The sequence below is a fragment of the Notolepis coatsorum genome (genome assembly GCF_963971535.1).
Source record: "Notolepis coatsorum genome assembly, chromosome: 1".
Taxonomy (NCBI): domain Eukaryota; kingdom Metazoa; phylum Chordata; class Actinopteri; order Aulopiformes; family Paralepididae; genus Notolepis; species Notolepis coatsorum.
Window position 1 is genome coordinate 19,957,600 of NC_140165.1, and position 72,089 is coordinate 20,029,688.

Consider the following 72,089-nt stretch of genomic DNA (forward strand, 5'->3'; position numbering starts at 1 on the left):
GCACACCCGAGCCGCTAGAGGTCGCCAACGTTCCGATGGGAAAATCGTCCTCAAGAGTAAGTAAGTAAGTAAGTAAAGTTTGGGCCCACATGTGGGCCGTTGCATGTTAAGAGAGTGTACTATACTTATTTAATAATAAGGTTATTTTAAGGTGTAAAATTATGCAACTACTTGCAGCGGTAGCTTTTTACAGGGCTCTCCGACACAGGGACACAGGTGATGAATAAAACCAGTTTATTGAAGAGAGGTGGCAAGATGTTATGGGGTCCCACAGCCCTAAGTTCCCACAGCCCTATGTTCCCACAGCCCTATGTTCCTACAGCCCTATTTTGGCAGCTATTTTCATTTTAGTTTTAGTCTTAATCATGTGTCAAGTGCTCCTTTTTCGTTTTCATCATATTTAGCCATCTTCATTTATTTTTCGTTTAGTCAGTTTTAGTCAACTAAATGTCTGAGCATTTTAGTCTTAGTCAGTTTTTGTCTCAATTTAGTCTTTTTGGTTTTAGTCTAGATTTTGTCGACGAAAACGGATGCAATTTTTGTCTATTTTTAGTTAATTAAAAAATATATATATTATATAAATTATAAAACTTTTTTTTCTTTTCTTTTTTACAGCTACTGTTTTATATATACAGTTTTTTAGTAATATATAGAAAGTAATGGTATTTATTCAACAACAGGTGATTGTATAGATTAGTATTAGTATCATTAAAAGTTCTATGCTCAACTATATGCTTCACCCACGGAAAGGTTGTTGGCACATTGGTTCCACACGGACATTATACGTTGTTGCGCACTTCCTCCTATCCAAGGCTCCGTTTAGGTTAGCTACTGTAGTAGCAGAGGCTCTGTTGTGATTTTAAATGCACAATAAATATTCAACATTCATTTTTGAGACTCCGCCTCAGACTCTTATCATTTGGCACTAAAAGCTAAACATTGTCACCGGTATGGCTGTCCGCAACATGTCATTAATTGTGTGCAAGAGGTCGATCAGTTAGCCACATTAGCGTGAGCTAGGTTAGCCACTAGCTAACGCGAGCTAGATGGAAATACAAACAATGTAACGTTACTGGTGAAAAAGTGATTTACCTTGGAATACTCCTTTGCCAACTTGCTGTACTTTGCTTGCAGGTCTGCAGCTGGATTATGAATAGTCCCAACCTTAGCCAAGGTAACGTTAAGCTAAAACTAGCTTTTCAAATAGCTCTTCAGCTAATGCTAATAACACAGAGCTCCCCGTCACACTGCTCTACTCGGGACGATGGCATTAAGAAAAGTTATAATTATTTTGTCTTGTCTTGTTTTAGTCAACAATATCAACATACATGAAGAGAAATTTCGTCATGGTTTTTGTAAATTACATGTTTGTGTCCTCAGTTGTGGTCAACGATATTTAATAAACTATTTAGTCTCGTTAGCATGACATGGTCTTCAATAACGTGACGTCACGTCTCGTTGTCGTCATGAAAAAAACCTTCGTTGACGAACACCTTTCATCACCATTTTAGTTGACAAAATTAACACTGCCTACAGCCCTATGTTCCCACAGCCCTATTTTCCCACAGCCCTATGTTCATACAGCCCTATGTTCCCACAGCCCTATGTTCCTACAGCCCTATGTTCCCACAGCCCTATGTTCCCACAGCCCTATGTTCTCACAGCCCTATGTTCCCACAGCCCTATGTTCCTACAGCCTTATGTTCCCACAGCCCTATGTTCCCACAGCCCTATGTTCCTACAGCCCTATGTTCCCACAGCCCAATGATCCTACAGCCCTATGTTCCCACAGCCCTATGTTCCTACAGCCCTATGTTCCTACAGCCCTATGTTCCTACAGCCCTATGTTCCCACAGCCCTATGTTCACACAGCCCTATGTTCCTACAGCCCTATGTTCCCACAGCCCAATGTTCCTACAGCCCTATGTTCCCACGGCCCAATGTTCCTACAGCCCAATGTTCCCACAGCCCAATGTTCCTACAGCCCTATGTTCCCACTGCTGTGAGGCCCACTCCCGATGTTACAACAAGCCTGAGCAAATGGAACATGCTGCCATGCATGACCAAGGCTCTCTTCCTGTGTGTGTGTGTGTGTGTGTGTGTGTGTGTGTGTGTGTGTGTGTGTGTGTGTGTGTGTGTGTGTGTGTGTGTGTGTGTGTGTGTGTGTGTGTGTGTGTGTGTGTGTGTGTGTGTGTGTGTGTGTGTGTGTGTGTGTGTGTGTGTGTGTGTGTGTGCGTGCGTGCGTGCGTGCGTGCGTGCATGCGTGTGTGGGGGGGGGGGGGGGGGTGATTTAACCTACGCTCATCGATTGCTCTGATGCACAACAGGTGCTCAGCCACCCCCCTGCTCCTGGGCCCAATTAACTAGACCCAAGACAGGTGTGGCTGCTTTAAATCACACCACACTACTGTTTGGGACAAATCCATCACACAGGTTTTAGCCGTGACCAGCGCCTCTATAGGTCACTCTGTTAGTTGGTTGGTCAGTCGGTCCAGAAATACTTCCCCACCCTGTAGCGGCCACAGGTTTCGCCCTAGGAGGTTGACATTTGGCATGGCGGTCAAGTGTATGTGTGTGTTCATGCCAATTGGCTAAAAGGAAAGGGGGGGGCAATGGGAGTGGCATATCGCAAAATGGTCACAGCTATTGCAAATCTGCGCTTGTTAACACATTGGGTGCCTCTTGTTGTTGGCCGCCAATGCGTTGGTTGCCAATCACGAGATTTCTCGTTATTCAATCGTTATTTCTTTTAGCGATATCCATTAATTTTTCATCCGTCCAGCCTGACATTATCATTGGGAATGGCTCTGAGCTCGAAAAGGGCAAATACCGCCCCGTATCGTCTCCCGGATGGTAATGCACATCATTGGATTGGATTGAGTGAAAAAGTGCATCAGAGAGAAACTCCGCCCCAGGGTTTCCCCACCTCTGGCAAGCAGTGTCGTAACACGCTCGAGTCCCTGGCGAGGCTGGAAGCAGCTTGGATCATGCTTTTTGGACTATAACGTTGGATCAATAAACACGATCAATATTTGGAATGGCGATCAGGAATTGGATTCATCTTTTTGTAGAACATCTGATCTGAGGTAAGGAATCTATTTGACCAGTTTTGGGTTAATCAGAGTAGTTTTTCACAGATTGCACAACGTGTGTGTGGCGTTCGGCGCTGAGTGCGGCATGGATAAATTATTTTTCAGCCCGCTTTTGTATCGTGCATAAGAACACAAATACTCTCAATAATCTAGCGTTTATTTGAAAACGATTCATAAATCAGCCGGAAAATGACAACGTGTTTTGTGTATTCCACTAAAGAGCTATTATCGTGGATTTCTCTGGAATGACTAGAAATCTCCGAAACTATACTCATATTCAAAACTGTATAAAACGGAAATGTACTGATGAAAAAACAAATCCGTTTCGTACATGTTGACTGCAAGCAAGTCATTGATAAGCGACGGGTGTATTAGACACATAGCCATAATTTAAGATATAGTTTATGCGTTCGCAAATGTGCTCGTCCTCCCATTCATTAACGTAGTGGCATTCAAGCGATAAATCGCCATATCCGGCTGGCAACCAATGTGCTATTATTGTGATAACAATTCACAACAAAGGAATAATAGGCTATATATTTCAAGGCTTACAGTACTTTTGATGCATTAGTCACGCGAGAAATCCACGTAACAAAAATACACATATCTCAGAAGGAAAACAACATGACATTTGTGTCAAAACAAATGCACGGGCATAATATCAACCTCAATCTCAACCTCAGGTGAACATTTGAAACATATGCTTTAGCGTGGTGCCACAATAATGATGACATGTTAGAGCCTACACCACATGACAAGTCACCTTTATGTATTAGTGTTTCTAATAAAACAACACAGAGTGGAAATTAAAGCAAAAAAAAACGTTTCAGAGAAAGAAGTAAGTGTGAATAGGTTTGTGCTCGTCAGTGCATGAAAACGTGTGTGTGTGTGTGTGTGTTATACTCGTGATGTCGACTCAGCGTGACATCATTTTAAAAGGGTTTATTCAATACAGGACAAGATGACTAAAAGTAGTTGGCTGGTCCTCGCTGCCTATACAGGTCTATATCTTCAATGCCAACTAAAGAGCTCAATACAAGCTCAATAGGCTACCCAACAGTCACCTCCATGTCTTTTATTCTCAAACAAAATACTGTATAGTGCCTACATATAAAATACCACATGTGAGTGGGCAAATAAACACAAAAACCCCATGTACCTGTGTGGGCTATAATACTGTATGTGCATGTGTGTGTGTGTGTGTGTGTGTGCGTGTGTGCGTGCACATACAAGGGCTAACCTTCACAAGGCACATGCAACCGTTAGGAATGAGAGGAATAGGAACTTCCTAATGTTTCTCCTCCCTTTGACTCACATTTCTGTACTTTCTTTCAGTGAGAGAAATACGAGGCTAAGCGTTCATGGAGAACCGAGTGTGCCCGTGTTTGGCTCCACAACGAATGACCCCCATAACTTCCAGACAGGAAGAAAGATGGCGCGGGGCCGACGGAGCGGAAATGATGTGAGACGCCGACGGCACGGGGAGCAACAACACTGTGAATAACCCTGAACTCTTGTTTTGTTACCGGACCAACCACCATTATATAAAAAATAAAATGAATAAATAACGGAACTACTATCGTATTGACCGCCTCCGCCTCCGCAGCACTGCCCCAGGAGGGCCCAGAGAGTGCTCGTCCCGGCCGGGGACATGGTGAGCAAAGCCTGGTAATAGTAATATTTCTCATCCGCTTGCTCTCAGAGCATGGACTTTGATGTACGTACAGTATTTGGACATTGTGTATTTAGAGCTTTCGACAGCATGCATGGAGCGAGGGAGTTTCAAGTTTCTTTAATAGTTGTCATACAGAAGTACAGAATACTTTCATACAAAATGCTTCTTACTGTTACGCTCCAGAGACTGTGCAAGACAAGATAGTATCAAATAACATAGTATAGCATGTAATTTAGAAGAAGAAAATGAGGTCACAGTGTTCGGTATAGACATATGTACAATGTTCTGAGTTACCATATAAGGCAACAGTTACAATAAATAATCTGGCAGTGCAGTTGAAGTCCATTATAAATTGAGGTAAAGATGATGGTGGTGGCTTGGACCTCAGAGGAGGACCTCAGCTTGTTTACTTATGTAGTCTTTATTATATATTTAAAAAAATATATTATATTACTGTTTTTGTCTCTGTCCGTTGCAAAATCCCTCTGGTCGTGCTTTCTTGTGTTTTCTTCACGGTTACACTTCAATGTCAGGACTAGAGCTGGGATTGCTAATAACACGTATAGGAATCCTTAAATCATGCGTAGTTTCCATTTTAATGCATATATGAACTTATATATTGATAGTTGACCGCGTTCGTTTCAAGGGAAGGAACTTATTTCATCCCCGGAACGAGATGAGAGTCACCATATGTCCTTGGTTAGCGCTCCGACATCCAATAAGGCCGTCTCTTCTGGGAACGTGCCGGGATGTCAGCAGATAACTATCTAATTATCGTGTGGCTGCTCTTGTCATCTGCAGATCATTTGTGTTCCCTTCAAAAATCTCATCAGACGTCTCACGCAGAGAAGAAACTTGCTCGCTTCTCCCGCAGAGCGGAGCTCCTCTTTTGTCACGCGACATATTCTCCTCGCCGTGCACCCCGCCCCCCCCCCCCCATCTCCATCATCGACGGACGCATTTCCATCATGTTCCGCCGTGCCCGGATCATTTCCCGGCCGTTTCACTAAAACCGTCCAAACATTTGTTAACAGACTCAGAGTCGCTTGCCGTCTTCGCTCCTCCCCGGTCCGCCGCGTTCCACTTTGCCTAATGGACACTTTAATGCCGCTACTCACTTCTGCAACAGATGAGCTTATCTTCTTCATGAGCTGCTCAACGGGGGAGAGAGCAGAGGAGGAATGTTCTCAATTAACACCCACTGGTGCTGAATGATGTGGGCTGATCGCTATCCCTTATGTACGCAGTGACTAGCTGCCGCTTCCGAGGGGCATCATCCGGTTTCTGATGCAATGTGCAGAGATTTTTATAAACTCATATTTCGCTAATGACTTGGCCATAATATGGTCATTTATAGGCGTCTGGATGGCAAAATTCCTTACTGTATCTACAAAAAAAACTGTAAATCTGCGTTTATTAATTTGCTTAGATCTTTTGTACACTTGATCTCAAGATGGTGCCGAATGTCTGGTTAACATTAACGTCTGGTCAATGTTAGCATGGTTTTATTCACCATCAAAATGAAATAGTTTTTAATCATAATATTTATTTACATTCTCATTTGGTTCATTGCAATTTACTCAAACATAGTAACAGCCACAATATTTATGACACTGGGAATAAATTCCCTGAGGTCCATAGATGTCCCTAGATACCAAGAACATGCAAATGGACCTTGTAGAAGTGGAGCAATCCTCCATTTACTTGGGTATGTACTTTTAGGCAAATCTTCGCAAAATATTGCTAGGGTTTAAGAGGTTAAGTAAAGGAACTGTGTACTTCTCTCACCACTGTATGTGTAAGGTGATGAGAGGACACTTGATAATTAATTATTACTATTCTTTTTTATATATGGAAGTGGGGCTCAGCTGTCATCAGAGTTAGAAGAAGTTACATGACTAGGATGTAACCCAAAAAGAATATTCCAATTATCTGATCACCATTCCAGGTATTGATGTTGATCGTGTCCATAACATAATCCACCAAAGAACATGAATCAGGGGTGTTTGATTCTTATAAATCCATGCGTTATAAGCGCTCGCCATGCCCGACTAGGAAAAGTCTGCCCGGACCTATTTCATCAACGCACACCCAAATACAGAGAGTTTCAAAGGATGTGCAATACAGGCTGCAACGCACCAGGCGGCGGTATTGGACTTTTGCGATCTCAGACCCATTCCCAATGATAAAAGCAGGCTCCCTGGATGGATAATGAGGGAAATATCGAATCTGCCGCCCAACCGCTGGCGAGTTAACCCGACTTATCTCGGGTTTGGCCTCCATTGTGTTAAGGGAGGATCAAATGTCGTCAAGTTTGATACACTGTGGAATCTCTTTGACCCATCTGTGTGGGCGGGTGAAACATGTTTCCACTTCAAAAGGACGAGACGTCAGGCCAATAAAGATGTGAAAGCCAGAACCCTTTGCCATAGTATGGGGACGTTTGCTTCAGGTGCAATGCCAAATATCGCTGTGAATGGGTTAGGATCGGCGGTGATGTTGCAAGATTTCAAATATTTGGGGAGGGGGGGGGGGGGGGGGGGGGGGGGGGGGTGCTTTAGCCTGCGGTTCTGGTGGTCCTCCCCCTGGAAGATTTGAGTGTCCAACACACTGCAAGGTTGAGATGGTATGGTCCTGTAGGGGTGTTTGAAATAGTTGGTTAAAATATAGTTACAGGTAAGAAGGTTTTGACCCCCTTATTCTTTTATTTATTTATTTATTTATTTTTTGGGCAGGTTGTCTTTCATATTAGCAAATTTATCGCTTCTCAATATTGAGGGGGATATATCCCCTGCAACCCACCCTAAAACTACACCTATGTCCTGTAGTGTAGCAGCCTGGGACAGGACCATAACATATGCGTGAGGTTAGCGGGTGAAGTGTTTACACCTACGTACTGTATTACAGGCATCACTAACATTGGGATTCATCTTTGCTAACCGCGGTACAGTGCCGAATGTCTCACTGTAACAAGCTGTGCCATATGGCACAAATTGAGGACGAGTGGATCAGATCAAGAATAGGATTCCACTTACCTCCCGGCGGTTCAGTACGCCTCCTGTGAACTCTCAGTATTAAAAGTAAATTAGGCCGTGAATACAGCTCCAGCAAAGTTGTGGTAGAGGTGAGGCGTGGGCTGTAATTCTTCTTTGTGTCGACTCGCCAATCCACGACAGATGAACACGTTACATTCCTCTATTGACACGCCCACGTCAACTTTTGGCCGATTGAGTCTCGGGCCGCGAGGGGCTGGGGCCTGGGCCGGCGTGGCAATGTCAGGTGCTGCGTGCTGGTGGGCAAATCCACGAATAGTCAATAGAGCAATGGCGAGTGCTTCAGACACGTCTTCCGATACGAAAGCGCAGCTGGGGACAGGGCATCCAACAATGACCATGGTGTCGTCATGAAGAAATACACTCCTCGATGTCAGTTTCAGTATTTAATGACAACGATGACGACACCCTGCAATAGAATGAAAGACAGTGACATGAGCTGACAAAGTAACACCAACATAAACGCATGAATACAATATACTAATGCATGCATATATATATATATATATATATATATATATATATATATATATATATATATATATATATATATATATATATATATATATATATATATATATATCGCTATATATCGCTATATAATGTGTATCAACACACTTAATAATGAACAGACTCACAGGAATGAGTGAATGAACGTGTCCAGCCGATGCAGAATGAACGAATGTCCGTGAAACAAAATGGCTGACCAGCTAAGCCGGTCAGCAGTACTAACGAGACGCTACCCCCTAGTGGCCAGGGGTAAACTCTTCAACTATGACAACACATGGCCATTCACTACTGTGTATGCATTTTTCAGACAACTGTGCTATATTTCTTGCATTATCTCTTGATTCGCGCATACACTTTAGATTCTTCAGCGCGCCATGTTTCAGACATAAACTCAGGAATGGCTCCTGCTGTACGTTCATTCATTTGTTTAACTTTATTTCAACTCAAGAATTTGTTGAGGCTCGGCGGCTAAGTGGCGCAGTGGGCAAGGCGCTCGCCACTAATGCAGGAGATGCTGGGTTGGAGCCCAGCTCTCGGCATTGCTACCAGCTTGGCTGGTCGTTCATACTAACGCAATTGGCAGTGTTAGGGGTTGGAAGCTGGTGGGTGGGGATCGGACGTTGTGGACAGCGACTCCTACAGGTCGGTTGGTGCGCCTGCGCAGCAGAATCAGGAAGCAACGAGGGCGGCGTGTCCCTCCCACGTCTATTCGAAAGGCAACCGGTTCATGCTTCCGCGTTCGCGTTTTGCGCTCTGATTGGCCACTGCTGTTTCTGGTCGCACCAATCATGTGACGGCAAGTTCTTTCGCCGGTTAAGCTTAGGCACTCTTTCGAAGTTGGTTAAGGTTAGAGTTTGTCTTAGAGCATGGCGATAGAACGCCAGCCCTGATTCCAAACTCTAACCTTAACCAACTTCGAAAGAGTCGCCTAAGCTTAACCAGTGATAAACTAGGCGTTAGGTAGTTTGCTGCTGGTCGAGTCGGAAATGGGCGCGTCACGCGATTGGGCGCACATGTCACATGACCAGAAACGTCAGTGGCCAATCAGATTCGCAAAACGCATGAATCGGTTGCCTTTCGAATAGACGCGTCCCTCCCACGCAGACCCTCGCCGCTGAGAGATCGCGCTGTGCAGGTGAAAGGATGCGACGGCTGCCTCCTCGTGTACCGGAGGGGACACGTGATGCAAGGCTTCATCCACATTGCAGCCGGCCTGTGGGAGGCATGGCCTAACAGCATTCGAGACAGGGGAGGGTAGAATTGGACAATACGAAATTGGGATGGGAGAACATTTGAAAATGAGGGAAAAAGTAGATACAAAAAAAAAATTGTTGAGGCCAAGCCCTCGTTTTCAATCAGGTTGAGTGTACATACATAATAAATACATAAAGAATACAATAACTGCGGAACACAGAGTATGTACAACCAAGTAACACTGCAGATTATGGTGGTTGGTGATCAAGGATTTAAACTGACCAAAGTATACCAAGTTATTGAGTTTGAGAGTTTGTTGTTGAGGATGTTACATGCGTCAGGAGCACAGAAGCTAAAAGCAGATTTCCCAAGTTCAGTACAAACTCTCTTTTAAGAGCCAATCATTGGATTGTGTACCATAGGGGTCCAGATGTCCACTCCATTAGTGAAGCGAGATCATTTTGGAAATCTCCAATTATGACTTTATGTAGAAACAGATGCCAATGCATCTCTCATCCTCTCTGCAGAGAATCATCAAACTCTACTATACAGGTCACAATGAATACCATAACCATATCTACCGACGGTGGGGTACCAATGGTGACCCCTTCGCTGTATCTTCTGCCGCTTGACATCTTTGTCTGTCCACTGTGATTCAGCATGGTAGCGCTGACATCTTGGCTCTGAATGTCCATTCGAAAACGATGGGATTAAATGTCTGTATGCAGGAGCTCGTGAACGTGAGTTAAAGGGAAAATGCTTTGTAAAATAGAATATACGTTGTGCCACTCGAGTGATCCTGGACAGTTAAGTCAATATCTATAAACATGAGTGTCTCCCTAAGCTGGGAATCAGAGTCTATTTTACTTGCCGCTTCTCTGGTGTAGTTGCAGGGCCGGACTGGGGAAATAATTCATACCGGGAGATATAGCGTGAAATATAGCCCCAGTCAGGCCACTTTTTAAGCAGGGGGTCTGGGGGTCCCCCACCAGGATTTTTTTTGTTACAAAGACTTAATTTCCTGCATTCTGGTGAATTTTAGTGCATGTGAATCACAAACTAATGAGCCAACAATTGCTTAGTACAATGTACTGTTATGAACCTCAAATAAAACTGTTGTGGCACTATAGCAATGCTACTCTCTCCACCTTCAAAAAAAAAAGAAGCAAGAGCACAACATATTTGTCTATTTACTATTATAATACAATTAACCACTCTCTCCACCTATTCAAACAGAGCAAGAGCACAATACCATATTCACTTTACTGATGCACTACCCATCAACAGTTAAAATAGCCCTAACACAAACATTAAATAACAGACCTTTCATTATTACAAAACTACCTGGCTCACTGCCTGGCTGTTACAGTATTCTGCAGAGTGCCATCTGCCATTCCATTCGCCGCCTCCACTGTCAATCAGTTGTATCGCCTGGTCCCGCCTCCACCAATCACAAGCGGCAGCACGGCTCCATTGTGTGTGTGTGATCCGAGGGAGAGAGTCAGATAGTTCTCCAACTCTGTCGCAGACAGTGAAATCCTGGTTGTTCCCCACCCACCTAGGTTATCTAATTATTGCGCCGCGCCGCCGCCACAACTAGAAACAATGGCCTGGCAAAAAAATAAAAAAATCTTTTTTAAATTTTTCTCTGTGCAGGCCAGGCCACCGGGAAAACTCCCGGTGCTCCCGATGGCCAGTCCGGGCCTGTGTAGTTGGCATGCCGATCGGGGTGGTGTGATTTCAGGTGGAAAATTACATTTGAAATAAAATTATTTTTGCGAAGTACTCCCCACTTCATATTTGAGTGGAACAGCTTCTTCAAATGACTACTCCATTTCTTCATCAGAAACCGTGAAATGGGTCCGTGCTGAAGACTGTTTCAATCCCCACTCGTCAAACGGCATGGATTTGCATTATCATCTCGCAGCACACATCATAAATACGCTGCGAGAAGACGGCAAAGAAGCAGCACTGATCTGTGTACAATTTATTTCTCTAAACTGTGTGACAAAGCTCAGCTTTTTCATACAAGATGGATAGAAATAGAGGGAAAAACAGATTTAAAGGTGCTATAGTATAGATAACAATTCAGCCACTAGATGTCGCACTAGAGCACCAGCATGTCATTTATCCAATCAGGTGCATTCCACGAGGGGAAATGGGAAGTGGGGAGGGGATACATGCCTGCAACATGTAAACAACAACATTCATTTTGAAGCTGCACAAACATTTTCAAAGATGATAAATTCCTTAACACATTGGCGGCCACTGGGATGCGTCTAATATCACTCTAGACAACCAGCATAATGTAATCAGACTTGGGGCTGTTTGTAGAGCTAAATCTATACTTTATAGTATTGCTATCTGTCCATTCTCATTGTCAATTGAGACCATAAACCGTCCCTTCAAAATGGCTTAACACATTGGCGACCGCTGGGACCCGTCTAATATAGTGGTTGAGGACCAGCTTTTGTAAACAGACCGGTGTCTTTTTGTAGAGCTAAATCTATACTTTATAGTATTGCTATCTGTCCATTCTCATTGTCAATTGAGTTCATAAACCGTCCCTTCAAAATGGCTTAAAGAAAAAAAAATGCATCAATAGGTTGTTATTTTATAGCGCCGTGAATATAAGCATTATAGCGGATTTTCTGGAAGGCTAGTTATAGGGCTAATAGCTGCTAACGTTATATCCAACGGCATTTCCGTTTAACAGATGCTAAAGAAATAACTCAAACTGCATATCATCGGGACTGTCCCAAAGCATGTATGCATCAAAGGGGGGGGGGGGGCGGGGGACGTCGTTTATTATTATTGATTATTACCAATAGCAGTGTTCGTGTAACTAGCCACATACGCTGCTTGGCTGGTTGCATATCATAGCAAGCTCTGATCTGGCTGTAATTCACGTGAAAAAGATCTTACCATGAGCCTGTGGGATACCCCCGAGCATTTCCCCGTTATCGATCGGCATCTGGTAGATCGATATGTCCATTGGCTGATGATAAATCCCCTTATTCCATGGTGAAATCTGCGATTCGAAACGTATTCCAAGCTACAGTCTGCACATCCAGAATCCAGCTAACTGAAAACTCCATTGAAAGTAAAAAAAAAGAATGCACCGTTCAGCCACAGGGCACACTGCATTATCGCGACAGCGCCCCTAAGAGGATCTGGCCGGTAATGCACTTCGTCGAATTCAAAGAGTAGGGTACATCTGCAGTGCAGCTCGGCGACCTTGAATAGGTTATTAAAATGGAATAAAAGCCAAAACAACTTGCCACGGATATATCCGTCCTTCGGTCCTTTAAGCATGGATTCGAAACACGGATATATACGTGGCCCGTCCCGATTGTGTTAACACATTGGACGCCAGACCCAGGATAAGTCGGGTTAACTCGCCATCGCTTGAGCGCCAAACCCGAGAAAAGTCAGGTTTTAACCGTTATTTCTTTTATTCGCTATATCCATTCATAATTCATCCATCGAGCCTGATGTTATCATTGGGAATGGCTCTGAGATCACAAACGGCCAATACCGCCACCTAACGCCTTGCGGCCGCTATTGCACTCCATTTGAAACGATGTGGTTTTTTTCTGGGCCGAGCTGCGGCGTGCGGGCGGGGTCTAAATACTCCGGCAAGACAAGCGCTTATAGGGATGGCATCGACAAGGGTCCCGGCCTCCCGTTCATGTTCAATGCTGGATTACGTTGGATACACAATTGCGCTCAGTATTTGGAATGGCGATCAGATAATTGGATTATTCTTTTTGCAGTACATCATAGACAAGGTAAGGACTATAATTATAAAAAAATTGCGGATCAACGCAAGATTGATAAAATATTATTTGATCAATCTTGCGTTGATCCAATAATTCTTTCCCCACGATCGGAGCGTGTGTCTGTGGTGTGTGTGGGCCATGTCCCGTTGGTGGCGATCAAAGCATAGAAAAACGACCCCACCATTTCTTGCATGCATGATGAAACATAATACCGATAATCTAGCGTTGATTTCAGATTGATTATTGATCCAGGCGAGAAATGGAACGATTTATAATGAAATGCAGTAAAACGCTGTTTGGCGTCGTTTTCCGGGATTACACAGAATCACTCCAAAACTATAGGCCTACTCATATTCACCACGGTATGTTTTTTGCATGTTGACCGGAAGAAACTCACTGACAATCGACTATGTTATTAGATCCACATAGCTATAATATTTAATATAGTTTTAGCACTGCAAACACCGGAATTTATCCCCATTGAACAGAGCGCTGGCACACAACGGCCATACGCCCATAGCGACCTCTGGCGCTGAACCTGTTAATCAATATTATACAATGGCATGCACATTTCTTGATTCTGATTGGCTGAAACACTTCTTTCAGACGTGGTTATTCCTCATAACACACTTCACGTGATCCCAGAACCCGCCCACAACCAAATTACTTTGTTTCCGAATCACTCCGCTGTTCATTCTTTTACTGAATGAAACCAAGATGGCGGACAATAATCTTTATGAATGGATGTATTGATTCAGTCATAACAACTCATTCAAAATAGATACATTTACCTGGAATATGTTAGTTGTTTACAAAATGTTGGATTATGTAATTGGTTTGTCATGACTCATTGTAAAACAATATATAAATCGTGGGGGGGGGGAGCGGCCACTGGCAGTTGCAGAATCCGACTCCTCTCGGGTGAATGCGCAGACACTCTATCAGCCTACCCAGCATGTAATAGAACTCAACTCGTTATTATTGGCGCATATATTGCAGAAATACGGGAACGTTTTGATTATATTTAAAAGGCTTTGACATTGTAAAACGAAATAAGTGGAGTTTCGAAGCTGTAAGCAGAATACAAGTACAGGTCTGAGCCTCAGCTTTAGGTGTTCACAGTCAGAACATGCTAGAGCGCTGTGCATTGATGGGTATCGGTCAAGTGTTTATAGAATTGAGCGTTGAGGAAAGAAAGACTAACGTTAGAGAACTATGAAGAGGCAAAAGCCATCCGGCCATCCAGTATAAAAAGAGAAGAAAAGAAGACGAGAAACGTGCCAAGGTGAAAGGTATGCAATTTTGTACAACTTCCAAGACCTGCCACACCAAGAGCTGATGAAGCAAGCAGAGGCACTTGTACACACCTTAAACCATGGAGGGCAATCTGATTTGGATGGGAAGGAGCTGGCTCAGGAGTTGGAAAATTTGATGTGATTGATGACTTTGCAGCGAGGAAGGCCAGAAGGATTGCACTGTAAATGGAAACCAGTAGAAGCTACAGGCTAACCTTGAAATGTGATGATAGGGAGTGGAATGTAAATAGTTCTTTAGAGAAAGTGAATTTGTAATTTTTATTTATTTGTTTGTTAATTTAGCATATTATATTTTGATTATGTGTAACATATTTTACAATACATAATTTTCTTTTAAAGCAAATTTGCACATTATTTTATTGTTTGTTATTGTTATTATTATTATTATTATTATTGATTGTTAGCTAAGTTGTTTGTTTTAATTCTTTAGTGTGCACTTTACATTTCTTGTCTTTGAAAGCAAATTTGCACATTATTTTATTGTTTGTTATTATTATTATTATTATTATTATTATTATTATTATTATTATTATTATTATTATTATTATTATTATTATTATTATTATTATTATTATTATTATTATTATTATTATTATTATTGTGTGTTAGCTAAGTTGTTTATTTATTTAAATTCTTTAGTGTGCACTTTACATTTATTCTTAGCTCTTGTTCTTGCTTGTAAAAAATAAAGGTGCAGTACTTTACTGTATAACTGTTAACGTTAGGTTATGACTATAACCAAGTTCTGTTAGTTAGGGGCGATGCTTGGCATCACCTACTGCACTATCTCGCGTACGTGCACGCGTACTGAATAAACCACAAATGTACCTCTAATACCAGTATTAGTCTGACCACACCCCTCATCAGCTTACCTTCATAAGCAGGTGTGTGGTCACCTGCTCTCCTCCTTCCCAAGCTTTCACCACAAGGTGAGGTCAAGGGCTGCAGCGGCCGTCTGATGCCAAGCATCGCCCCTAACTAACAGAACTTGGTTATAGTCATAACCTAACGTTCTGTATCGTTAGTGGCTTAGCTTGGCATCACCTACTGCACAAGGGAGGCCAAGCGGAGCCACTTGGCTGACGAATACACCCCGCTGACAGCCCCCCAAAACCATCAGAACAGGGAGGGCCGAGCCCCCCCGACCCCCCCTAATGGAGGGTATCCCCCCTATTAGAGGCTTCACGGGAAGGCGACGGACCCGACCGTGCGAAGAGGCACTCAAGCAACTTAACGCACAGGGTGAGCAGACCGTGGCTTGACCCCACGACTACACACACGCACAACCCGCATGCCACCCGGGAACGAACGGAGGAACAACCTCGTTACTGCCCCCAGAATCACGGGGTCAAGGGCAAACCCAACCCCGTGGCAAGGCCGTAGCAGCGGAGCGCGAAGGAAGACCCAGACCCACCAAAAGGACTGGACTCCCTGGAATGGGGGCCCGGAGAAGTCCATGATGCCAGCATCAAGACCCCACCAGGGGGGCACCTAGTGACCCCGCCCCTCACATCGCCAGCGTATTCGGACAAAGGCCCCTCAGCCGAGCGGGCCCTGTCCCCCTCAACAGCACACCGCCTGGAACACAAGCCCTGCAACAGGCAGACAGCATGGTCATAACACACAAGAGTTAACCAACGGAAACAGGCAGTGCACCGGGGAAGACCAGGCAACAGGTCGTCAACCCAAGCCTGGAAAAAACTGCGGACGAGGCAGGCGCCAGAAAGGACAGCCGAAACAGCCGCCCCGGCGGAAGGGGCGTATGCTGGCGTTGTCGCATAACCAAGCTTTCAACAGCACGTCAGAAGCGGGATCCGTAGACCACACGGCCCCTGACAGCTGCCCACAGAAAAGCCCATACGATCGGCAGACGTCATGAACGTGCAGGGGCACCCTCAACCGGAGAACCGGGAGTTGACACTGCAGCAACACACCAGAGAACCAACCACCCAGGCATTACCCCATGTAATGGTTGGTCCCATAACCCCACAGGAAAAAACCCCGAAACGCACCTGCGGCACCGCCGCAGCCCGCGTTCCGGTTCCCAACAGGGCCATCCCGGGCCTACAGGTCAACGGGCATCACCCCGGACCGGGCCCGGCGATACGGGGAGCACAGGATCCCAAAGGAGGTTAACCCCACCCAACAGGCTCCTCAGCGCCAAAACGCAAGAGAAGAGCGTAATATGGAAGACCAGCCCCCAGCACCCCGCACTCGGTATCAAACAAGGGGTCCCATAACGCACAACCCTGTGACACCCGGATCGACCTAGCATTTTTCCCCCCGAAAAAACCCTAAGTCCCTCAGGGTACCAGAACAGCAGATCTGCATCCCCAGCGGACAACGGGTGCACTGATCTGGACCAGCGCGACCAGAACCAGTCCCGTGCCCTAATCACGCCGACCTGCCAACCCCAGGAGAAGGGGCAGATATGCGCGTCTGATCCCAACATAAAAAGAAGGCGCCACCCAGACGTGTCGGTATGAACCGCGTCCGGCGGCCCACCCCTAGGGCGTGAGACCCTTCCCATATGCCCAGACCCATTCCGTCATCATCCCCTGACATGAACGGGAACCCATCGACAACACACAGGATGTCGGAAGAGGAAAAACCCCCATCCCAATTGCCCCATAAAAACGCTGTTTTACCAAAGCAAACGAGGCGCGCCAGTCAGCAACGGCCAAAGCACATCCTGAGCCAGCACTATGTGTGCGTTTGGACATACCCACATCAACAATAGGCCGCTTAGACCACCATATTGAATCCCCAAGACGCCCAGGGAAACGACAAGAGGGGCGAGATGCAATCAACTCCATGAATGAATGAATGAAAAAAGATACCCAACAGACTGCAGTACAGGAATACATACAAAAAGATAAGGGGAGGCAGACCTGAGAAGACGTTAGTCTTGTTCCATCAGGGACCCTCATTTCATATCCATCAAGACACCTTCAACTCTTTATAAAATAAAGAAAAGGCATCACATGTATGACCTAACTGCACAGCTGGGAGTAAAAAACCCTGTTTTTCACATGATTTTAATCCAGTCACTCTTTTTAATCAGAGTGTAAGACCAGATTCCCCCAGAAACACCTTCCCACATGAGACCACGGTCAAGAAAAAGATATGTAAACTGTGAGACACGTGACCAACAGACTCAAGTTTGACACAAAAACGAGCGCAGCAGGTTAAGTCCTGCGCTCTAACCTCGACATCTTTACGACACCAGCTCATGGAAGGCGTCGCCATAGCAACAACGCTATAACGGGCGGGGAAAACCCACCGGATCCTGTCATAACAGGAGTCGGTAGAATACCCCTCCCCCCCCCCCCCCCCTCCCCCGCCAAGCACCGGCTTGGCCCTGACTGGCTCAGCAGGAAGGTCAACAAACCCTCTAAACCAATCAAGTGGGAAAAAGGAGGGGTTTATCCGACACCCCCTCCCGAAAAACACACCTTCTATCCCTACACACAGAAAACAACCGTAGCCATTTTGAAAACCTCCGGTAGAACAAAATATATATAGCATAAGCTAATACAATGTTAGCTACCCACAAAGTGTAAAAGGGTTTACAACAAAACACGAGTCGCCTGTGCGTGAATCCCATACCCGCAGCCTATGCTATAGGAAGACGTTGAACGAGAGTAATGGCTAGGCCATGAAAAGTGTGTACGAGCATTACTGCAACTAACAACACAGCGTTGTGAACACATATACTTAGTTAAAGCAATGGAATATCACCAGTTCTAATTGCATGTGGAGCATCAAGCTAATAGAACCTATTACCGAGTGTAAGTTGCAGACCTTGCTTAAAAACTCGTAACACAACACAACTCATTCCCCCAACGTAACAGGGTAGATTCATAAAACACAACCCCACCACATGATTTGTATTGAAGAAACACACAGTTTGTTCGGCCAAACACAGTCCCCCTTATATCAGGGAACTTTTTATTAATAAATAATATGTGATCAAGGCACAAAATCATAGAGGGGCCGGGGAGGGTGTAGAGGAGGGGACACAGAGGGGGAAAAGTCACTCAACGGCGCCTGCCACCTCGCGCCGCTCGAGTCTTGCCACCCCGGGGAGCCCCGGAGGGACGGTAGGTTACAGTCTGCTGGACACGACGTTCCCTACCGTCTCCTCCGGTCTGGGATGGGCCGGCGGTGGCCGAAGCGTCGTTTCGTCCCCTGGCCCTCTTGGCAGGGCCAGCAGCGGCGGCGGAGGCAGTGGTAGCGGCGACGGAGACAGCTCGACGTCGCGGAAGCCTTCTGCCCCCACCGGCAAGGACGGGAGGCGGAAAATGGGGTTGGAGAATGGACCTCTCCTCTGCCATCTCTCTGCATGTTGAGGTCATCAATAGCAGGGCCTTCCCGAACAGGCCAGCGTCGGAGAGGGCGGCCGTCAGAAGAGGGGTTCTCTTCCGTTCCGGCACACGGGCCTGCTCCAGCCAAAGATGACGCTGGCCCAGGGTGGCCAGGGCGCGCACTTTACCCATGGCTATGGCTAGCACCTGGGAGAGGTGCAGCACAGCTCCCGCAGCCTGGGTGATCTGATCGCACCTCACCTCGTTCAGACCCGCGCCGCCCGTCATTATCCCCGATACAAATCTAGCCAGGTGGGCGATGTTAGAGGCCGCAGCCAGCGACTGTGTACCGGCGATAAATGACTGGTCACCCCAATAAGCCAATCGCCTAGCCGACCTCCCCTGGAGGACCGGCTTGCATAGGGGCTCCCACACCATATCCGGACAGAGGAGCGCGGCCATCGGATTGTCAAGCCGAGGTACGCCCTCCCCCATACCTTTGACCAACCCCGACACCCGCGTAACTGGTACGTAGGCGGGAGTTAGTCCCATGATGTTGGAGACCGCCTGACCCCGACGAACATAGGCCCCCATCGATGGGAAAAATGGGTAGACAACGTCCACCCCTCTCACCGGGGGACGCTGCCAGGGATGGCCTATGAGGTCATCAGGGACAGGTGCAGGCAATGGCTGCGGCAGCGGCACACCGTTTGCAGCGGCGGCTACCGCCATGAGCTCGGGAAACAAGGCCCGCAGTTCCCCCTGCGGACCCTCCTCCACCGACCCCGCATCCTTCGCATACAGCAGGCTGCGACTGGTCAAGGAGCCACAATCCGATGCGGCTGACAGTAGGGCATCCTGTCGATGAGGCCAAGGTGGTTCCCCGACATCCTCGAACAAGGCGCCCCGTGGAGCCATTTCTCCCCCCTCCGGGGTCTCCGGAGGAGGGATACTCCCCTCCACGGGACCATCATACAAGAACCCGTCCGCCTCCTCCATGAAGTCTTCAGTTTCCATCAGAAATCCAGAGTCGGACGCGGCCTCGCTGGTCTCCAGCAATTCCCCAAACCCAGGCCGTTCGCGTCTGCACGCCACCATCTTGCGACGCGAGCGAGCAGACGCAAAAAGTTTTCGTCGCAAATCCTCTGGCTCTAAGACAATCCCCCGTTCATCAACGGGCGATTCCCCAGAAACAGAGGAACCAGAGTCGAGATCAGGCCATCGCCGGAGCGACGGCACCGAACCCTCGGCTCGTCGGTGAGAAAAACTATCCACCGGCAGTCTCCCGGGCTGGGTCGGCAACCACGAGAGTGGCAACAGCCCAGCACCGGAACGCACAACGGAGGCGGGAATGGAGAATCGGTGGTGAAGAGTAGGTCTAGCGGGTCTACTCTCCGCGGAATACATTATGACCCAAACCTTTTTCTTATATAAACAAGTGAGAGAAGAAAAAGGTTAGGCACAATGTAAACCTAGTCACAACTCTTTTCAACTATCAACGACACGTCAAGTGGGGTACTACCGAGGCACTTCCTTGTGGTGAAAGCGAGAAGGAGGAGAGCAGGTGACCACACACCTGCTTATGAAGGTAAGCTGATGAGGGGTGTGGTCAGACTAATACTGGTATTAGAGGTACATTTGTGGTTTATTCAGTACGCGTGCACGTACGCGAGATAGTGCAGTAGGTGATGCCAAGCTAAGCCACTAACGATACAGAACCCTTTCACTGCCACACGACGGAGGGTTAACCCTTTACTATCACACAACCGACGGTCGTGAAAGGGTTAACCTTCTGTGTATTGTCGCAGTGAAAAGGGTTAACCGGTTGGCAGCGTGGCGATGTTTTGATTTTTTTTTGGGGGGGGGGGGGGGGACCTCAATGTAAATAAACCATAATCACCTTACAAAAACAGTACTGTATTTGTAAATCTGGTATGTCATAAATGTATAGATGTAGCAGTACTGTCTATCTGTATGTCATGTATGTCATATATGTTATGATGCATTGAAAATGGGGGACCCTGATGTAAACAAGACAAAACTATTTTTCTGGTCTGCATCGCCTTAACACTTTTGACAACAACAACGAGTATACTCCTTATTGCCCGCCATGCGTTGTGCGCCAACAACGATGGAACTCCTTTTTGGGATCAATATTTAATTTTTTCGCCATGGCATTCATAATTCATCCAGCCTCCCTCCGGGACACAGCTGGACCCTGTTCTGATATTGCAATGCCTCAATACCGCCGCCTGGTGGATTTCGGGCGAGTTACATTCCATGCCAAACCGGAAGTGGCGCTCTGTGCATCAGGGAAATTCCTCCGCCAGAGATATATTGTAATGTGGGTCTAGATACACAATCGAGGGGCGGTCAGGTGGCGTAGCGGAGATTGCGCTCGTCACCAATGCAAGAGGCTGCGGTCTCGACTCCCGGAATCAGCATTGCTTGAGGCTTGGGCTGATCGTCATACTAACTCGTTTGGCTGGGTTAGGGGGAGGGCAAGTCATGGGTGGGAATCTGGCATTGTGGACAGCGATGCCTACAGGTCAGGTCTGGGCACTTGCTCAGCGGAGGCAGGACTTGATTGAGGCAGCGTGCCCTCCCACGCGTTACACTTCACCAATGAGAGTCCTCGCTGCCAGGTGAAAAAAGAGTCACTGGCTGTCGCCGCGAGTGTCGGAGGAAGCGTGTGGATGACTTCAGGGTTCCCTTGTACTGACCAGTAGGAGAACATGCGCACAACAAACAGGTAGGGGAGGGGGGGAATTGGCACAACGACTAAAACAATTGGGACAGGGAGAAAACAGAGAAAAATCGGAGAAAGAGAGGATAAAAAATTCATAAAATAGATACACAATCGAGTGCATTGGGATCGCTTTCGAAACGCAATAATCAATATGATTTCGGCGTTTATTGCGTCATACAAACGGGAAATGGATCTAGCAGATCGACGTCAAATAATTGGAATATTTTTCCTCCAGTCTCATCGGCGAACGGTAAGAGGAATCTAACGCTATTTTCAGCTTGATTGTCCATTTCTTTGTTTGCAATCAGTCTGATCAACGTATCAACCCATACTAAATAAAGCCGTCACTGACGATCAAGGAATTATAAACGACCCCCCCCCCTTTCCTTCACGCATAACGAAGCATAATGTATACCGATCATGTACATACAATTTTGCCCTTTAATCGCCAAGGACGAGTTACAAGTCATTGAGATCAATATTTAAAAAATCTGTGATGGCAATCATATTTCACCGGCGGAGTCTTGAGATCCCCTGTTGATCTCCTCTCAACTCTCCAATGGTTCAAGAGCGCCATCTGGTGGCCGATTGGCGGATCGCCCAAACAGGAAATGAGCAGCAGGAACTGGTGCTCATCCAAATTCGGTCCGACCACTTGCTATAGCTCCCGGGACTCCATCTTGACACACTGGATAATCGATCGCTCGCCCTAACTCAATAAACAACGTTATTTGGACGTATATACTATTATACAACCTGGAAATGGATCGCATATTTCAACATCCCATAATAGCAATATTTTTGCTCCACGCTCATCGCCCAACGGCCCGAGGAGACTGGGGTAAGTTTCAGCGTTTATTATTACCGTGTTCGATACAAACTGCTCTGATGATCATATCACCCACACTACATGAATCATCTAACGTTGGCCATGGAATTATAAATGACCCCCCCCCCATCTGGTCAACATCAGATGATAAGTAGTAACTTCTAGAAGCACGTCCATTTGAAATGTTTTATCTGGCGCCAATCGCTATCAAACTGTATTTGATCATCAATATAATGCATTTAGGGCTATACATCACGTTCTGCAGAATGCTGCAGAAAACGATTAAAACATATTTATACTTTAGACCGTATTTTAGTATGAATATGTGAATGAAAAAGAAGAACGTTGCTACATCCTAAACGATAGATAATTGACGTTGAATGGGCCATAGTAATGTCAATTTAGCAATACAATTTAAAAAGTTATAGCCCTGCAAAGAAGGGGAACTTCTCCATAGACAAATAGAGCTGGCAGAGGATGGTATAAGGATGTACATAAGCGTGGCAGAGAAAGGGTTTTAATATAGCGTGTATAGGAAAGAAACGCCAATCGATAATCTATCATAATGCGTCGGGGCCTATAACTCGCGTTTTAGGAATTACTGCAGAAAACCTTAAAAACATACTTATATTCACGACGGTATTAACACAACAATGTATGAATGCAAAGATATAACGTTCCCACATCCGGAACGATAGATACCCGATGTTGAATGGGCCATAGTAATGTCGATATAGCTATAATATTTAAAAAGTTATAGCCCTGGAAAGAAGGTAAACATCTCCATAGGCTTACAGCGCTGGCAGACTGGGCCCAAAGATGGGTACAATGCAAGGCGGCCTCAAGGTGCGTGCGAGCAGTGCGGTCGCACAGGGCCTCGCAGGGAGGGGGGCCTCACTTTTTTTTTTTTTTTTTTTTTATAATTAAAAAAGAAAAATAGAATGTTAACAATCACTTTCCATCATAGACCTAAAATCTAGTTTTGCTTACATGCTTATATATTTCACATTAGACACGTTTGTAGAATGTGTCTGACTTCGGGCTCTGTGGCTCTGCAGATATAGTATTGGAGCTCTGCGGCTTTGCAGATACACTATTGGAGCTCTGCGGCTCTGCAGATATACTATTGGTTTCAACGAGGGGAGGGGTTACAGGTACGGGGTCTGACTATTCGGCGCTATCCACGGGAGCGCTGTGCAGCATCGGACAAGAAGAAATAACGCTGTGTGCCGTAAGCTTATCAATACCAAGTATAGTGATTAGGTTATGCCAAGACGAAGAGGACGTTCGGCAGATGGACTGAAGATGAAAGTTGTTGCGTGTTAGAAAGTTCAGTCAGGCTAGCCATGTCAGCTAAAGGCAGGGACAGCTAACTAGCGTTAGCTACGTTATCAAGTGCTAACGTGTGGTAGATAAACTAGGAACAGACTCCCAAGTTCATCCCAACGGGGGGGACAATATGGACTGGTGAACTTTGTCATCTCCACGGTTGTCTCCTTCCTCTTGGACGTTTGGCCGATACCGATATATGCAGGGTTCCCCCCCCCCAAAATGGAATAATTTCAGGTAATTAACATTACATATCTTTTGTTGTGGAATTAACACAACATTATGCATACTTTTGACAATAAATAAAATCAGAATTTGTTCTTACTTGCTTGCCTGGGTAAATATAAAAAGGTTTAGAAATGTAAACATATTTTAATTTTTTTTGCAAACCGATACCGATATTTTCCGATATTACATTTTAATGCCAATATCGGCCGATAATATCGGTAGGCCGATAATATCGGACATCCCTAATTCCGAGACAGTATCTTTGGAACAGTTTGTGACTGGCAGCAGTGCGCAATATATTAAGTCCAGCGCTCGCTCCTCAGAGTGAACATTCAGAGCTGTCTCTCTCTCTCTCTCTCTCGCTCTCTCTCTCTCTCTCTCTCTCTCTCTCTCTCTCTCTCTCTCTCTCTCTCTCTCTCTCTCTCTCTCTCTCTCTCTCTCTCTCTCTCTCTCTCTCTCTCTCTCTCTCTCTCTCTCTCTCCATCTCTCTCTATAACGTTACATTATGAAAACAGACTGAATAGTTGATTTAACTTCATTAGCTGAAATATTCTAAACTCATTAAGTCTGTCCTCTTAGCTCTAGCCTCTTTCTGTGTGGAGTTTGCATGTTCTCCCTGTGTCCGTTAGGGTTTTCCTGCAGGTACTCTGGTTTCCTCCCACACCATAAAGACATGCATGGTAGGCAGGGATTACAGATGAAAACTAGCTCATTAGCTAATTCTGGCACATTTACATTAATGTGGAAACTGAAGATGTTGATTAATGTGCACTGTCCCTGGGTAAAACAATAAATAAATAAGTTAAACTAGCCATATTTTTTGAAGATTTCCCTAAAAGTAAATACCCAAGTAAATGGAAGATTGCTCCACTTCTACAAGGACCATTTGCATGTTCTTAGTATCTAGGGGTATCTATGGACCTCTGGGAATGTATTCCCAGTGTCAGAAATATTGTGTCTGTTCCTATGCTTGAGTAAATTGTAATGAACCAAAGGCCATAGGTACTGTAATTGCTCCTCATTGCTGAGTTAAACTATGAAACCAGAAAGGACCATCTACCTGTACAGTATCTCTAAATACTTCATTGAATCATTAGTTGATGCATAGCCTTTGCCATGGCCTGCAGGCGCATTCTCCAACCTTCTCCACTGTTGCTGCGGAGGTCTCTGAAGTCTACTAACTGGGGCTTCCAAACACACCATCACCCCCAGTTTAAGTGTACAGTATATGGATATTGAACTGAGAGGGACAAGCCACTGATTGTGTTTCCCTCCATTAGGTGTATTGACTCTGTGGGACTGACCAGACGTAGCCGGAACCATTGGACGACCTGGTTTTTCTGACAGACACATTTTTTAAATTACCACTGTTGTTTGGGCTTTCTGGGTCAGCTGTACCACGTTGGCCGACTTATCCATCCCAAGGCAGCTATATCTTTCTTTTTAGTTTGTTTATCGTTCCCCAGTCCATAGCTGTCTCCCGGTGTCCGTGCTTCTCCCATTCCCAATTCCCATTTGTGTGTTTTAGCATACTGTAGGTACGCTTAACGGCCGGTGGAAAACACACTGGGAACTACAACATACTACCTGTCTCCCAGTTGTCTGCTTGCACAGCCCCACGCTGATCCACTAGGCTGGAGGGACACCTCCGTGACTGGAGCAGCAGTACTTTGTACCCCATTCCAATCAGTCACAAGCAGAACCCCATTTTGTGCTTGCCATTGTGTAACCACAAGCATTTACTTGAATACATGTTTAGCCCGTCGCTTGTAGTGAAGCAAAGTGTAACCTGTGTGTGACGGAGCGGCTCCGTCACTGAATGCGAGCAGCGTGCATACACACACGCAACACACACACACACACACATACCCCGTTGTTGTGAGTTTATTGGTGTTGCTGGTTGTTTGGTATGTTAACACTTTCAGTGCCAGCCATGCGGGGCGCTCCGTATGCCAGTATCCACTTCAATGATAGAGCTCTCATATTTGCAAACGCATAAACTATGTCTTAAATTATGGTTATGTGTCTAATCTGGCCGTCGCTTAACAAATGACTTGTTTGCAGTCAACATTGTCAAAACGGATTGTTTTTTAATCGGTTCATTTCCGTTTTATACCATTTTGAAAAACTATTTTTTTTAAGTTTCAGGAAAATATAAAGATTCTATGATAAACGCTCTTTATTGGAATATTCTGGAATACACAAAAAACGTTGTAATTTTTCGGCCTATTTATGAATAGTTTTCAAATAAACGCTAGATTATCGATAGTATAATATACTATCGATAATCTAGCGTTTATTTGAAAACTATTCAAAAATAGGCCGAAAAATTACAATGTTTTTTTCAGCCCGCTTATATAGCGTGCATAAGTACACATATTATGAAAAATCTGAAAAATCTCGAATCTCTTATTTCCTGATCGCACACACACACACACACACACACACACACACATATGGCACACGCTGATATCTCTGTGAAAAAAGTTCTGATTATCCTAAGACTGGTAAAATAGATTACTTACCTCAGATCAGATGTTCTCCAAAAAGATTATTCCAATTCATGTTCGCCATTTCAAATATCGATCGCGTTTATTGATCCAACGCTGGATACTGGAAATATGTATTCCACGCTGTTTTGGGGCTCGGAAATGAATCTGATCCTCTCGGGTGGCTTGCCCGAGAAGTAAAATGAGGAAGCTGGATTCCCCCCCCCCCCCCCCCATGTGTTTCATTCAGTCTAATCCAATGGGGTGCAGTACAACAGGGGGAGACTATAGGGGGCGGTATTTTTCCAATGGAGTTTGCAGCACTAACGTGAGACTAGATTGATGAAATATGAATTAAAATCGCTAAGAAAAAAAAGCGAGATTTATCGTCGCTGGCACTCAACGGTTGGCATGAACCTCACGATAAATCTCGTCGCTGGCACTCAAAGTGTTAATGTGTATAGTGTGTAGGAAATGTTTAATTAATTAATGTGTAGCACCTGTTTAGTTTAGTTAATTAATTATGTGTGTGGCACCTGTGGAGGAGGAGACAAGGTGTTCATGAGGGCTGCGTTGCCCTGCTTGGTTACACTGAAGGTAACTGAGGGAAGTGCCGTGAGTGTTTTGTCTTGTTTGTTATTCTGTGTCGGGCTTCACCTGCGTAAGGTTACAGTGAAGGTAACTAGGGAAGCTCCGCACAGTAAGTGTTTTGTTCATCATAACAGTTATTGTGGAACTCATGTGATATTCCAGGTAGTATAGTATTTCTTTGTTATTTCGAGTATGTCACTGTTTTTTTTTCATTCATATTTTTATTAGAAGTTAGGCATAGAAACATTAATTTCAAATCTAGGGATAATTTGTCCCGTCTACTTCTTTAAAAGTATTTTTTTTAACATATAAAACAGACATCAAAATAATAATAATAATAATAATAATAATAATAATAATAATAATAATAATAATAATAATAATAATAATAATAATAATAATAATAATAATAATAATACATTAAATTAAATTAAATACAGAAAAATTAAGAGGAGAAAAGGAAGCAGAGAATAAGAGGTAGAAGAAGAAATGAAGAGAGAAAGGTGGGGGGGGGGCTCAATCATTCAGTGAAGTGGGATTAGATGGAGTTAAAGTATGTCAGTAGTGGGTCCCATTTTTTTTTGGGAATGTACTTAGATTACCTCTGGTGCAATATCTGATTCTTTCTAATTTTAAAAAGGACATCACTTCTCTCAGCCATTGGGTGCTAGAGGGTGGTTTAGTAGCAGTGGCGGCTGGCCCATAGGGGGCGCTGGGGGCCGCCTCCCCTGGTAAAGAGAGCAGGAGAAGAAGAAAATGATTTATTTTTATTTTTATTTTAGACCCCTAAAATGAATAAATGAATAATATTTACTCATTTTAAGTATGTTTGTGTTTCAAATGCACAATAACGTTAATATATCAAATATAAATCATTGTTTTGTGATTCACATGACGTCACTGTCTGATATGATATAGACATGAGTACCTCTAAAGCTGGGCGCATAGACGTAGCGCGCACACTGTGCGCGTCACTGTATCATCGCAGCCAATTAAATAGGTCAAGCAAATAAATGTTGCCTATCAGTGCGTTCAAATATGATGTAATATGATGTAATCGGGGCACGTTTTTCTAGCGCTCCAAGCAAGCAGGGTCCTGCTGTGTTGTCACTCCCCCTCCACACACAACAGAGAGTTTGCTAGCTTACTAGTAGCTACCATGGATCATGGAGGCAGAACATTATTTCCAACCTCGAATGCAGGTAAATCCCTCAAAACAATACCTTTTGAGAGATGGAGTGAAAGAGTTTCGACCTCATCAGCCTGATATCTCAATTCAGAAACAATCAACAGACAGAGGAAGACGATATACTCTGTCGTTTTCTAGCTGGTGGTACTTTGGCTTACAAGAAGCTATATGGCTAGCTGGATGCAGTCATGAATGCCGTTGCTTTACATTTCTGCTTTTTAAAACGACTTGGACAGATGCAACATGCCCATGGTATGGACTGTTACTGGAGTTTCTTTTTGAGTGGATTAAAAGAAAAGAAAAGTGGATTATGGCTTGTGGACAGCTGAATATCTCGCCCCCTTCAACTCTTGTGATGGTAAGTCTATGTTTAATGCCTTGGCTCGTTTAACAATATGAAAAATATGCTGTACAGCCTGTACTCATACTGAAGTTATTCTTGGTATATACTATACTACTAGGTCTGATTTAATCATAATCCCCCGGGACAATATAATGGTAACTTGTTTCAAATGATAAGATATACCTCTGTGATTATTATTGTACGGATCTGAATACGGGCAGCGTGTAGCTTTATGCCAAGCAAGCAGTGCAAAAATTTACCGTAGTGGCATGCAGTAATGCGCCTTTCATTTTCGCGGAAATAGGCTGTCTATTGCCATTCTCTTTGACAAACTCTAACCTTAACCAGCTCCTTAACAGCGCCTAAACTTAACCGTTCTAACCTTAACCAACTCCGAAACAATGCCTAACCTTAACCTTAACCATAGAAATTATATTGCCATTCTCTTTGACAAACTCTAACCTTAACCAGCTCCTTAACAGCGCCTAAACTTAACCGTTCTAACCTTAACCAACTCCGAAACAATGCCTAACCTTAATCGGCGAAAGAATACACGTTAAAAAAAAATCACGTTAAAAAATATTTTCGATGGGATTCGAACTCGCCAGCAAACAAGCCATAGGATCCACAGCCATGTGTCCTTGCCAATTGAGCTATTTGTTGGATACTGAATAAGGGGCGGTGACTTATATATATTGAGCTCCGCTCGTGTCGCATGCGCGGGCACCTCGCGCGAGCACGCCGGCGCACGCACGCACCTGAGCGAGCACGCCGCCGCCGGTGCACGCACGGTAGCATTTGTCTGAAAAGAAGGGCGCTTTACCGCACTAGCGTGCGGTGACGAATGCGGAAGCATTTTTGCACTGCTTGCTTGGCATTAACGTACAGGCATACGGGCATGGGAGCATGCACACATATATTACAGTGATAATATGCTGCAGTGCTCCCAAGTCCGAGAGAGAGAGAGAGAGAGAGAGAGAGAGAGAGAGAGAGAGAGAGAGAGAGAGAGAGAGAGAGAGAGAGAGAGAGAGAGAGAGAGAGAGAGAGAGAGAGATGAGATCTGGGCGTGCATGTTTGTGTAGGCGCTATTGGAAACGTGGCTGCATTGACTGTGATCATATATTGATTGATGGCAATGGTGATAGTTGTACTCTACCTACTTAAATATTCATACCTTGTGGTTTCGCCGAAACTCTGACGTGCACAGTAGGCTACTCGGTGTGTGGTTTCGCCAATGCGTGCACGCATGTGTTTGTGTGTGACATTGTGATACCTCGGAACATGTTTGCTAAATGTTTGGTATAGCGCCCCCCCTGGAGAAGAATTCACCAGCCGCCACTGTTTAGTAGACGTCCATTGCAGAAGGAGATGGCGTCTCACTATCAAGGAGGTAAAAGCCAGAACCCCTACTTGTCTGGAAGTGAACCGTGCATAGTCTTCTGGAATACCAAAGATGGCAGTATGTGGAGAAATATTTACAGAGTGTGAATGTTTTGGACATTGTGTCGAAGTCATTTTTCCAGAGGTTAGTCAAGAGCGGACATGTGTAAAACATGTGGGTTAAGTTACAGGGTGAGGTATTACATTTGTCACACCTATCCGTCATGGTAGGGTATATTTGTGACAGTTTAGCTTTAGAGTAATGAATTCTAAATAGTACTTTGAATTGAATAAGAGTGAGTCGTGCACAGGTTGAGCTTTAGTGTATAGTGTCTAAGGCAGCGTCCCACCAGCTTTCGTCGAATGTCAGCCCGAGTTCGGCCTCCCAGGCCTCCTTGATTCTATTGTTGTGGGTGTCATCCATCGATAGAAGACCATCATATATCCTAGATATTTGTTTTTTTTTGGAATGGGTCATGCTGGATGAGCCTCTCCCATGTCTGCGTCGGGGGCAGTTCGGGAAAGCTATGTCACTATGTTTTTAAAAGAATGTCACCTTTGCACCGTGGGAGGCCGGCCAATAAAGTAACACCAAGATCATTTTTCCGACTACGCCATCATTTGTGGGAGTTTGGAGGAGTTCAAATAATAACCCTGTCACACTGTGCATGACCTGTGTGGCTCAATAAAGAGTGTGTAACATAAGTATAGTAGTAAATGCAGAGTCCACTTTTGTGGATGATGCTTGGTGCCTGCTTATTTGTGCATTTTGGCATTTGTAAACTGTGTGTACATATGTTCCGCCATTTTGGCGTTGGTAACTGTGTGTGCGTGATGCCATTTTGGCACCTCTATCGTCTCTCACTCAGTGCTGGTAGGTTGGAGTACCCCCCTCAAACCTCCTATAGGCTTCTGTGGTTACATGAGGTGTTCCAACGCCATTTTCGCACTAGCGATTGGCTGCTGGCAAGTGGAAGTACCAAACAGGACATTTCCTATCTCCAAACCTTGTGTGTTTTTCACAGCTTGAATTAAATTAAATCTCAAATAAAGATTTACCTCTGCTATACCTTCATCGACTATGTTGTTACTGTGTGGGAACCTGATATTCTCTAGTCCATGTTTTATTTCCCAGACCAGTGACCTGTGACAAAAACCTTGAACAGAACATTCAAATGTGTGTCTAATAACTTGCGTTTACATTCCAAGAACACTTCCTTCATGTGTGTCATTCTCCAGGACATGATCTGTGGGTTGAATGTTCCTAAGTCTTATTCTCTATGTGAAAGAAAGCTAATCCCGCGGAGAGGCTGGCGTTGCGGTGATGACCTGGTGAAGATGCGGCCATCCTTATCACCGACCACAGAGGACGCATTAAACACGACCCCCACGATCCTAGTGGAAATTGTAAAATGACCGGCGCTGCCAGAGGCGATGTATTCCGGACTCTGTGAATGACCAGATCATTAGAAAGAAGCTCATCATTACCAGTAACGTTTTGAGGACTTTCTGGACTTGACGGCCCTTATTAATAACATACATTTTTATCACTTTAAGAACAGGTTCCATTTCTCCCGTTCCCAGTTCACAGCCGTAAAGCCGAGATGCCGTGAGACCCAGCGGGGAGTCCATGGGTTTTCTTTAAAGATTCATCTGAAGGTGACCCTGAGTCGGTATGTAAGGATGATTTTCTAGAGTATATTAAAAAGGAAAAAGTGATACATGGCATTGATACAAGTTATTTCCTCCATGATTCTTTCTTTGTGACCTCTGATTGTCCAACAAAGGCATTTGTAGGGGAAAAAACCTTTTCATCCACATAATTTAATTAACAACTATGCTAATGTGTGACACCGATGTGACACGCTGTACTCCTTCATCCGATCAGACAGGTGGGCCAGCACGGTGTCTGGCACGTCCAAGGTGAATAAAACCTGGCTCAGTCAAGCGTTCAAACACCCATCTTCTTCAGCTAACTGGAAGGATGCAAGCTGAAGAAAATATCCAAAGAGGCTACTGACGATTATCTAGGTTCAATGAATTCATCCATTATTTCATGATTTGAATCAATGATTAATTGATTAATCTAAACGCAAAATGTTCATCCCCCCAAAAAAGTCTTAAAAATTGTAAAAAAAAAAAAAAGAATACCTATAATTTGTTTTAGGCCATTGCATAAGACAGTGAGTGACAGGAAATCAGGGGTGGAGAAAAGGGGGATGACATGCAACAAAGGTCCTAAGCGGAATTCGAATCCAGGACGTTGCGATTACATGGTGTACATGGTGTACATCCACACTGAAATCCAGGGTCTTTTTAGAGAATTTTTCTTTTTACAATCCTAGTGCTAATGAATGAAATTCTTCTTCTTCTGTGTATCTGTCAGACAAGACTGGAATCAGTACATTTATTTATTCGATTCAGTCGATTCAGCACCCCATAATGCAAAGCAGAAGAAAGCGTTTATAATTTGACACTTTAAGAAACTTTACTCATCGAGATTACGTTCCTTCTAACAAAGTGCAAAGAGCATCTCGGTTGGACTGAACCGGTCTGTTTAAACTGCTGTCCCATTTCTCAGGGACTTTCAGGAGTCTACTCGCTATGTCATTAGTCAAAGCAGTGCCATCCATTACCGTGTTGCAGAATGTCAGCCACTTCATGCAGGGCTCCAATTGGTACAAAATACTTGTAATTTAGTATTTTGCTGTGGCATGGAGAGGTATAACTAAAAACGAGTTGCAGTCTCATCTATACACTGTAAAGAATTATGATAAATTGTCGGAAACATTTTGCATTGGCTTTTTTAGTTGAATCAACTACCCCGATCATGTGATTTTGAGTATCTACCGATACCGATCTTTCCAGATCCGATCTTTCACATTAGTAACCGATTTGACAAATTCTTTGTCAGAAACTGGCGAAGCGAGACAAGCCCCTCTGTTGTCCCAATAGTCCCCACAAAGCAAATAGACGTTATCCAGGTGAAAAGTTAACTTCATTCAAGCGAGGCATTGCAACCTGAGTAATTAAAAACTCTGCCTCCTTACCTCCCCGACCACAATGACGCATCCAGCCTGCTGCTTCATGAGATGGTAATAACATACATAGAGCAATGGCGCCATCGTCTGTAAAAATCAGGTGACTGCAAGTCCCTCATCCTTGACATAAATGTAGGTCTCGAGGGATTCGGCTTACGTCACTGTGGTGCAACGGTGTAAATCAAAGGAAATGCGTTTGTTTTGGCAAATTATTCTGCCCTGTGTGACAATAAATAAATTAATGATGATATGTAAAACTAAGGCCTCAGTATGAGTTTAAGACGTGAACATGGTCATGTTTGTTGAATAAAATAAGAATAAAAAAAAAATGTATCCCGATTAAAAAAAAAATTATTTCCCGATCCTCTGAAAATCACGTGATCGGATCGGGACATCCCTATCAACTACATATGGCGTAAACGTGAGTTAAAGGGGCACTTCGCCAAAAAAAAACAATGCTGATCTATTTTTGCACATAATCTCACACACATCCAGCTACTCTAAATAGCTTTGCACACATACATTTCACGGCTATGGAGAGTGAACTTGTTTGAATATGGCCACCAGTTGTGTTAATTACAGCTCAAGGTAATGACAAGGTAGCAATATAAAGGTATTGCTATTTTTACATAATTTCAAGGTGCTGTAATTAACCACACGATTCAACGTCCCCAAGGACATCAGCTGGGTGAACTCAATGTTCTTGGAAGCCTTGGAGCACGCATTTATGCAGACAACTAACGTTGCCTTTCACTTCTAGTTTCAAGTTTCAAATTTGTTTATTAAATATCACAATAAAATATACCTAAAATGTGTGAAATGTGAAATGCTTGGTTCTCTATGAGGCCCTGAGAGTGTGCTTCATACAGTAAAAAAAAGTAAGTAAGAAAGTAAGTAAAAGAAGAAGTAAGTAAAGAGGCATATACAATATACAGTACAATATACAATCTAAAGTAGTAAAAATGAGTAAACAGTGAGGTACAATGCAGAAAATGAGGTACACAACTTTGAGGTAAGGTGCAATTGTAAATGAGGTATGAATGTAGTGCAAATCTCTTTAATAATAGATACATATAATGTAGTATTAAAGTGTCTAAGGTGAGTGTGACGTTGAGTGCTTGTTTTAAAAGTGAGTGTGTGCATGTGGATGTGTGTGCAATGAGTGTAGATGATGGGTTTTTTTTTTTTTTTTACTAGACATCACTCAGGTGTATTATTGATGCTCTCATTGATACTATGTTTGTTTCTGAAGTGTGTGTGTGTGTGTGTGTGTGTGTGTGTGTGTGTGTGTGTGTGTGAGATATATAGAGAGAGAGGGGGGGCTTTGGTAGACTATTGCATTGGTCCATTCATTGAAGATGAACGCAATGCGACATCCTTTACTAGGCTCACCCACCAACAGTGCAGGTGCTGAACTGCTGATCCGAATGTATAGGTAAAAACCATATTATGCGTTTTCATCAATAAAAAAATGGCCAAAAAAATCTCCGCTTGCGCGCTTACGCGCGCTCGCATTCACTGGGGGCCTACAAATACATTCTTTCTTGGGGCCCAGAATCTGGAGCTACACCCCTGACAGTAGGACACACCCCTGTGACTCCACATCCAAATTTTTTATTTGTCAGCTGACACGCTCCTGGAAACGCCTGAGTGACATCATTCTCTGAAGCCGTGGTTCCTGGAATTGTGTACTTAGGCTATTATGCGCTCTGCATCTGTTTACAACAACCAGATTACCACCCACCGGCTTCCCTCCTGCTGACTGCCAGTTGAGCCAGTATGACGGCCGGCCAAGCCGGAGGCAACTCTGACAGCCGGATTCGATACCAGTGTCTCTCGCGTTGGTGACAAGCGCTTAGTCCGCTGCGCCACCCAGCCGCTATATATATATTTTTAAACATCTATGTATGTGCTATTTTATTATCCCTATACCACTACCTACTTTGCTCGCTTTGAGGAAGCGAACACTGCACAAACCAACAAACCGACCACCCAACCAGAGGAACACATACTACAACTGTCGGAGTATGAGGTCCGCAGAACCTTCAAGAAGGTGAAAGCAGGGAAGGCCGCTGGCCCAGACGTAATTTTACCCTGTGTCTTGTAGAGTGTATTTCGTGACTGTTGGGAACTATGCTACACTGTAGGGCTGTCCCCGACTAAGGATTTGGATGGTCGACTATGATTGGCCAAAATGTGCCGTTAGTCGACTATTGGTCAAAAAAAAATTATAATATTTTTACATTTAAAATTTGGGCTGTGGGGGTGCTTAATGTCTGAAGGAGTCGACTGAAGGTTTCTTGTCCTCTGCAAAAGCATGCAATTGGTCCACTGATGGATACATCTTGATATTTGACTAGTCTAGTGTGTTCATTAGATGGGTGAAATCCTCTTTCAGTGCCTCTGTGCCTGTTTTCGTAGGCAGTTAGCCTCTGGTATGCGTGCCATTAGCGTTAGCCACGCTTCTAGGCCTCTTTTCTTTTGGCAAGAATGATAAAAAAATAAATATATATATAATTATAATAAAAAAAAATATATATTCGACTAAGACGTTGGCCAGTCGACTACGGCTCCTTTCGACCGATTAGTCGACTAATCGGCTTATAGGGGTCAGCCCTACTACACTGGCATACCTACTTCCAGTGAATGACGCTAAGCTAGTCTAACGGTGCAGCTGTTCCCTATGCCTACTGCATGCACAGAGAAGAAAAGTGTATGTATCTGCATTTCCCAGAAAGTTGGCCTGTTCCTTTAACCTCTTAAATATCGGGCAAAAATGGGGCTATTTCTTTAAATTTTTGACGATTGCATACCCAAAGTAATTAGCAATTTATTATACTTCATACTTATAGCACATGCATGAGTCTGGTCTCTTTTGAAAGGTAACATTCTGACGTTTCTTACAGAATAAAGAAAAATCACTTTGAGTGCTAATGAAATAGAGTAACAGAGATTTGAACATACTGGAGTAAAAGTATTGTGTACTCACATGTCTGTTTACTTGTTGCCAGATGCCTGTTTTTAAGTTCCAGCTGAGAGGTAGGAGCTGGAAAACATCACGGTTCCATAGCCTGAAGTCTCATGTAGTACAGGTCCAATGTTTATAAGAATTCCACAAAAGATTTGTGTTGCACAAAGGTTTTTGAAATGTATGTACCGGTAAAAATTCAGCACAATTGTCCAAAATGGCCGTCCTCTTCCATTCTGCTACAATGCTCAGCCACTTTACTGCACCCTTGTGCATCAATATAATGTGTAATTATTTTAGCTGGTCTGTGTACTTATTTTTATTTGTATTAAATGTACTTATACTTAGTTGTACTTATTTTATTGCACATACCTATTGTATATCAATACTTGCTTTTTTATTCTGTAAATTGTTGCTTTTTTATTGCTTGATGCTGTGCAGCAAACACAGAGTAAGAATTCCATTGTACTTGTTGCATATGGCAAATAAAATTAATCTGAATCTGAACCATGCTAATATGTCTACTACTAACACTCAAGTTCAACACTGTTTGACGAACAATACCACTTACCCATAGCTGTCAGAAATGTATCCCTCCTGCTGACTTGTTCACAATTTGTAAGTGGCTTTGGATAAAAGCAGCAGCTAAATTAGTAAATGAAAAAAATCTAAATGCACTTTTCCGTCCAGCAGCTCTCACATCCCATCCATCCCCACACTGATTCCGCAGAGCCGACGTGCCTAAAGGGGCAGCGGATGCTTTCGAGTTCATCCACAGAAAAAGTATTTCATATCTAGGAATATTAGGAGCATATTCCCTGTTGTATCAACAGCATTTCCAAGTTGCATAATAACAAGAAAACGATCCTATCTTTTTTCCATTTTTTTTGGGGACAGTGCACATTAGTCAACATTTTCAGTTTCAATGTAAATGTTCCAGAATTTGCTAATGAGCTAGTTTTCATCTGTAGTCCCTGCCTAACATGGATGTCTTTATGGTGTGGGAGGAAACCCACGCAAACACAGGGAGAACATTCAAACTCCACACAGAAAGGCCCCCTGCTGGGGTTCGAACCCAGGACCTTCTTGCTGTTAGGCAGCAGTGCTGACCACTCTGCCACCGTGCCGCCCAGAGCAGAGTTGGACCTGCTGTGTCTGTGAGAATAATATAGGCAGTTTTGCCTACTGTATATGGTTTGTGCTGAAAGCTAGTAAACGCAGCATCCCGTTGCCTACCCACAACAGAAATGAATTGATGCACATGTGCATCTCTATAGCTTAGTCACAGACGTGATTTATACAGAGACATTTGACAATTGCCCATTTAATGGTTCATACTGTATAAAGACAACGGAAATCTATTTTATTTTTGTTAAACAGCCTACAATATGACATAACATAGTTCTAGATTATGATAGGCTATATATAATCAGTCTCACACATCAAAATGTGTTCTAGGTTATGGTATCTCAAACGAATTAGGCCCTCTGCTATGACAAATGTATAATAATAATACAACCATACTTTTTCTACCCCTTGAATTTTTTTTTATTACAGAAGTCTGCTGCATTTGGCTCACAGAGTGACTCCCCCCACTCAGAAGCAACCTAACCTCCCAGCTTTTTTTGAGCAGCATATTAAGTACACAAATCAGTGGCGGCTCTGCCACTAGGGGCGCAAGGGCGCCGACCCACCTGCTGTTAAATCACAGAAGAAGAAAATAAAACTTTTTAGTTTTTTGTTTTATAGCCCTATAAATAATATAAACATGTTTAAAATGAATAATATTTACTCATTTTAAGTATGTTTGTATTTCCAATGCACAATATAACGTTATTATCTCAAATAAAAAAACACTCGTTTTCCTGAGCAGGAAGTGACATCACGTTTTTTATTTATTTTTTATTTTTTCGTATTTCTCGGCCCGGGCTAGACGCGATAGCGCTCTGAGTGCGCGTCACAGTTTGATCGCTGTATCCGTCACAGCCAATCAGTGCATAACGCGTTGTGCGTTGAAATATGACTATTATGTTGGAATCCGGGCGCGATTTGAAGCGGTCTAGCCAGTAGCGTCAAGAATTTCTGTAGCCGCATTTCGCGGAGACGCTCTCTGATTGGCCGACGCCAGTATTTTTTTCCGTAGCAGAATTTCACAGAGACGATCTCTGATTGGCCGAATCCAATTTCTAATGTTCCAATTCTAGCTTATTCCGGCTAGGTTGGTTCCTAGGTTGGTCCTAGGTTGTTTGTCTTAGAGCGTGCCGTGACTGCAAGTTCTTTAGACTGTTAAGCTTAGGCACTCTTTCAAAGTTGGTTAAGGTTAGAGTTTGTCTTAGAGCATGGCGATAGAACGCAAGGTAGTTTGCAGTCTATTCGAGCGGAAATGGACAAAGGAATGAAGTACTTGTGACTGTTGTGTGGTGCTGCTAACAAGCTAACACTTGGCTAACAAGCTATATGGCGGATGCAGTCTGGACACAGTGGACAGTGGTCTGGAATACATCAACAGTGATACACTACTTTATCAAGGCAAGCCCTCCTGCCCTGGACGTGTCAACTAAACAGTGAGTCTCTCTCTCTCTCTCTCTCTCTCTCTCGCGTTTGGATTGAAAATACGTGGATTATGGCTTGTTCAATATCGTCTATGTTTGAATGAATGAATGAGAACTTTATTAACAGATTGCAGAATGGGTACAATACAGTACGGCTCAATACACACAATTGTTAAGGGGATGCAGACCAGAGAAAGACGTTTGTCTTGTTTACATCAGGGTCCCAGATTTTCGATTCATATCGATAGTTTAATAGCTAGCCTTGGCTCGTTTAACAATATGCAAAATATGTGTACAGCCCTGTACTCATACTGAAGTTATTCTTGGTATATAATAGGTCTGATTGTGTAACGAATCGATTCCACGTCGCGCTGTGTGTGAGAGAGAGAAGGAGAGAGGGAGAGATCTGCCTGTGTTTGGAGACGGGGCGAGTTTTGTTTCTAACTTTTCTATTTATATATTGTGTTTCAAGTTGTGAATTAGAGTCTAGACTATACTTTATTTGACTGGTTGTGTGTTGTTGTAGTAACAGCTGAGCGACTCGTTCATAAGAGCCGATTCATTGCAGTGAGCGTGAGTCGAATCGCTCACGTCTTGCCATGAGTCTGTTGCGTGGTACTGTACATGTTTGCAAAATGTTTGGTATAGCGCCCCTAGTGGCGAAGCACCCACGGGCCGCCACTGACACAAATTAGTCCAAAGATGATAAAAGGCTCAACAGGGCAGTCGCAGTGTTCATCTGTGTGGACCAAGTTCCAATATATATACAGTTGAGAAAGCTGGGTTCAGAAACCTTGTACAGCAACTGTTTTGAGTGCAAAAAAAGTTCTCCAGCATTTTGAATGCCATTGCTTTTTTTTATAACTTTATTTTTATTGTTTTTCACAATAAGCAAACAATCACAAACAACAAGACATAACAAAAACACAATCCCGGGCTGCATTATTAGTGTCACTTTACAAAAATATACTTTTCACATGCTGAGTTGTCAGTTCTCTTACTTTCCCTATAGGTATGGTGAATATTCTTTACAACTATACATCATCCACTGGTTGTCATAATTAACATATAAAAGTCAAATTTTTCCCAGTACTTCAAACCTTTCTCTTCCTATAATCTGAGAATAAAAGTAAGTATTTCCATTGTGTATATTTCGCCTATAATGGCCAACCATTTTTCTTTTGTTGGAGGTTCTTGTTGATACCAGAGACGCGTGATCGCTTTCTTACTTGCTGCTAAAAATATTTGTATCAAATATCTGTCTCCTACCAATTCCTCAGGTAAGTTACCCAGGTACAAATAGGAGAAGGTCTCAGGTATCTTAAAATTCAATATAACCTGCATGGTGGAGTGAACATCTTGCCAATAATGTTGAATACCTGGACAATTCCAAAAGATATGAGAGTGGTTTGCCTCCCTCTGGCCGCACTGTCTCCAACATGGTTGCTCTATGCTTGTCGGGATTTGATTTTGGGAGTTATGAAGAATCTAGTCAAGTTTTTCCAGCAGAATTCTCTCCATGTTTTTGAATTAGTCGAGCTACATTGAGTTCTGCACATGTTCTCCCACTCCCATTCGTCTTCAGTTATTTCAATGTTTGATTCATTTTCCCAATTTGTCCTAATGTAACTTGTGAAGTCAGTTCTGGCCTGAACAAAGCTATTATATAATTTTGACACAGTTTTACTCATCTTGTCTTTGTATGCCTGAATTAATATCTGAATAACACTGTCTATTGGGGTATTGGGCTCAGACACCTTTACCTCTTTTAGAAAGTACTGGCGTAGTTGTAGGTATCTGAAGAAGTCGTGTTTATCCAAACCGTATGTATCTTTCAAGGTTTGTAAGCTCACAAGTTCTCCATTCTCTACCATTGTGCTGAATGAGGTAATACCTCGGAGAGCCCATTCCTTAAATGTTTGATCATACATTCTTGGTTTAAATCCTAAATCGAAGGCAAACCACCTCAAGATCCTAATCCTTTTTTCTAACTTGAATTGTTTCACAATTTTGAACCATGTCTGTAGGGTGTGTACAATAAATGGGTTTAAGTTTCTATATAGGGTCTTGGCCTGCTGTCTATCACCAATTACTGTCTGGAGTGGTATATCAATTGATTTCACTTCAATGTCCTTCCACTTCGCTTTGTAGTCCCTTTCACACCAACAGACCAAAGGTCTTATTTGCGCTGCCGCCACAGACTGAGTTTCTTCCCCTCAGCAGCTCGCCTGGTAAACGAGTCAGGTGTCCCCCTGCTCCCCCCCCCCCTCTATGGCGAGCTGCTAGGGCTGGACTTCTGGACTTGAACTTTGTGTTGCACTGTATCCATGTCCCCAACCACCGCACTTTCACAGTCTATTGTTGTCTCACTGTTATGTCCTGTCTAGCACTTTACTTAAAATTATTTATTTACTGTTGTATTGTTCTTAATTGTGAAAAAAAAGTATGCACTGTAATGCCAAAACACGTTCCTTTTTGTACATGTATGAAATGGCGAATAAAGTAATCTGAATCTGAATCTGCATAATAATACTCCTTCAGATTTGGGAGGGACATGCCTCCCTTCTCTTTAGGGAGTTGGAGTGTCCGGAACCTAATTCTCGGTTTTTTCCCGCTCCATATGAATCTAGAAATCATCCTGTCCCACTCGTTAAACTGTTTAGCAGGGATTTCCACCGGCAAGGACTGGAAAAGATATAGCAGTCTAGGGACTACGTTCATTTTTACTGAGTTTATTCTGGATGTGAAATCCAGGGGGGCCAATGACCATCTTTCTATATCTTTTTTAATTTGTGTGTTTAGGGGCTGGTAATTTGCTTCATATAATTTTGTTAAGTCCTTAGTCAGCCTTACTCCCAGATATTTTATGGACTTCATGTTCCAATTTAAATTGTAATTTTCTTTTATTTCTCTTGGGGGGGGGGTATAGTTATATGTAAGTATCTGTGTTTTTCCTATATTTAGTTTGTATCCCGAATGTTGACCATAGGTTTCAATAAGGTCCATTAGTCTAGGGAGGCTCAGACTAGGGTTTTTTAAGTAAATTAAGACATCATCCGCGTATAATGCTATCTTATGCTCTGTTTCTTTTATATTAATACCTGTTATATTGGGGTCTTCCCTAATTGCTTGGGCTAGCGGTTCAATGAAAATCGCGAACAGGGCGGGGCTACATGGACATCCTTGGCGTGTACCGCGTTCTAGGGCGATCGGATTTGTTAATCGACCGTTTACTTTTGTTCTCGCTGTGGGTCTTGTATATAGTGTTTTAAAACACCTAATTGAATCTTCCTTGAATCCTAACCTTTCTAGTACCAAGAATAAATAGTCCCAGCTCACACAATCAAACGCTTTTTCCGCGTCCAGACTTAATAAGGCAGAATAAACGTTGGTTTGTTTAATCTCATTCATAATATGTAGTGTTCGTCTTAAGTTATCCTGGGTTTGGCAACCAGATATAAATCCAGTTTGGTCCGTGTTTATTAGGTCTGGCAAAAACTGTTCTAATCTTTTCGTGATAATGGAGGCGTACAGTTTATAATCCAAATTAAGGATCGATATTGGTCTAAACGAACTACATAATTCCTTATCTTTACCCTCCTTGGGAAGTACTGTTATAGTCGCCTCCCTCCAGGAGGCAGGGGGGATGCCCTCTCTGTCCCGTTCCTAGGCCCGGTCCTGGCTGGACCGGGCAGGATAATAACATTGGACAGTGCTCTCCGCCTGACATTGGCTCTCTACCTCCCTCTAGGGACCTAAGCCCTATGGTGCGGTCTGCTATCCTATGTTGGTTGCACATTGTTGATTTCATTTCTAATGTTCTGTTGTCCTGGGCCATCCCTGTCTATGTGTGATGTCACCCCCCTGTTGAGTTGTTGTGTGTCATTGCCTTAGTGTCTAGTTGTGTTTAGTTTGTCATTGCTTTTGTTGAGGGGGAGGTACTGTCACGTTCCTAGGCCCGGTCCTGGCTGGACCGGGCAGGATAATAACATTGGACAGTGCACTCCGCCTGACATTGGCTATCTACCTCCCTCTAGGGACCTAAGCCCTATGGTGCAGTCTGCTATCCTATGTTGGTTGCACATTGTTGATTTAATTTCTAATGTTCTGTTGTCCTGGGCCATCCCTGTCTATGTGTGATGTCACCCCCCTGTTGAGTTGTTGTGTGTCATTGCCTTAGTGTCTAGTTGTGTTTAGTTTGTCATTGCTTTTGTGTCTAGGTTGTGTTGTGATTCTGTTTGGCCAGGTGTTCTTCATTGTTAATTAGTTTGGGTATTTAGGTGTCTGTCTGTCCTCATTTCCTTGTGGTGTAATTTCTTCCAAGTCCTCAGTGTTACCCTGCTCGTCGTGTCTCCTGTTTTCTCCCGTGCCTTGCTGTTTGTATTGAGCGTTTTATAAGTAGATTAGTATTTTGTTTTGTTGTTGTTTTATTTTCCGTGTTTACAATTCAGTTTTCTGTCTCTAGCGCCAGCTCGGCTGAGCCGTTTATGTTTCCTTTTGTAATGTACCGTCGTCATCAAGTAAAGTCTGTTTACACGTTATGTTGCCGTCTCTGCCTCCTCCATTCTGGTCCGCAACCTGAGTTCTCATTGCTCCCCTACTACCTAATCGTAACACCTCTCTAAGAGTGTAGTTAAATGAGGCCACCAGCAATGGCATGATCTCCTGGTGAAAATCTTTGTACCATTCTGCTGGAAGGGCGTCACTACCTGGCGATTTGTTAGCTTTAAGATTAGATATTGTCCTGTCTAACTCCTCTATAGTGATTTCTGCAGTTATAATCTTGTTCTGCATTTTGCCAATTGAGGGCAGGTCAAGAGACCTCAGGAATGCAATTGTGGCTTCACTATCTATTTGTGCTGGTTGTGTATATAGGTTTTTGTAGTATGATTCAAAGGCCTTCTCTATATCTTCCAAATTACTGGACACTACTCCAGTTAAGGGATCTTTAATCTTATTAATTGTATTTTGTGTCTGTTGCTTTCGCAACCTTCTGGCCAATAATCTAGTAGCCTTTGGGCCTGATTCATAATATGTTTGACGTAAAAATTTATATTTTTTCTCAATGTCGTCCTTATAGACTTCGTCAATCAATTTTCTTGTTTTCCTAATTTGCTGTAGCAGCTGACTAGTTGGAGTATTTTTAAGCTGTTGCGCTATAGATGTACATTTTTGGGTTAGATCCTGATATTTGCGCTCTTTCGTCCTCTTCAGTGTTGCTGTGATGGCAATCATTTCCCCCCTTAGCACGGCTTTTGCAGCATCCCAAACAATCACTGGATTAACCTCACCGTTCATCATTATTCTCTATATATATATGTTTTTATTTCTGTCCTAATACTTTCACTAATTGTTTTGTTGTTCAATATTCCTGTGTTAAGCCTCCATAGTGTGTTCCTTGGCCTACTATCCAAGTGTAAAGTCATATAGACTGCAGAGTGGTCTGATATGTCAGTAGTTCCCAAAGTACAATCCCTTATCCTATGTCTATCACCTCTAAACATAAAAAGATAGTAAATTCTTGAATAAACAGAGTGAGGAACAGAATAGTGGGTGTAGTCTCTCTCAGACGGGTGGAGATCTCGCCATACATCACACATTCCTAAGTCTGTGAGTGAAGCATTAATTGTGGAGTCCTGTTCACCCTATGGCTTGTAGTGTCCAGCTCACGACTAAGAATAGTATTAAAATCTCCCCCACAGATTAGTATCCCCTCAGACTCCGCTGCTATCAGACCAAATATGAATTTATAGAAACCTTTGTTGCTCCCCGGTGGGGCATATACATTCAGCAGCGTAACCAAATTGCCCTCTAATTTGCATTTTATCATGACATACAGTAGCGTCCTTCCTCATCATTAGTTTCTTTCATAAGTTCAACATATTATGAGTTAGGAATTAGTATAGAAACACCTCGTTTATGACCCGATCTAAACGAGCTATAGAACGTATTCCTATATCCATATTTCTTGAGTTTCTCGTGCTCCATCTGAGAGAGATGCGTAAAAAGACAATTTGAGCTTTTTCACGTTTCAATTTGTTTATGACTTTGCTCCGTTTAACTAGGTTAACCAGACCATTTACATTTATTGATACCACCTTAAATTTTCTACTCATCTGTGCTTTAACAACTTAAACCTGACACTGTCAACCCGGAATTCACACATTACTAAACATGAACAGTTAGACACATACACATAGAGAACGGGTGTAACAATAACAAAAACAACAATTGGCTTCCAAAAACAGACGTTCGCTGGCCATCCCATGGCTTAGGTCCCGTTGGGGGTAGGGGGATAGGCTCCACTCAAGTGCAGGCCCCTGCGGAAAAAAAAGGAGCTATAAAATAAAAGAGAAAGTGTCTAGTCTACCTACAGCGTGCCTGAGTGACTCTCGTCGGTCTTTCAATAATCAAGTGGAGTCTGTTAAACTATAAAAAGGGAGACTAAGTCATCCAGTCATTTGGGTCAAGGAGCTATTCAGCATTCACGTCCGCATTAGATCCAACAAAAACTCGGAACGTCTAACATTATCGTTAAGCGAGTCAAACAACACAATACAGCCCATAGTCCTTAGACATATTCGGGCAGGTTACTCACGTCACGTTAAATTAACTCACCAGTCTTATTATGCTATGCATTTCTCACCCTGAGATTTATTTGCTGGTGGTACATTGATAGTCCTGCAGTCTGTTCTTTGCTCGTTGGGCTATTCCTCTCTCCCTCTCGCTTGCGTCTCCCGGGTGTCTCTCCTTCCTTCCAGCGCGCTGCCACGGTTGTCCTCGCTGTAGTCGCTCGTCCTGGTCTGTTCTAGCAGCGCGGTGGGCTGGTTCCTCCACAGCGACTCCTCTCTTCTTCAAGTCCTGTGCGGCTTCCTCGGTGCTGTCGTATGTGCGTGTGCCGGAGTCCCAGTGGATTCGGATCTTAGCGAGGGGTGTCTGGAACCGAATCCCTTTTCCTTTCAGTGCCCTTTTGATGCCGCTATTTTCTCTTCTCTTCTGCATCACTGCCGTTGCGTAGTCATGGTCAAACGACAAGCGTTTGCCCTCGATCTCGATCTTCTTCTGCCAGGCTTTACCGATGACCATCTCTTTGGTAGCGAATTGTAGGACCTTTACTATAATCGACCTAGGTGGTGCATCTGGTCCTGGCTTTTGAGCTAATGCTCTGTGGGCCCGCTGGATCTGCAGGTCGGTATCTGTCGGTAGTGAGAGCTCAGCTCTTAGCAGTTTATCAATAAACTCCGGGAGAGGGCAGTCTTTCTCCGTTCCCTCCGGTACGTTATAGATGCGCATATTTGTTCTTCTGGACCTCCCTTCCATGTCCGTTAGCGCTTCTTGCATGGCTCTCTGCTGTTCCAAAGACATGAGGAGTGTTTCCTTGACTGTCATATTCCATGTTTCTGTTTCTCCGATGCGTGCCTCCGCCTCGTGTATTCTGGTGCTTTGTGCTTTGGCCTGTAGTGCGTTAGCTCTCAGTTCTTGATTAATTTCCATTTTAAAATCTTTGAGTTCTGTCATCAGTTCTGTCTTTAATTCTTCTTGTGTCGTTTTCAAGTCGTTCTTCAGTTCTGTCTTAAGGTCACGTATCTCTCTGCTAATGTTGGCTAGTCCCTCTTGAATTGTTTCAGTCGTGTTTTCGTTGTCGCCATCTTCACCCATGTTAGTTAGTCTTACTTCGTCCATCTCGCCGTTTCCGTCATCGTTCTCCTGTTTTTTACGATTCCTTCGACTCTTTCGACTCATTGTTTATGTCCTCTCACTAATTTCCGAGTATTTCATTATTGTTTTAGCTTTTCTTTTGAATTTGGAGAGGTTATTTTGACCGTCGGGACTTATAACTTCAAGCAGCCATCTCGTGTGCCTCTCCCTACAGAAGCCCGAATGCCATTGCTTTTAATTTTATTTATTTATTCTTGTCATTGTTCATTGTTGTGTTTAAAATAAAGAACAATAATGACATCTGAGAGTGTTTCCCTGATTTTGAAGAAAAGTCAGAAGTCAAAAGAAAAATCGAAAAGTATCGAAATTCATATTGGTATACTAGTGAAACAAAAATGTTGGTATTGTGACAACCCTAGTATAGATATGAAGTAGTGGTTATAGGTATAGATTATCATATATAGTGGTCTGTGAATGCTTGGTGGTTATAGGTATAAATGCTCAGAACACTTACACTATTGTTATTTGTTTTACTACATTATTACTTACAGTACAACATAAATAAGCCATATTAAGGAAAAGTCATGGACTGGGAACATCACAGCTTTTAAATGTAAACTGTCCATTGCACCGTCCTGGATTGTTAACCATGCAACACACTCGTACAGAACTCTCAGACATGCAGTGCATTTGAAAACAAATGCATGAAAAATGTAAGATACAAGTATGACCCCTTAACCTATATGTGGCTCACTAATGTGGAGATGGTAACACCTGGTAACAAGTGGTTTACATACTGTAGCACATAGCCATGCTTAGCAAAAGCTGCACATCGATGGTGTATTGATGAATGGTTCATAAAACATGTCTCTAGCCTGTGTGGTGGAGTCTGTTCGTATGCATTTCATACATTGCACATGGGCTCACAGCAGGCCAAGCATATGAATTCTTGATCCACTTTTTTTTCCTCCTTATTTAATTTTTTTTCCCCCATCCCCAATTTCGCCTCGCCAATTCTCCCTTCAATTCTACCCTCCCCTGTCTCGAACGTTGCTAGACTATGCCTCCCACTGGTTGGCTGCAGTGAGGACCAAGCCTTGCATCACGTGTCCCCTCCGGTACGAACAATTGTGTTAGTATGAACGACCAGCCAAGCCGGTAGCAACGCCGAGAGCTGGGCTCGAGCCCAGCATCTCCTGCGTTAGTGGCGAGCACCTTGCCCACTGCGCCACTTAGCCGCCCAAGCATATGAATTCTTGAATATCAGTCAACGAGAAGTATTTCATTTGAATTAATTTCCATCATTGTCCATTGACATTTTTTATCTCCACCAGGTGGCAGCAGTATAGGAGGTGTCAATGAACTCAGTAGACTACTACATATCATTGGTTTCTATGTTTAACCACGCCCCCCATGCTTAAGCCCCACCCTATATTATTTCATACCTTTCATATCTCGTGAACCGTTTGTCGTAGAGACTTATGGGAAGTGAGAATAAAATCAGTACAGACCACTACTTGCATTGGTCTAGGACAGTGGTCACCAACCCGTCGATCGCGATCTTTGAGACCTTCCCTGTAGATCTTTCCCTGAAAAAAATTATGTAAAAAAAAAAGAAGATTTTTTTTTTTAGATCTTTCCCTGAGAGTCCACATTACAGTTCTACTTTTGTTTTGATGTGAAAAGTTATGCTGCATAAGATTACTGCACTTAGCACTGACTGAGAAAGTACATATTACAGTTCTACTTTGACAAACATATTTACAATTAGCATTTTCTAATGTTAATAATATGAGAGTCCACATTACAGTTCTACTTTTTTATGTGAAAAGTGATGCTGCATAAGAGGACTGCACTTAGCACTGACTGAGAAAGTACATATTACAGTTCTACTTTATAAAATGCTAATTGTAAATATGTTTGGCAATGTTAATAGGAGAAGGTCCACATTACAGTTCTACTTTTGTTTTGATGTGAAATGTGATGCTGCATAAGATGACTGCACTTAGCACTGACTGAGAAAGTACATATTCAGTTCTACTTTGACGTTTTAATGTTGGACCAAAGCATTGCATGTAATTAGAATACAGGCAAATAAAAGTAATTTAGTTTAAAGTACAATCTTGGCTGTCTTTTTCTCTCAACGCTTCAATAGGTAGATCTTGCCTTCACCAACAAAAAAAAGTGATCTTGGGCTTAAAAAGGTTGGTGACCACTGGTCTAGGACCTAGACTCTAGGTTAAGTGTGTGATACTGTAATGGTCTGCTAGTGTGTAATAGTGTGCTAGTGTGTAAATCAAATCAAATGTATTTGTATATCCCGAAATCACATGAATTGTCCCCATGGGCTTTACAGATCAAGAAGAAACATCACAATAGATCCAGAATAAAAACCATAGAATAGAACAAGAAAATAGAACAAATGAATAATTGGTATGTATATACAGTATACATGTAATAAAACACATATACATACACATGGCCGCCTAGTTATAGTTGAAAGTGGGGGTGCAAGATTATTAAGTGACAGGCAAGGGGTGGTCGCACGACCCCCTCCACGGCAGATTTTTTTTTAAATTGAATGAACACCTGTACATGCAATTTCCTGCAATATAGAGCTTCAATCTTGACCAATAAGGGCTTGTGTCCATAGCGGACATTTTATGAGTTGTCAGCTCCTTCCTGTCATTAATTTCTATGCTACAGGCGTGACAGGCGCTCTCCTCTTCCCAGCGCCGCGCCTCGCGTTTATGAGCTCTCGGCGGCAGCGTTTTTGGGCGGAGCGCTCACAGCGCATAAAGTTGAAACTAGTTCAACTTTTGGAAAGGAGCGCGCTCATCAAGGTAATCAACATCGAGGAAGGGGCGGAGCCGCGGCAGTCGCGAGACCCAGGAAAACGCTCTGAGCTTTTTTTTCTTCTTTTTTTCAAAGCGGTCCGCCTTGAAAAACACATCCGCTATGGACACAAGCCCTAAAGCTGCTCTTTTCACTATAAAACTCAGTTTATATTGCAGTATGATAGCCAATTACTATAATAATAATAATAATAATAATAATAATAATAATAATAATAATAATAATAATAATAATAATAATAATAATAATAATAATAATAATAAAAATATATTAATATATATATATATACTGTATATTGATTTTTCGCTCTTTTATTTTTATTAAATCAATCTCCTTTCAAATAGGCCAATTTTTTAATAAGAAAGAGAAAAAAGATAATTATACCATATATTGCCATTTTATTGTATGACAATTATCATGAGGCAAATATATAATAATTGTCACAGCCCTAGGCACAAGTAAAAATGTAAGAACTTAAGAACATTTAAATGACTTGTAATGTAAAAATACCAACAAGGAACAATAACAGGGTCTGCTGTAAATATAGCCTATTTTCAGAGAATGACAAGATAATAAACAGAACATGGGAAACACATGCGCATAAATCAATTGGAAAAAATCTATAGAAATGAACGTTCTTCAGTCACCATATCATTCTACATTAAGGAGAGCAATACACTTATGAATACACTGAACCGGTTTGAATACACAATCTTTATGCTACTCTGTAAAGAAAGGGAGAGAGGGGGGGATATATAATCCAAGTATACCATATCATTCTACATTAAGGAGAGCAATACACTTATGAATACACTGAACATCATTATGAAACATTTCTATTGCACCCTTACTTACAATTCATTATGAATTGAAAATGGAGGACCCTGATGTAAACAAGACGAAAGTCTTTCTCTGGTCTGCATCCCCTTAACACTTTGACTGCCCATCACGAGTTTTCTCTGGTTTACCCCCCGCTGGTTGAAGGCCCATCACGTTTTTTTTTTTTTTTTTTTTTTTATTAGCGATCTGAAATCATATTTCATCAACCAAGTCTACCGTTGGAAAATCAACCACTCCAGTTCAAGTTCAAGAGTTCAAGAGTTTTATTTGTCACGGCATACAAGTATACAATGAAATGCGGGCGCTCAGATGTGAAAAAAGCGCCCCCTATCATCTCCCAGATGGTAATTCACCCTTTTGGATTGAACTCAATGAAAATGAATGAGAAAAAAAAACCCGGAATCCACGTTTTACTTCTCACTCATGCAACCGCCGTCGACCAGTTTCACTCTGGAGCTTCAGAGCAGCGGAGATTATGTGTTTTTACACTATACTCGGTGGATCAATATTATCGATTTTTTCGAATGGCGATCAGGAATTGGAATAATCCATTTGGATACCATCTGATCTCAGGTAAGGAATCTATGTTACCAGGCTTAGGAAAATCAGATCCGTTTTCACGGAGATATAATCTTTTATGTGATTACGTGATATGGCTGTTTCACTGTGCGAGCGGTCAGTAACTAGGATAATCGATTTTCAGCTTGCGGCACGAGCGTGCATGCGCACACATATACTATCGATAATCTAGCGTTTATTTTAAAACGATTCATAAATAGGCCGAAAAATTACAACGTTCTAGAATATTCCAGTAAAGGGCGATTATCATGGAATGTGTTATTTTTTCCGTGAAATCGAGTGCTTTTCAAAATGCTAGAAAACGGAAATGAAGCGATAAAAAAACAATCTTCTATGACAATGTTGACTGGAAAATGAATTGTAAGTAAGGGTGCAATTAACACCGTGCAATCCATTATTTGTGGATCCCACCCTTTAAGTCTTTGAGCTATTAGGCTACTAGGGTTCTTACTTTGCATTTTGGTGTACTGAAAAATGCTCTGATGTCTGTATTCTTTCTTTTTCCTGCCATGTTACCTGGTTGGCTGGACACACACACACACACACACACACACACACACACACACACACACACACACACACACACACACACACACACACACACACACACACACACAGTGTGCAGGTTATTTACAGGAGATGGGCTTCTATCATATTATCTTCTATCATTATATAATTCATTCTTCTTTTATTTTCATTTCAGGTATTGTACCTTAAGATAATTGAAAATATTGATTTACCCTCAAATATAGGACGGGTCTTCTATTTACCTCAGCTGCAAAGAGCACCAGGCCTTTATTAGAGAGGCTGATATAAGAGGAAGGCACTCATGACACTCATGGACATAATCCCTTCATTTTCAGACTTTTATTGCATTATTATTATTATTATTATTATTATTATTATTATTATTATTATTATTATTATTATTATTATTATTATTATTATTATTATTATTATTATTATTATTATTATTATTATTATTATATTTTTAATACGTACATTGTCGGTCTACATTTATTTAGACTAGCATTGGTATTTAAATATTGATTGCAGTTGAGTAATTGTGGGATTAACGTAATTCACACACTGAAGTTGGAACTGTCTATAGGTTGCGGGGTCCGGGGACGGTTTAGCGTGTGGTACCTTCTCGACCTCCTCAGTCTAATTGAGTTGTTGACATGCAGTAGCTTTAGCTACTAACGCTGTCATAGCATCATGGTCTGTAATGTGTCAACTGGACAACGCCAGCCTCGTCTGCCAATGCCATATAGATAGCGAACGTTAACGTTTGCAAACGAAGTCAACGTCATCCAGCTGACACCACAGATCTAGATATTATGACAACGTTAGCTAGCGGCTAGCGCTAAAGCTAACGCGAGGGAAACGTTAATGTACGGTATAGTCAGTGTAGCGGGAGGCAGCACTTGATTTGCATTGGCAAGAGTTTATCTCATTCTATATCACGGCACAAAAAAAAAAAAAAAACGTGGAGACCGGCCTTTATTTGTCTGCATGCATCAAACCCTCTGCCATTATAAGAGGCCCGTCCTTTAATCGAGTACCCTCCACTATTAGAGGATTTACGGTATGACCAGATGGCATTTCGGGACCGGTACGGGTGGAACACTTTTATTGTATTGAGTGGTAGAAGTTCTACCACTCAATAGTAAAGACATGTCTAACATAATCCTTTGTTTGAACAACTTACTGGAAAAGTCTGCCACCAATTACACACTCGGTGGCCTGTGATATTTACACTCAGCCTACCTGCAGCATGCGCCACTGACTGCTGGGGCAGGGAGGGGCCGTGGGAGGCAGTTGATCAAACCATTAAAATGTGGGGGGCAGGGGGGGTCACAATCTTTGGAAACTTAAAAACTTGCTATTAAGTGTCATTGCGTATTATTAATTTGTGGTAGCAATAGTATCTAAAGTACAAAATAACATTTAATTTCTTTTTATTAAAATAGAGCTAATAACAAAAAAGCCATGGGAGCATAGGCGGCGGGTAATGAAGGCTAAGCCTTCCCAAATGTTATGCTGGGAATTTTGAAAATTATATATAATATAATGTGCACAGCATTATTGTGTGTGTGTTGTCGCTGCAGCCCCCTGGTGACAATCCAATGGTAATTCAGCAAGGTGATTATGGGTAGGCTTAGGTTAAAAAATAAAAGCCGTGGCGGCCGGGTAGCGCAGCGGACTAAGCGTCTGTCTACCACCACATAGCCAGTGGGATCGAATCCGGCTGTGGTGCCTCCAGCTTGGCCGACCGTCCATACTAACACAATTGGCAGTGTCAGCGGGTGGGAAAGCCGGCGTGGGTGGGTCCTGGTCGTTGTAAACAGCAACTCCTACAGTTCGTTCGGGGCACCTGCACAGCAAGGGAAGGATCTGGGAGAGGTAAATCAAATCAAATCAAATAAAGTTTATTTATAAGGCCCGACAACACACGTTAATGTCCCCATGGGCCGTACAGGTCTTCTTTAAACAAGTCAAGAAGAAAACATAACAATAAGTCAAGAACAGAACAAGAACACCATAAGGTCCAAAAAATTTAAGATAAATGCAAATAAATGAAAGAATGCAAGCACTCCCAGACATACCCCACGCGAAGGTAAGGAAAAACTCACTAAAACCTAACAATAGGGAAAAATGCTCCACAGGCAGTGTGGAGGAGAGAAACCTTAGAAGGGCCATTCAAGGGGGGATCTCCCTTCTTAGATGTCGGTGATAGTAGTGTTGCAGACTAACACACTAGTGGTGTGACCTTCCACTCTCCCAGTGAGAGTCCGCGCTGCCAGGTGAAAAGAAGTGGTGGGCTGGGTACACATGTGTCGGAGGAAGCATGTGATAGTCTCCGCCCTCCCAGACCGACGGTAGGGGGTAGAGTGCGCAGCGACCAGGAAGGGGATTGGGGAATTGGCATAACGACTAACATTGGGATGGGAGAAGAACGGAAAAAGAAAGGGGGAAAAAGATAATAAAAAAATAAATAAAAGCCATTCCATGTAGTCAATCACATCCTGATCCCACCGCAAAGCATAATTTATTTTTTGTAAACATCCGCATTCCAAAGTTCCGCCTGCCAATTGCTTTGTAGCGAACATGTAAGTTATTTTGAGTAAAATTTCTAAAAGCTAAATGGATATACAGTATTTTTTCAAGGCAAAAGATAAACAAAGTAATTCAGAAGCTGCCAGCAGCAGCACCAGTGACCACACCCCTGCAGCCACAGCGAGCCCTGCCTGGGCTGCCCCTGGGCATAACACCGGATCACCTGAGGCTATTGTTGAGATGTTGCTTTATCTTGGCAGCTGCATTTAGCACAAGTTAGGTAGGCCTGAAAAAAGCACATTACAGTAATCTAGCCGTGATGAGACAAAAGATGGAAGAAGGCAATTTTGGTGCCATTTTTAATATGTGCATTAAATGAGAGGGAGGAATAAAAAATGACTCCAAGGTTATTTATGGTGGAGCTCTGAGAGACATGACAAATTTGAGAGAGATGTCCTCAAACAGGCCTCTCTGATTTGGGGCGCCAAATCTCGGCATCTCGGTTTTATCTGCAATAAACACAGTGTACTAGTGTGTAATAGTGTGTTAGTGTGTAATGGTATAATAGTTTTACTTGTGTGCTATTTTATGTCCACCCTGTGATGTTCAGAGGATGACGCCTGGGGCGCCTTTCTAGTTTAACTTTGTACCTGTGTGACACCTTGTACAGAACTTCTGTAGAGGTACCAGGGAATTGGTGTTCTGTGCATGTTCTACTTTAATTCCATGGAAGTGGGTCACATTTTTATATTCTCTCCTAATTGTATAAATTAAGACATTGTACAGATACATACAATACGACGCAAGCTGAAAGTACAAACGTGGTAAGACAGTGCAGGTAGCTGGCGTAATTACATTATTGATGTGATCGCTCATGATGACAAATACACCGTTTGTATTTGTGCAGTGCACATTTGACCTGAAATCAACAGCACAGAATAAAGTGCCAGCTTCCTTTAACTTGAGCCACACTGGATCAGTGGAGAGACTTATCAATCGTACCACCAGGCCAACGCTTATGTTATAAGGTTGCCTTTAATAATAATGAATTCACTAAATTATGATTACATTAACATTTTACATTTAGTCATTTAGCTGACGCTTTTATCCAAAGTGACTTACAAGTTCTGTACGACAGGTCATCAGGAAGGGTACAACTCTATCAGCTGAGTAACAATGTTCATCAAAGTGTTGCGTGTTACAGTGTAGGTTAGTTTATTAGGACATGTGCATGACAGTAAGGTTAGTTATTTTTTATTTATTATTATTTCAGATAATGGTTCAAGAAGTGCGTCTTTAGTCGACGGCGAAAGATTGGATTACTCTACATTCTATCCATACCAGAGCTCCCAGTAATAAAAGGAAGACACCGTAAGAGAGGGAAATTACAGTAACTTATTGCAGCATTATGTGAAAATGAATGTTACTGTAGTGTAGACCAAGACATATTCTTCCCTAAAGGCAACAGTGCAGAAATAAGATAAGATATTCCTTTATTTATATCATAGCAGCATGGGGGAGGGGGGATGGGAGGTACAGGTATGGGAAGGGTAATATAGGAGACATAAATACAGGGAATACAATTATAGTACAGTAGAAAAGTAAAAATGGGCAGTGTAAACAATATAATTAACTCTGAATATACGCATAATGTGTAAGTAGGCAGAAAGATGAAAGGTGCGAATGAAGGTCTGTATGCCCTATCAGTTATATTATACATTACAATAAATATGGTTACAATAAACAATAGAATCTAGGAGAGGAGAGGAGGTAGGGAAGGGGAAAGGGAGGTGGTAGGTTGGAGGATGGTGGTTATGGGTATAGGTTGAATGCTTGGGAGAACAGGTAGGTTTTGAGTCTGGATTTAAAGGTGGAGAGGGAGGGAGAGTCTCTGACGGTCTGAGGGAGGGTGTTCCAAAGGCGGGGTGCAGCTTGTGAGAATGCTCGGTCACCAAAACATTTTAGTTTAGATGACCGTACGGCAGTGGCGGACTGGCCATCGGGACGTTCGGGACGAATCCCGATGGGCCGGAACCAAAGTGGGCTGGTCCAAAAAAAAAAAAAAAAAAAAAAAAAACGTTTTTTTTTAATTTTTTTTTTTTTAAACTTTTTTTTTTGGGCCAGTGTGTGGGCCAGTGTGTGGGCCACTAATGTGGGCCGGTGTGTGGGCCAGTGTGTGGGCCAGTGTGTGGGCCAGTGTGTGAGTCGGTGTGTGGGCCACTAATGTGGGCCAGTGTGTGGGCCGGTGTGTGGGCCAGTGTGTGAGTCGGTGTGTGGGCCACTAATGTGGGCCAGTGTGTGGGCCGGTGTGTGGGCCAGTATGTGGGACGGTGTGTGGGCCGGTGTGTGGGCCAGTATGTGGGCCAGTCTGTGGGCCGGTGTGTGGGCCAGTGTGTGAGTCGGTGTGTGGGCCACTAATGTGGGCCAGTGTGTGTGCCGGTGTGTGGGCCAGTATGTGGGCTGGTGTGTGGGCCGGTGTGTGGGCCAGTATGTGGGCCAGTCTGTGGGCCGGTGTGTGGGCCGGTGTGTGAGTCGGTGTGTGGGCCACTAATGTGGGCCAGTGTGTGTGCCGGTGTGTGGGCCAGTGTGTGGGCCAGTATGTGGGCCGGTGTGTGGGCCGGTGTGTGGGCCAGTGTGTGGGCCGGTGTGTGGGCCAGTGTGTGGGCCGGTGTAGTGTGTGGGCCGGTGTAGTGTGTGGGCCGGTGTAGTCTGTGGGCCAGTGTGTGGGCCGTATGTGGGCCGGTGTGTGGGCCATTATGTGGGCCGGTGTGTGGGCCAGTGTGTGGGCCGGCAATAAAACAATAAACAAGTTGCATAAACTAAATCAGATTAAAAATGATCACAGTTCTGGTTTGCCTTAAGATGCAGTTTAAGATGGGTCTTGAACATGGAGTATGTAGGGCACTCTCTAATCACAACTGGTAGGCTATTCCAGTAGTTACCACTTTTAACAGAGAACACAGTTTTTGCAATGGTAGTATACCGAAAAGGCACCTTACAGTCCCCTCTACTGATGGCCCTGGTGGTAATGCCAGTGTCTGCTTTCTGTTGGATGAACTCATTCAATGGGGGAGGGGCAAGTCCATGCAGAACCTTGTACATGAAGCAAGTATATTTGAAAACTTGGAAATTCTCGAAACTTAGCATGTTATGTTTTTCTAAAACATTACAGTGATGAAATGAAATTGGTTTCCTATCAAATACTTTTATGGCTTTTTTGTAGAGTAATTCTATTGGTGTAAGAGTAGTGACATATGAAAGAGACCAGTTGATAAAACAGTACTCGATGTGTGATAAAATCATTGAATGCAGAAACATCCTTGCAGCATTAACTGGCAGGCAGGGCCTGATCTGCCTGAAGTTTTCGATGTTAAACTTGACTGTGTTTGTCACTTTCTTCACATTGCTTTTTGAAGGTCAATGTAGAGTCCAATGTGACCCCAAGATACTTGAATTAATGTACAATGTCCAGCTCCGCCTCTCCCAGAAACACATTAGAGTGATTGACCTCTACTGGTGACTTTGTGAACATCATACACACTTTTTCTTGGTGTTAAGTGAAAGACATGCTTTTGTTAGCCAGTCTTGAATGAGACATGAGACATCAGTGAATGAGATTCACGTTTCCTCCCAACCGCGAGTAGGCCTAGAAGCGCAGAAATGGAGAATGCAAAAAAAGAAAGGGTGGAGCTGAAAAAGCTAGAATTGCTAGTAAAAGACGCAGAACAATGTTCTAAAATTACAGACATGTTTAGTAGAGGAAGGGCTGGCGTTAGAGTAGCTGCTGCTGCTAATGATGATGAAGTTCAAGTGGAAGGAACCAGCAGTAACATGACAGGTGCGTGCAGTAGCCTAGTGCATATTCTACTGTTGGTGTGTGCCGGTTCATGAGGGCTAGCTAGCCTATACTAGTTCTTGCAGTGATTTCAGTCATTCTATTACAAGACAATGTGCTTTCCGTATTCCTGATTCCTTACAGCACGTGGACGTAAATAGTCGTGACTCGTGATGTTTTTTCTCTGACTAAAAGTTTAGTTAGCAATGTTAGGACTAGTGCCCACCACAGCATCAGAAGCTAAAGTGCTAACCTAGAGAGCCAATCAGAACCTAGGACGGGCTGCAAATTAATTGGCTACTAATATTATAATAGTAAATACTCAAATAAAATACTATTATGTTCCCTTTCAAATTTTCATGTTGATATAATATTGGTAATCTAATTGATTGAATTGATTAGTTGCCATTTTACATGCTTAAATAAGATGTACCTTAGAATTCCCAACAGTTAGCCATGTTCTCGATTAGTCTCATCTACATGTTTGTAGATAACCACAGCTAACTAGCTTAAGCTAACAACTAGGTCAACTACTACCCCGTAGTTAAACAAATGTGATTGCATATAACAGCTAACTGCTACAGCTAAGTTGGTAGTTAGCCTATTCCATTAATGTTGAATGTATTTATGAAGGTTGTTGATGGTGGTTGGCGCTGAATAGCAGACATGATTCCGTCAGTCTGCCACAGGGAAGCTGTGTTTGCTGATGCTGCTCACGACCACCAGTAGCGTATGACTGTGTGAGTGTGAATGCTTGATGGTTTCTGTGAAGCGCTTTGTGGAACAATGCTGATATACAGTTAAGAATGAGTAATTCGCTTTTGGTTTTTAAGAAAATGGTTTGTAAAGCTATTTTTGAAAACTACAAGGGTGAATAATACTGTTTTTTTTTGCTATTTTCTTTTATAATACTGTTTTGGAGTCTTAATTTTTTTAATTTTTGTTAAGAATATAGGACAGCCATAGGCTATATAAGCATTGCTTCAGTCTGTACCTTCTCAGTCACTGTAAAATCAAATATTGTTAAATGATGGTGTATATTGTATTGTGTGAGATGATGACTGAATAAACTACTACTACTACTACTACTACTACTACTACTACTACTACTACTACTACTACTACTACTACTACTACTACTACTACTACTACTACTACTTTGGGTGTTTTCAAAAGGCTGAAAAACGCTGTATGAATTCAAGCCATTATTATTGATTGCTGATGTTCTTCTTATGCAGTTGACTCTGAGGAAAGAGAGAGCGCCCAGTCCAGCACAGCTGACCCTGAGGGGAGAGAGAGAGCCCAGTCCAGACAGACAGACAGACACACAGAGAGAGAAAGAGAGAGAGAGACACAGAGAGAGAGACACAGAGAGAGACACACAGAGAGAGGGAGAGACACAGAGAGAGAGAGAGACACACACACACACAGAGAGACACATACACAGAGAGAGAGAGAGAGAGAGAGAGAGAGAGAGAGAGAGAGAGAGAGAGAGAGAGAGAGAGAGAGAGAGAGAGAGAGAGAGAGAGAGAGAGAGAGAGAGAGAGAGAGAGAGAGAGAAAACAAGCTCTTGGAATGGGTGTCTGGGAGGAAGTGGGGGGTCTTTCGATGTTGATTAAACGGCAAGCAACTAATGTCATGAGTGCCAAATTAGAGGACAATAAATCCAATCTAACTGAAATTGTGTAGCACAGACCTTTTCTATGGATCAAAACCTCAATATTATTATGGTGTAGTTAATACTTCATGTATCCTTAATCCCTAGGCTAATGAGGCACTAAAATGTTAGTAAAAAAAGAAAAAAACATATGCCAATGACAGGAAGTAACGGTATATGTATGTGTGTGTCTCTGTGTGTGTGTGTGTGTGTGTGTGTGTGTGTGTGTGTGCACTGTGCATGAGTGCACATCTAGGGGCGGTGTGTAGATTTGGTCTCCCTGATGTTGACTCCTTAGCCACAGCCTTGGGTTGTTTAATACTGGACAAGTGTTTCATAACGGCCGTTGTGTGGGCCGGTTTCGGGGCCGGTGCGTGGGCCAGTGCGTGGGCCGGTGCGTGGGCCGGTGTGTGGGCTGGTGCGTCTGAATGTCCCGGGCTGAATTTGTGTCCCAGTCCGCCACTGCCGTACGGTGAGGGAAGCAGTGGAGGAGGACTGGATGGATCGGTTGGGGGCGGTAAGGGAGAAGGAGGTCAGTCAGATAGATTTAAAGTTAATGAGTACCACTCAAAAGTTAGGAAGATTAACATCCCCTGATCATTTATATCTTTGCAGCGTAGCTGATTTAATACCAGTTTTGTTATTGTTCCATAAGAACCTAACAATAACGGAATGATGTTTGTTTCCAATCTCTGTGGGGGCCAGTGGAATTGTCGAGCTGATGAAATGTATTCTCGGAAGCACATTCAGTTTAGTTACTGAGAGTCTGGATTGAAATGCGTTTGGTAGGGTGCTCCACCTCTTTAAGTCTGATTATCCTTCAAAGGGAGAGAAAGACAGACATCCCTAAATATGTGAAGTTATTGAACACAGGGATACCTAACAGGGACGTCTGCCCAGTAGCTCTTCCCAAGGGCATTCATGCAGATGTTGACCAATAAACCAGTGACTGAGTGACTATTGTCTAGAGTGCTCAAGAGTGAACCTATTGTCGTTGACATACCTATATGCATTAAAAATAAATGTCCCCTGTCAATCTCTTCGTTCATAAATATTGTTCCGTCAGAACAGTCTCATGTTCACATAATGTACAGTCTCCTCCCCACCGTATGTATATATTCTCTCCCCACTGTGTGTATACTTCTCTCCCACCCACCCACCCCCTCCTAATGTACAGTCTCATCCCCAGCATCATATGTATATACTCTCTGTCAGGATCTATGGGTAACAGTACCGTATATTTGCATATCATATATGTCACAAATGTAACAGTACAATATACCTGTATGTCATGTATGTCCCTATGCCATAAAAGTCATGATGTCATATGTTGTGTATGTCATAATGTCACTGAATTGAAAATGGGGGACCCTGATGTAAACAAGACAAACGTCTTTCTCTGGTCTGCATTCCCTTAACAATTGTGTGTATTGAGCCGTACTGTATTGTACCCATTCTGCAATCTGTTAAATAAAAATGTCATTAATTCATTCATACAGGTTAAGTATTTAATGTTCGCTATTGCCTATTACTAGGCCCCCATCATCATCTTATCAACAGGAACCTAGTATAAAAGTGATCTATGCATGAAAAAACTAGTATTTATTCGGCGAATTCCTTAATTACAACAACATTGTGTTGCTAAGCAGGGTTGTTATTATAGGTGGGTCCCTTAGTTACAACAACATTGTACTAATATTAACAGTTACTGTGACTTTCAAATGCAAAAGAAACCTCTTTCACCTCTCCTCACCTTTAAACGTCCTGCTGTTGTTCGTTGTCATGTCCCCCATTACATAGAGTATTTCAGAGCACATTCACATTGGACTTGTGTGAGTTGCTGTCGCATTGTGTGGTCTGTTGCACGTTCCTGTTCAATGCGAGGATCAACATAATGTCAAAAGAGTCTTCATTTACCCATGACCATGAAGATCTGATAAGAGGAAGTTGTCCTTCATGTTCTAATATAGATAACTTCATAACTAATAAGCTGTGACCTCAGCTTGCATTGCTGAAAGCAGGCATTTTTTATTTATTTTTTAAAATCTTTTTCCCGCTCCTTTTTCCTAAGTTTTTCTCCCATCCGTTAGTCGTTATGCCAATTCCCAATCCCCTTCCTGGTCGCTGCGCACCTACCCCCTACGGTCGGTCTGGGAGAGTGGAGGCTATCACATGCTTCCTCAGACACACGTGTAGCCAATCAACCGCTTCTTTTCACCTGGCAGCGCGGACTCTCACTGAGAGGGTGTAACGTCTGGAAGGATTACACTACTTAGATCCTTTCCTCGCTGAGCAGGCGCCCCGACCGAACTGTAGGAGTCGCTGTTTACAATGACCAGGACCCACCCACCAGCTTTCCCACCCCTAACACTGCCAATTGTGTTAGTATGAATGACCAGCCAAGCTGGTAGCAATGCAGAGAGCTGGGCTCGAACCCAGCATCTCCTGCAGGCATTTGCCAATGAATTAGGCCACTAACATAACCTATGGACCCAGAGAAACACCTTGAGAATACAGTCACAATCTAACAGATATTCATCATATTAGTTACAAAGACATGGTGTGCCACTAAGCGGACATCTGCGCTCCACTGAGCGCACCTTTCGATCACCTTTGTATTGCGATAATTACGTCCTGCGACACCACAGCCTGTGGGTGAAGTGGCAGGACAATAGGCTGGTCTCATCTAGAGGATGCTTCCTGCTCAGCTAATGAAAAGCATTACAGCCTGTAATTACTAGTGTCACTGTGATGTGATTATGCGCCACTTGACAAAGTGATAATTATCAAGAACTGCAGCCATGGCTGATTGAGTAACTTGGTGGAAATGAGTGTAAACGTTGTGTGCACAGTGCTCTCCCTCGTCTGAGACACGTGTGACCAATAACACACCATACATGACACCATACTGTATACTCCAAGATTATACAAATACATTATGATGTTTATAATTAATGTATAGATGCATTTTTCTTGTTAAATATTTAATTATTTGACATCTAAAGCCCTCCTCAAGGCTATTTAATTCAAGCCTGGAAAGGGAAAATAAAAATAATTATTTTGTGTCAAAGTTCATCATTCTGTCTGTGATGATGACTATATAGGGGGTCGCAAACAAAAAATACTGTATACTATATTTTGTGATACTGTATACTATTGTATACTATATTTTGTACTTCTGTATACTATATTTTGTGCTACTGTAGCCGGTGTGATCTTGTCTGCGTTGTGTTTGTCGATTCGACCCCTATTAAGGGATCGCCCTGAGTGGGAGTTGAACCCCGATCTCCCGCGTCGCGGGCGGCATCACAGACCACTATACCAAGAGGTGAATCCACCTCTTGCTACTGGGTCTGGATGCCTCTGGGGAGTGAGTTTTACTTGCAGTACCGCTTAACGTCCACAGCCACTTCACTTACTGTACCTCGTGACTGTGGATAGACTGCGGTACCTCCGTTACACTACTGTATACTATATTTTCAGGGTGTCCGCGGATCCTTAAAAAGTCTTAAAAGGTCTTAAATTAGTTTATCAATTATTAAGGCCTTAGTTTGTCTTAAAATGTCTTAAATCCATTTTCAGAGGTCTTAAAAATGCCATAGAAAGGAAAGATAAAATGCCATGTCATCTTATGTTTTATTATGAAATCTGGGGGAAAACTGTTAACGGGAGATAAAGTTTGACGTTTCGTTGTAGAATCACGCAGACCGGAATGGGGCGGAACCAACACAACTCCTTGTGTAATGTGTTGGCCGGGGAACCATTTCAGCAATGGAATCTAGCTATAGTTAGCAAGGCGAAGCGATAACGCAAACGTTACGTTTAGTTTAGTTTAGCATTTTCACTCGTTAATATGGGAAACTAAGTGCCAATTTAACGAGAACTGGCTCGACAATCCACTGTTTGCGCGATGGTTGGTCCCAGTCAAAGACCATTACAAGCCCCGCTGCAAAAAAAAAAGAGCAGACGCGTCGCACATGCTGAGCGTTCTGCAAAAACCGCCTGCAAACTACTATTTTGCATTTATTTTCGGCCCCTGCCTCCACACCAGCTGCGCCATCTCAGGTAGGACTATAACATCTGCACCAACAGAAGTCCGGATAACATTCGGCTGCACGCCAAAGCTTGAAGCTGAGGTCTTAACTTGAAAATAATCTATTCACGGATGTAAACAAGGACACGTTTGTGTTTATGTTCGATGAGATCTTCACCCACTATGTATTTTTTCCTCCCACCCACCCCCTCCTAATGACGTACAGTATCCTCCCATGTATGTTAGGATCTATGGGTAACAGTACTGTATATTTGCATATCTTATGTCACAAATGTAACGGTACAGTACTATATACCTGTATGTCCCTATGCCATAAATGTCATGTATGTTGAGTATGTCATAAATGTCACTATGAATTGAAAATGGGGGACCCTGATGTAAACAAGACAAACGTCTTTCTCTGGTCTGCATCCCCTTAACAATTGTGTGTATTGAGCCGTACTGTATTGTACCCATTCTGCAATCTGTTAAACAAAGTATTCATTCAACCAAAACCACAAAAACAAAACAACTGGATGAATGAATGAAAACTTTATTTAACAGATTGCAGAATGGGTACAATACAGTACGGCTCAATACACACAATTGTTAAGGGGATGCAGACCAGAGAAAGACGTGTGTCTTGTTTACATCAGGGTCCCCCATTTTCAATTATAGTGACATGACATTTACTCAACATACATGACATCATGACATTTATGGCATAGGGACATACATGACATACAGGTATACTATATAGTACTGTAGTGTTACAATTGTGACATATATGATATGCAAATATACAGTACTGTTACCCAGAGATCCTAACAGAAAATATATACATATGATGGGGAGGAGACTGTACATTAGGAGGGGGGGTTTGGACATTTACGGTGCCCAGTTTCTAATTGCAGCCTCCCGTAGGTGCTCTTTAAGAGCGGTTTTGAATGTGGGCAGGGGTAAAGTGGGTTTTAGGAGTGAGGTTAAGCAGTAGTCTGACCAGTTTGTTTTGTGATGTTTGTAATCTTGTTTTTAGGGCCTTTGAGGTGCTTTGGTACCATGAGGTGCAAGCATAGTCGTAGTACCCTTGAATGAGTGCTCCTGTTAGAGTCTTCAGGGTATTCTTGTTTACCAGAGAGGAGATCCGGCACAAGAATCTTGTTTGTTGGTTGACTTTTTTGATACCCTGGGGAGGGTGGTAATAGTTATGTGTTCTGACAGTGGCTGTTGCACTTGCTGCTTGGCCCCTGGTATATTTAGTTATATTTGCTATTTATGTTTGGTCACCCCTTTGTTGAAATTCATCCAATCCAGTTACTCCTTTAAGTTCAAGATTTTTAAGTTTCCAAGTTATGTTTTAATAAACATCTTTGGACCAATGTGTCCCTAAACTTAAACTAATTGGTGTCGTTGCATGATTTTTGTCATTTTGTTATTGTGAAATTGGTATTAAATTTAATTCTGAGTGGCATTAAAAAGTCTTAAAAAGCATTAAATATGACTGGGCTAAACCTGCAGATACCCTGCAGCAGAACGGCTGCCTGTGGAGAGACACACTGCCAGCAGAACGGCTGCCTGTGGAGAGACACACTGCCAGCAGAACGCCTGCCTGTGGAGAGACACACTGCCAGCAGAACGGCTGCCTGTGGAGAGACACACTGCCAGCAGAACGGCTGCCTGTGGAGAGACACACTGCCAGCAGAACGGCTGCCTGCCTGTGGAGAGACACACTGCCAGCAGAACGGCTCCCTGCCTGTGGAGAGACACACTGCCAGCAGAACGGCTGCCTGTGGAGAGACACACTGCCAGCAGAACGTCTGCCTGTGGAGAGACACACTGCCAGCAGAACGGCTGCCTGTGGAGAGACACACTGCCAGCAGAACGGCTGCCTGTGGAGAGACACACTGCCAGCAGAACGGCTGCCTGTGGAGAGACACACTGCCAGCAGAACGCCTGCCTGTGGAGAGACACACTGCCAGCAGAACGGCTGCCTGTGGAGAGACACACTGCCAGCAGAACGTCTGCCTGTGGAGAGACACACTGCCAGCAGAATGGCTGCCTGTGGAGAGACACACTGCCAGCAGAACGGCTGCCTGTGGAGAGACACACTGCCAGCAGAACGGCTGCCTGTGGAGAGACACACTGCCAGCAGAACGGCTGCCTGCCTGTGGAGAGACACACTGCCAGCAGAACGGCTCCCTGCCTGTGGAGAGACACACTGCCAGCAGAACGGCTGCCTGTGGAGAGACACACTGCCAGCAGAACGTCTGCCTGTGGAGAGACACACTGCCAGCAGAATGGCTGCCTGTGGAGAGACACACTGCCAGCAGAACGGCTGCCTGTGGAGAGACACACTGCCAGCAGAACGGCTGCCTGTGGAGAGACACACTGCCAGCAGAACGGCTGCCTGTGGAGAGACACACTGCCAGCAGAACGGCTGCCTGCCTGTGGAGAGACACACTGCCAGCAGAACGGCTGCCTGTGGAGAGACACACTACCAGCAGAACGGCTGCCTGCCTGTGGAGAGACACACTGCCAGCAGAACGGCTGCCTGTGGAGAGACACACTGCCAGCAGAACGGCTGCCTGCCTGTGGAGAGACACGCTGCCAGCGTTTTTGTTTTAGTTCGTTCGTTTTTTTGCGTAAATTTTTTTGCGTTCTTTTTTTTGTTCTTTTTTTGCGTTCGTTTTAGTTTTAGTTCGTTAATTTTTGTGTTTTTTTTTTGCGTTCGTTTTTTAGCGTTTTTGTTTTAGTTCGTTAATTTTTTTGTGTTCTTTTTTTGCATTCGTTTTTTAGCGTTTTTGTTTTAGTTCGTTCTTTTTTTTGTGTTCTTTTTTTTGCGTTCTTTTTTTCGTTCTTTTTTTTGTGTTCTTTTTTTTCATTCTTTTTTGTTTTAGTTCGTTCTTTTCTTTGCATTCGTTTTTTTGCGTTTTCGTTTTAGTTTGTTTGTTTTTTTGCGTTTTTGTCTTAGTTCGTTCGTTTTTTTGCGTTAATTTTTTTGCGTTCTTTTTTTCGTTATTTTTTTGGATTCTTTTTTTTGTTCTTTTTTTTGCGTTTGTTTTCGTTTTAGTTCGTTAATTTTTTTGTGTTCTTTTTTTGCGTTCGTTTTTTAGCGTTTTTGTTTTAGTTCGTTCTTTTTTTTGTGTTCTTTTTTTTGCGTTTTCGTTTTAGTTAGTTCATTTTTTTGCGTTCTTTTTTTCGTTCTTTTTTTTGTGTTCTTTTTTTTCCGTTCTTTTTCGTTTTAGTTCGTTAATTTTTTTGCGTTCTTTTTTGCGTTAGTTTTTTTGCGTTTTCGGTTTCGTTCGTTCATTTTTTTGCGTTTTTTTTGCGTATTTTTATTAGTTTGTTCGTTTTTTTCCTGTCTGTGGAGAGACACACTGCCAGCAGAACGGCTGCCTGTGGAGAGACACACTGCCAGCAGAACGGCCGCCTCGCGCAACTGCTGCCTTTTTTACCTTTAGTGTTACGATTCCGGTTCCTGACTACGGTCGGGGACCACCCACCTTCTCTGTCATCTGTCACCTGACTGCTGTCAGTTGTTTTTCCCTGTCATTTTTTAGTGCTGTCACTTAGGGGTTGGCTTCTGATTGGCTGTCACGGGGGTGTGTGTGTGGAATGTTGGTATTTTGGTGGCTATGTAACATTCCTTTCCTCTGCTTGTCATTCGTCAGGTCTTCACTATAGGCGTTCGGAGATAACGCGGCCGGTTCCGGTTCTGGACCACCACTAAGCTCCATTAGCTATTCTCTCGTTCCTTTGCCTTTGGCGTAGTATCCTAGTATTACTCTTTGTGTTCTTTACTATTAAAGTCGAACCTGTTCAAGAGTATACCTTCTCCGTCTCTGTGATTGCCTACAACAATTGGAACTCACCTACCTCCATCCTGACAGAAGACCTGACCCCAACATTCCACACACACACCCCCGTGACAGCTAATCAGAAGCCAACCCCTAAGTGACAGCACTAAATGACAGGGAAAAACAACTGACAGCAGTCAGGTGACAGATGACAGAGAAGGTGGGTGGTTCCCCACCGTAGTCAGGAACCAGAATCGTAACACTTTAGGCCAGAAAAAGGCCTTTCCCAGCTACAGTACCATTTAGGTTCCGACACCTCCATCATGTCTGCTATTTAAAGTTACCTATAGGAGATTTACCTATAGTTACCTATAGGAGCTTAATATTTGGAACATGAAATGTGACACGGCACGGTCTAGGTCGGGTTGTTGTGACGGATCTCATGATGCTTCAGAAAATCCCCAAATGTTCAGAAGTAGGTCGAAATTTAGATATTGGCTATTTTGAGTGCGTTCAAATGTTCTCTATCTGTTTCCTTATTTGCTAAACTTAATATGACTTATAAATGTGTTGATTATTGTTAGATTGTCCGACAGTATTATTTTCCTCGCTGTGTGAACAAATGTGTCTGAGGGTCGTGGCTAAGTACTTTCTGTCTCAGGTGGCAGAGAGGAGACAGAAGTGACAGCTGGCACCAAAATCCATTCCGAGACAATAGGCCCAGTACTTTGTTGGCGGTGTGAAAATATGCAGAGAAACATTCATATCTTTGGAACCGTTAAATTGTATCTTCTCTCCTTCAAAATGTTAAGTGTATATCTCTGTCGCATAAATAAGAATAGAATAAGGCATCTGCTTGCGCATAGTGGAGTATAGAGAGATGGTTCTATAGCAGAGGTGCCCAACCAGTGGGTCGCGGACTGGTACCGGGCGGTGGACCATTTGGCCGCAAAGAAAGAATAAAGTTGTTTAAAATTAAATGTATTTTATTTTTATTATGATTAGTCTTCCGGGTATTTTATTTAGAAAAATGGTCACTTCCGGCCGCGCCTCACTCCCGCGTACTTCACTCAGTCGCAGGTTTTTAATAAAGGCTGGCTAAATAAATAACTGTTTTATAATAAAATTTCTCTAACGAATCCATCTATTTCAGTCGCAAGTCACCGTCACTGACTGAGGGCAGGGCACGGGCATTGTTAGGAGAAACAGCTCCAAGCCTTCGAAGCTCCTCCGCTCTGAACAAGCGGGTGTGGTATCATCTTGGTTAATAAGACATAGATTGAAAAGTATCCGCCCGATTTGTACAAGTGATGGCTCATTTTGAAGGTATGAACTTTTCATATCATCTACAAAAAATATGGTGAACCAGGGCGGCCACGTGGCGTAGTGGGCAAGGCGCTCGCCACGAAATGCTGGAGACGCTGGGCTCCCAGCGCTCCACATTTGCTTTCAGTTTAGCTGGTCGTCCGCAGTAATACACATTGGCCGTATTAGGGGGTGGGAAACTGATGGGTGGGGATCAGGCGTTGTGGACAGCGACTCCTACAGGTTGGTTGGTGCGCCTGCGCAGTAGAATCAGGAAGTGTCGGGGGCAGCGTGAGCCTCCCACGCGTTACTCCTCGCCACTGAGAGATCGAGCTGCGCAGGTGAAAAGATGCGACTGCTGTTACCTCAAGTACCGGAGGGGACTTGTGCTATGTATGACTTAGTCCACATTGCAGCCGGCTTGTGACAGAAACAGCGTCCGTGACAGGGGAGGGTTGAATTGGATGATACAAAATTTGGATGGGAGAAAATATAGAAAATGGGAGAAAAAGTGGATAAAAAAAAAAAAGATATGGTGAACCATAAACTGTATCCCGATGACTGACAAACCAAAGAACACCCTAACCCACTTTATCTGTAGCTTAAATTATACACAATTGACATATTAAAACCGTAATACGTGTTTGTTTATCCGATTTTTATGTTTTTTTGTAATCTGGTATTCACAAAGCTAGGAGAAAATAGACCAGACACAGAAACTATCGCTTTAGTATTCCAGGCAGAACAGCGGGAATCACCAAAAAAAAAAACATCTCACCACGTGCCCTGAACACGATCCACAGGTGGTATGAGTTTAGCCCCAAAACACCTCAACTCCTAAAACTGTGTCTGCCTCAATGTTAGTTGAGAGAGAGAGAGAGAGAGAGAGAGAGAGAGAGAGAGAGAGAGAGAGAGAGAGAGAGAGGCTAGATGCAGAAGCATTATTAATGCTTCATGTCTGTGTGTGTGTGTGTGTGTGTGTGTGTGTGTGTGTGTGTGTGTGTGTGTGTGTGTGTGTGTGTGTGTGTGTGTGTGTGTGTGTGTGTGTGTGTGTGTGTGTGTGTGTGTGTGTGTGTGTGTGTGTGTAGCTCTATATGTTGGAGCTGAACCGTCGCTGGGATTCTGTGCTTTCTGTTTCCAAAAGGGAGTTAAAAACAGTACAATCGCAGGGGATTAGTAGGGATTAGTATGGATCGGAATTGCAGCCATTATCAACATTTCTTATCACTCCGAAACAGCCCTGGGACCTGTGCTCTGAAAGACTAGCAGAACAGCAGCCGCTATCAGTGCTCTCCCCAGTAAACAAGTCTGCCTAAGTACAGTCAGTGCTGTAATCCTTGAAATGTTGAAAAACATCCGACGCGGCTGCTTCTTATCAACACATACTGTATCCTGAGTCCAATTCCATTGACTGAAATGTTTCGGGAGCGCTTAACCCGTCAGACTGACACGGTCCAATAGTGAAATAGGCTATTTTACAAATAATGCTTAGCTGTTTGTTGGGTACACCAACTTACTCTGCCACAAGTGGGATGTTCGTCTGTGCATTTCAGGCGACAGAAACTGTTTCTGGGACTATCACCGCTCAAAAGCAAGTGATTGTAAATGGTGTTCACAGTGACTTGCAGTCACTTGGAGGATGAGAGGGGGGGGGGGGCGTTTCATTTTGTGGAGCAGGTGTGAATTGTCAGGAATTGGGTGGAGGGCTGTTTGCATCTTTAGAATTGCAAATCAGAGTTGGCCAGATAGTATTGTGTGACCAGTGTATATTGTAATTAGGTTTCTGTAGTACATTTATTGTACTGTTTTCCATTTTGTTGTTCAATCACAATTCTTAAAAATATGGCTTATTGATGTTATTATTCATAATATATACTGTTCTTCTGAGGCCAAATATTATTCATAATGTATACTGTTCTGTCGCCAAATAATAAACCATAACCATATAAATGAACCCTTACTGCAGTGCTTCTCAAACCTTTTCTGTCAGGCCCCCCTTTGGCGGACCAAAATATTTTGGGGCCCCCCCCCTCGCCCCAACAAAATAGTCATGAAATGGGCCATGTTTAAATTTATTGAAATAACACCAATATCGTGACCTTTCAAATTGACAACACCTTCCCTCGCGAGAGCCACCTTGCCTCGCTGTGAAACAACACTGCAGATTGGTCAGCTCCCATCTCCTCACACAGCACAGAGAACAGGTGCGCTTTCAGGGGTCGGGTTTTGATGAAATTTACCACGTTTATAACTTCTGTCAAAACCTCATTCAGCTCAGGGCTAAGCTGTCTTGACGCTAGCGCCTCTCTGTGAATTTACAGTGCGTCCATTGCGCGTTTGGCGAGACCCCCTTGATGAGCGCCTGTAGCCCCCTCCTTTTCCCTGCCATGGCCTGCGCACCATCAGAGCAAACGCCCACACAGTTCTCCCATTTCAGTCCATGTTCTGTCAGATAACTGTCAATAATTTTGAAGAGCTCATCAGTAGGGATGGGTACCAAATTCGGTACTTTTGAGGTACCGAACCGAAACACGTCGGTACTACCGAGTATCAATTCAAGTGAGATACAGATTTTTTTTTTATTTTTTTTTCATGTCAACGTTCACACGCACAATATATGCTTACCTAAGATTTTACTTGATTCAACAACAAAGCAGTCGGAGCAATGGCAAGCCGAAAACGGTCGAAATTGTAGTTATTTGAAGTTTGGATTATTTTTTTACCGACTGAGGTAGGTAAAAAAAAATGTTTAGACTAAAGTACCGAAAAAAGGTACCGTTGGGTACCGGTATCGATTAACAGGTACCGGTACCGTATCGGTTCAAATGTGAAAGGTACCCATCCCTACTCATCAGCTGTCGCTCTGTTTTTGACATATTTGCAAAACAGCAGATCTTCACTCAGTGACTGGGAATTTACAAAGCGAACATAGGAAATAAGCAAACAGTCTTTATTGCTGTCAGTCTTTGACAAGGCAACACGCATGTCATCCTCAAGGCTCAACTTGGCCCTATATTTTTTTTTCAGAGCTGTCATGGATGAAAAGCCAGCTTCACACAGATATGTGGTGCTGAATGGTATCAACACCTTAACTGCTGCATCATGAGATACTTGGTACTCAGCACCACACTCTGAAACTAGCTCTCCAGGTGGTATCAGATGAGATTTCAAAGAGTTCTTCCAAGAGTTTGGATGGAGATGTGTCAGGAAGCTTTGTCTCAATGTTGTCTGTAAATCTTTTTTTTATCCAGAATAACTTGGTGATCCTTTTCTGTGTTTTATTAAATAATGATTTTCAGATTTTGAGAAATGGTCAAACTTATCAAATATGGTATTTTCATAGAGAACAGTGCAGCTGCAACAGATAGCACTTTAGTGATAATTTTCTGTAATCCAAATTTTTATTTATTTTTTTATCTCAAGGCCCCCCCTGTCATGCCTCTGCGCCCCCCCTGGGGGGCGCGCCCCACACTTTGAGAAACACTGCCTTACTGTAAGTTGTTTTAGTGAAGTATATAGACATTTGTTGAGTGAGTAAAAATGGCCTATAGGAAATTCTGCTACCACAGTTGTAATATTACAACTAAGGCTGTCAAAGTTAACGCGGTATTAACGCGCTATCGCCCGATTCTATTAACGCCCCACATTTTTTTAAACTCACGATTAACTTTTAAGATATATATATATTTTTTAACTAGACTTCACTCAGGTGTATTATTGATGCTCTCATTGATACTATGTTTGTTTCTGAAGTGTGTGTGTGTGTGTGTGTGTGTGTGTGTGTGTGTGTGTGTGTGTGTGTGTGTGTGTGTGTGTGTGTGTGTGTGTGTGTGTGTGTGTGTGTGTGTGTG